General features: G+C 35.2%; 1 non-coding gene and 1 pseudogene across 1 annotated transcript; both read right to left on the bottom strand.

The window, feature by feature from the left end:
* Positions 1-56,141: 56,141 nt before the first annotated feature.
* On the bottom strand, positions 56,142-57,087 carry LOC143686752 (ubiquitin-conjugating enzyme E2 Q2 pseudogene; annotated as a pseudogene).
* Positions 57,088-71,545: 14,458 nt separating this feature from the next.
* Positions 71,546-71,652, bottom strand: LOC143689201 (U6 spliceosomal RNA). The gene has a single exon (XR_013178662.1). It is a non-coding gene; the product is annotated as a U6 spliceosomal RNA (small nuclear RNA).
* Positions 71,653-72,089: the final 437 nt, after the last annotated feature.

Raw genomic sequence — 72,089 nt, 5'->3', positions numbered from 1 at the left:
CATAAGATAGTACACACAAATAAAGAGATGAATGCTACTAACTGGAACATTAATTATATGCCCTAACATTTTCTGCTTTTGTCTAATACAATTTGCATGGTAGCACTATTTGTCAAGTGCATCATGAAGACAAATCCAAAAAGACATTAAGAGTAACTCATCTTTCACTTGGAAAGCCATTTTTATTATTTAAGCATATTTCGTCTGGGTTAACAAATGCTACTTATTCGAGGATATTTTAGTGATCCCAGTAATCTGAGGAGTGTTCACAGCATATATGGAAATCTGACTATGATTAAAGGCTGGTATCATCAAATCAATAAGAGCTTAAGGAAATAGCTTAGCCCTGGTGTGAGATTAAATAAATGATAGTGACATTCATTTTAGATGTAAAATTATAAAGGACGCTTCAGTGATAACAATTTCACCGTTGACAACCTCATTTTCAGGCAAAGCAGTTAAATGATTAAAATAATGTAAAAAAATGAGCTATTTTTACCTTTAATTTTTTTTCATGGATAAAAAGAGGCACTTTAACTTGTTTTTCCCTATTTCTCATACTTTTAGTTTTTCCTTGCCTTACCTTTAAATAGTAATGGAAGCTGTGGTCTTTCCTGCTAAGTTCCTGAATTCACCAATATATTAAGAATTCAATGCACCTGTTTTTCTGGCTGGTTATATAAAATATATATGTTAAGGAAGATGTAGTAATTCCTTTGTCATTGAAGTTTTGGCTGGTTGTTTGGTGTTGAGTTGTACTTGAAGGTCTTTTGTGCATCTATGAAATTATTTTTTTCCTATGATTTATTAGTATTGATAAATATATTCATGTATTTCTGAGTACTGATAAACCATTTGTTCCTGGAACAAACTCTTTTGGATTTAATAGGTGCACGCATAAATGTCAATCTTCCATTTATCTTCAATAAAACTGCTAATTAAACAGTTCACACCTATCAATTTCTTTTAACAAAACCTCACAGGATGGAATTTATCAAGTGTCTGTAAGTCAGGATGAAAATTATAAGGGAACACATAGTGTTTGCATCTCAAATTTGAGGAGAGGGTGGGATGAAAATATGTAGCTTGAAGAGGGTGAGACCTAACTGCAAATAACGGATTCCTAATGGTATTATCCAGTCAAAGAAGAGATAAATATGACTTCAGAAGTCAAGGTTGAAAAGAGAAGGAAGATGAGAGTACCCCTCTTTTCAAACTGGGAAAATTATTGGTTTCTATTTAGCCATATTCACCCACTTTCTTATTACACAATCCTAAACTGAGCAGCCACCTTGAGTCTTCCTTGTCTTACAAGGCACTCTGCCTACACCCCGGCATATGTCTCTACCTCATCCTTCATGACTTCTGCCAGTCATATTCTCCTCTACAGACACAGTCAAATTAACTCACTGTCCATGGAAGCCATTCTTGGTCTTGCTTCTGGGCCTTTGCAAGTGCTTTTCCCATGGTTGCAGAAATGTAGTTCCCAGCATCAGATGGCTGACACCTCCTTCACTCTCAGGTCTCACTTCAGTATTCCATTCCTCAGGAAATCTCCCCATCCCAGGACGAGATGGATACCATGCCTCTCGATCTGCCCCATCAGGGTAGATGCCACTGTTTGCATTTGCTTCTTTAATGATGTGATTCCTCCATTAAACTGGCTCACTGTTAGGGTAAAGCACATACACAAAAATATATGTGTTGGGTGGGCCACAGTGGCTCAGCAGGCAAGAATGCTTGCCTGTCATGCCAGAGAACCCAGGTTCGATTCCCAGTGCCTGCCCATGTAAAAAAAATATATATGTGTTAATTAAAATATGAAGAGAAAAAATATATATATATACTTCTTCCTGAGAGTATTGTTAAATGTTCAAAATCCATGTGGAAAATTGTTGCTCCAACATTCTAAATTGTCATTCGTATTGTATTAATGTTATACTGCAACTTCAGTGTCAACATTACCCAGTGAGTTGATGCTCTAGCATGGGATCAATAACTCAGTTTGTCTACGTACTAATTTCAAAAACATGGTAACAGTAACACACCTTATATTGAAAAGTTAGAGTTCTATAAAAAAATTTAATACTTTCACTTCAAAATACTATACTAAGTGCTACATTCAATGAGACCTGTTGCAGAGAGAATTTCTTTTATGCAAAAAATTCAGAATCTTCATCTTCTCATCTTAATACTCAGCCTATCTACCATAGGAGACAGGCTGACGATTTCTCATTATGAGTAAATTCCAAACAAGCACTAGAACTAAAGCTCTAGATATGATCTGCAAGTCATAAGTATATGATAAAATTCAGTAGGATTCATAAGAAAGGAGCCACAGAACTCATGAGACTCAAGAAGAGGACATGGACCAAAGGTAGTTAAAGGTGAGAACGAGGGACACGACCCTCAAATAAATGGTCACCAATAGTAAGCACTTGCCCAGCTTATCGCAACAGCTGGGAGAGGGTCAGTGAAGCAGTGAGAAAGCTGAAAAAGATGGCAAGGAGCAAAGCTAATTGGTGGAAGAATGACTGAGCTTTCTCCTTTATTGGTAGATTGCTTATTGCAGGATGCCAAGGTACCCTGTGGAAGCCCAAATCATGGAATTAATTTCCCATTACTTGAGAAGGATGAAGTGCTAACAGTGTTTTATAATTTGAATTTTCCACATCCAAGCGTAGTTCCAGAGGGTACTTTAAAACATTTTTTTAAACTTGTTAATTGTATGATTAACATATATACAAAGAAAAGAAAGAAGATAGCAATAATTTTCAACCATGTCTTCACCCTTAAACCCACATTACCCAGGACAGCTTTACTCATATTAGTTTTAAATAATATTTTTATATGTTTTAATTTGAAGAATAAAAGAACACAAGTAAATAAAAGAGTTCTGCATTCAAGTATATTTCTAGTCCAATCTTCTAGATAGATAAACACATCAAAAGACAAATGCAAGTCAGGTCCTATAGCTAGATTGTGATCAAGTTGATACTAACCAGACCAGAAATCTCTAACTTTGAGCTATTTCATAATGTAATTTATGTATATTTTATAACCAAATTATTCAAAACTATGGAAGACTTCCTGTTTCAACTACACCAAGTAAAGATCTTACAAGTTGTCACTCCCATCACTCCCATTACTTCTGTCCCACAAAAAGCAAGGCAGACAGAAAATCAACATATTTGGACTCATCGAAGAATTGAATACAGGAAAACTGCCACCCAGAATCTGAAGAGAAAGGTGCATCCAGAGTCATGGCTGAACTATGCTTATGGGAACAGAAGCTACTGGGACCACAAATTCATAGGAACATTTCCATGGAACTACTTGGAAGCTGAGGGGAAGCAACATATGATGAGAAACTCCAGGGGAACTCAAATTTCAAGGAACCCATTCTTTCTTAGCTTTATTTCTGAGAATCCTATCAGGTTCTCACTGTCAGGAGCAAGTATTATTTCTCCTGGCTCTGGCGGAGGGAAGGAAAGAAAAATCATTGTGAAAATATTCAGGAGACTACTCCACAACAAATGTCTATCCTGAAGGGAAAAACTGCCACAGGTCAGTTCTGAAACTTTATCCCCTATGGGGAAGGAAAGTCCTGCATAGTTCAGCCTTCTCCAGCCTCCCTCTAGTGCCTAAGGCACATAATAGTCAACAGGGGTCAGTGCATTAAGGAAATCCAATTGGAGATGTTGCAGTCAGGGAAGGGAGTAAGAGTAAGAGGGGTGACAGAAGCTATACCATTGGGAAATCCCTAGTGAAAATCTAAGTCCTGAGACAGCCCAAATAAAAGACTTAAATTCAATCTGAAATTGCCAGAACTCTTCCCTTCTGCAAATCATGCATATCTTCACAACAATAGAGCTCTAGTAAAAAAACAATTGAAGAGCTTCAAGACACAGATTCATTCTGAAGAGGAGAATTTAGGGAAGGACAAAGCTACAAAGGGTGATAGAAATAAGGACATTAGAGGAATTTGAAGACTCTGGTACCTATACCTACAACAAACATTAAGCCCAGTCCAACTCCTAGACAGATTAACATAAACACATGGTATACATGTTAAATATAAAGTAAATATCCATTACTGGACATTGATTAAACAAATGAATAAGAAAAGACAGGTATCCCATGCAGAAAAAATCTAAATAATTTATGTAGGTTTTCTCCTCTTAAGGAGTTAGGACACAGCTCAGCATTCCTAAATGTGTACTATGCATACTGTCTTTCCTCCAATGAATAAAGTGTGAAGATTTGGGAAAAGAGAATAGCTGCACACTAGAGAACCGCAACTTCAGCCAGGCGATCAAGGTCAACATCAATAGTGATAAACCATGTTGATAGGATATATCCTTGACATGATGTAATGAAATTGACACTTCACTTCTGTGGTCTTTCTTCTCAAAACCCATAAACCCAGTCTAAATCTGAGATAAACATCAAAGAAATCCCGTTTGTGGTCATTCTACAAAATACCTGACCATTCCTCCTCATATGGAAATAATGAAAAATAATACGAATCTGAGAAACTGTCACAACCAAGAATAGCCTAAAGAGACATGGTGACAAAATGTAAAGTGAACTGCCTGGTGCTATTTAAGGGAAAATTTTGAAACTATATAGATTTCTGTAGAAGCTTTTTTTCATAAGAGTATAAGATGCAAATTATTTCTGCTCTTAGGTATCATAATTGTTACCTATAACAGTTATTTATAACATAATAATTAACCATATATAATATGTATCATTCAGTGTTCTCTAGAAAAACAGAACCAACAGGAGATGTTTGTAAATATAAAATTTTGTAAAAGTGTCTCATGCAACTGTGGGGATGCTTGAGTCCAAATTCCACAGTACAGGCCACTAGATGGCAACTGCATTGAAGGTCATCAGTGAACCCTTCAGGAACGGCATAATGGTTGAAGAAGAAATGAAAGTTCTCTCTTCTCCCTCAAAAGTCTTCAAAGGACTGGGTTCTCTCATTGCGGAAGACACACCCTTAGTTTATAATAGATGTAGTCAGCTATGGATGCAATCAACTGACCGGTCATTTAATATTAACCAGCCACGAAATGTCCTTGCAATAACATTGGACAATTGGGCACCATCATCTGGCCAGGTTGACACATGAAACTAAACATCACATATACTTATTGTTATTTTATGTACTGGTAATTTCACATTTAATAATTATTTAACTGTTATTTACTTCAGTAGAATTTTCTTCGAAAAGGAAATATTATGTTTTCTAGAGCCAACTTTACAAAATGGATCAGGAAAAAAGCAAAATCATATTTACGATCAAAGACCATTATATAGAAACTTAATTTTGACTTTAATACATATATATTTTAATATAGCTGAAGAAACATAAAAATTAAGGAAATATATTGTGATTATTATGCATTTCTTTTAATTATTGGAAGATAAGTTTTAAAACTACAGTGGAAAAACAAAAAGGGCAAAGAATGACGAGCAATTTAATTTTCTTAGCTATTTCTTCTATTCGGGATCTTAGTGAGAGAGCATTAAATTAGACATATTCTTACTTTAGAAATTTCATTATCTACCTAAGCCTAGGGTATTTAAAGAAAGTTACAAGCAAGGGACACTACTAAAATCCTGATAACTACTGACATTCCTGGATGACAAAAGATTGAGATGCAATCACTTTCAGTACATAAATATCAGCTTTTCTACTCAATATTTTTATTATATATACTATTTTGCAATGATTTTAGATTTATGGAATATGAAATTGTAGAAAACAAAAGGAAAAAAAGACATTAATTTGTAAAAACATTATTGACGCCAAAATATTTTGCTTACCTTACATACTCAAAATAATGTTATTTTAAATTATGTGCTTGCTAGAGAGGATGAATTTATAGTTAATACAGTTTCAAACATTTAATTAAAATGAGTTAATAAGGCATGATACTTGAAGATCTTTTGGGGACACTTAGAATCAGATACACTATCAAGAATTTAAATTAAGTCTACAATTGAGCTGCTTTTGCAAAACAGATTTTACTAACACTCCTATATGCCACATTACCACACTAGAATTTATGCTCTTAATTTTTTATGAACACTTTTTTCACTGTTACCAGAAAATAAAAACAAAAGTAGTAGTTATTGTTTCAGGAAATACAATTATTTTCTTGTTTCAAATTTTGATTAAAGTGCAATTAGATACCATAGAAAGAAATATTAGCATGCAAGTAGGAGAAGCTATATCTGAACATAAGAATATGTTTTTATGGTGCAGGAAAGTGATATTATGAATTTATTTATAGAATCAGGTATATAGGGGTAGGTATCAATGATTACCTTGTATGATAAGTGCTAAGGTGAAATGTCCTGTGAGTACAAGAATGAGACAAGAAAAGTCAGTAAAATTTCAGGTAAAATTATAAAAAGTTTATTGGGTCATGCGTAAAGATGGATCATTCAAAGTAGGGAAGATAGAATGAGTAAGACAGGTATAGACCTTGGAAGCTATCTTCTCCTTCTTCATCAGTAATAGAAGGGACTTTCAGGACTGCTTGCAGGATAATGTGACCATTTGTACTATTAAAGAGACATGCTGCCTGCCATTTGGGCCACCAACCTCCTAGTCTTCAGGCATAACTGCTGTAGTTCATTACAGTCATGATAATCATGGTCTGCTGTCCTCTGGACAATCCATTCACAGTAGCCACAGTGGGTCAGGAAAAAAGATGCAATGATACCTGGAGTGTACATGCATGGATGGTGAAAACTGGACGGAGAAAACCATAAGGTTCATTCATCATTATCATCCTCCTTTCTGTGATCTCATTATCACACAAGTAGGCAATTTTTCTTCTCACCAATATAGCCATGTTTCAACTTCTGAAATCTGCACCTGGAAGCTCTCACTAAATTTGGGGGCCGTTAGTGGAGGCCTTCTCAGCTTAGAATGTGAATTTAGAATTTTTAGCGATGTTGGAAAGGTTTACATGTTAGTGAGCTGCACCTACCACTAGGTCTATAGTTACAACCACACAAAAGGATATACCCGGAAGGGAGATCATGGGAAAAAGGGATTCTATTCTTGCTGTTCTTGTTTGTTCATTTGCTGTTTGTTTGCTTGTTTGTTTTTGAGCTTCCCTTGTACTAGAATTGTGCATCGATGAGCAAGGAAGTATAAATATATAGGACTTGCTCTCAGGATGGAGAATGCGAGAGTAATTTAGGTTGATTAATAGGGAACAGTCAGAAGGAGCAATCTATATATAAGGTAATCAGAAGAAAGCAAGAATGGCAATTCAATGAAGTAATGATTCCACAGAAAATGCTTTACTTTCTGCTGGCCAATCACAGAGCCACTATGTTTCCAAGACATGGGTAATCTTAGACACAGATGCCAAAGAACAACTCAAATACGTAAGAACTTGAATTTTAAAATTAAAGGCAACCATAATTTATCACAAATGTTTGCCCTTAGAGGAAAGGCTTAAGTTAAACAGCAGCATTTAGAGACCTCGGGAGATAGACAAGTCATTCTCTCCTCTTGCTGATCTCCAAAGGAGAAGCAGAGGGTCTGTGCCGAAGCCCAGGGACATGCAGACAGACTGCAAGGCAAGAGCCGGTATGACACAGGGCAGGGGCTAAAGCTGTTCCAGGACAGACCCTGACTGAAACTATCAAAGGGGACAGCAGGGAACCTATGATTGCTTGTCTAATTTAGGGTATAAGTGTATTGTCAAGCTCGTAAACTGAAATATTCTTCAAGGCATAACACAGATAGAAATGAAAACTCTTACTTTACTTCAGGTGGGACTGGCAGAACCCATGAAAAGTACACCGATATAGATAAAGATTCTTAAGAGGAGCATATAATGTTAAAGACTTATAGGGCAGTCAGCCTCAGAAATGAGAAAGAAGCTGCAGAAAATGTCTTTAGGGTTCCAGATTTCCATGAATGAACTTATGAATGCTGCCTTTTCTGTCTTTAGTAATCAGGATTTGATGACAGAGGTGGAGAAGGCAAAGAGAGATTGGTATAAGGCAAATTTCACAGCTTTAGCTGTAAGTAGTAAGCAGGCATCTCAAGGTCACCCTGGGCAGAAGGCACTCAGAACCTGCACCATTATTGTGAGTCAGAACACGGGAAACGAGAGTGTCTCCAAGGTCAAAGAGAGCCCCATGACAGGGCCCTGTTCAAGATGTGGGAAGGCTGGACACTGGGACTATGAGTGCATTGAGCCCTCAAGGGAGAGTGAGGCCATCCTGATAGCCTAGTGGCCACCCTGATTGTTACTAAAAGGGTGGGGACTGATGGCTCCCTGGACTTCACTGTAAAAACATTGATCTTGAAGAGTTTTAGGTTACCCTTGACATGGCAGATAAGACTATTGCTGTTCTAATTGATATGGGAGCCAAACATTCAGTCTTAACCACTCATTCTAACCCTCTTTCTCTAGAATCTAGGCTATATTCTCAGAGCCCCTAAGACCAAGAAACAAACAAGGGATGGCAGGATATTGCAGAATCTGGATACCTTGATTTGGAGGAATTGCCCTCCCCCCACATGAAGCCATCAGGGGGCCAGAGAGTGCTTCCTTGGAAAGGGAGGCTGAACGAGCTACTGCCTTCACTGTCCTCAAGGGCACTCTTACAAGCCTGCCTACCCTGAGCCTGCCAACTTAGAGAAACCCTTTTACCCATATGTAACTGAAAATAGAGGAGTTACATTAGGAGTTTTAGTACAAAAGCTTGGAAACATTTCCTGATCTGTGGCATACGCTTCAAAGCCATTAGATGCCACTTCCCAGGGATGGCTACTGTTCTAGTTTGTAAGCTGCCAGAATATGATATACCAGAGAGAGAACAGCTTTTTAAAAAGGAAATTTATTAAGTTTCAAGTTTACAGTTCAAAGACCATGAAAATGTCCATATTAAAGCAAGATTATAAATACGTCCAATCTAAGGCATCCAGAGAAACATACCTTGGTTCAAGAAGGCCACGGGTTTGTCTTTAGCTGGAAAGGTACATGGTGAGATCTGCTAGCTTTCTCTTCAATGGTTTCCCCAGGCTTTGTCCATTCTCTTGGCTCTGTAGGTTCTGGTGGCTCTCATCGTTGTGAAACTTTTTCCAAAATGGTTTCCTCTCAAAGATTTCCAGTAAGCAACCCCAGCCTGAGTGAATGGGGCCAGATCTCTATGGAAACAGTAAAAATGATACCACCCAGCAGTATTGAATGAGGATTAAAGGATATGGCTTTTCTGGGGTACAAAAGAGATTTAAACCAATACAGCCACTCTGCCTCAGAGCAGTAGGGGCCACTGCCTTATCTATAGAACAAGCCACCAACCTGACATAGGGACAAACTCTAACTGTGTGTATCCCCTACCAAGTCAGAGACATTTTGGGCACAACAGGACTTCACTGGCTTTCAAACAGTAAGCTCGTGAAATAAGAGGCCTGGCTCTTAGACATGCCAGAGTTTCAAATCCAAGTCTGTACCACCCTAAACCTGTCTACCATGGTTCCTGTAAGTCCAGATCAGGGAAGTGCACCCCTGGAGCACTCATACACAGAGACACTAGCTCAGAATTATTCTAGAAGGCCATACCTACAAGGCCAGCCCCTGGGTAATCCAGAGTTAGAATAGTTTACAGATGGAAGCAGTTTTGTTAAAGAAGGAATTAGAAAGGCAGGATATGCTTTTGTATCCCTGCAGGAATTATAGAAGCAAAGCCTCTACCCAGTGTGAACTTGGCCCAAAAAGCCAAATTCATAGACCTCACTAGGGGTTTAACAGTAGATGAAGACATTTACTCTCCATTCCAACTCTAAGCATGCCTTTCTTGTGTTGAATGCTCATTCAGCTATCTGGAGGGAAAGAGAGCTGCTTATTAATGATAAATCCCCTGCCAAGTGCTGGCAGGGAATTCTCAACCTGCTGGAAGCTGTATTGTTCCCCCAGGAAATTGCAGTAATTCACTTCCAGGGGTGCCAAAAGTCCAGCTCTCTGGTGGCCAAAAGAAATTACACAGCAGACAGAGCTTCTGAGGCAGCTGCCCAGGACCTAATCTGCATGTTAGTATTAGTCCCTGACCTCTCTCTTCCGCCTACTACTTTCATTTACATCCAAGAGGAAGAAAAAACTAGTAAGAGAATCAGAATATGTGTGCAGGGTAGGTGGATGATTTACAAAAGAAAGGAAAATGTTCCTGCTTAGTGACGTCCAGTGGAAAGTTCTCCAAGGCTTCTACCTAGCTACCCATCTAGGCAGCGATGTTCTCACCACCTTAGCACAAGGGATTCTTGAAGGGACAAATTTGGCCATAACCATTAAGAAAATCACTCAAAGTTTTACCTTGTGTGTGATTAATAACACTAATGCTAGAAACATTTTTTGGCCTCCAATCTTAACACCCCCAGTTCAGTGGCAAGGACTATACCCAGGAGAAGACTGGTAGGTCAACTTCACCCATATGCCACCCTGCCAAGGATTCAAATACTTACTAAACTTTGTAGATACCATTGCAGAATGGATTTTAGCCTTTCCTACTCGAACAGAAATAGCTAACACAGTCTATAAGCTGCTCCCTAAAGAGATTATCCCTAGATTTGTGTTGCCTGTGTCCATCCAAAGTGAGAATGGGTTGACCTTCATTAGCCACATAACTCAAAGGGTAGCAAAAGCTCTTGGCATAAAATATCACCTCCATTGTGCCTGGAGACCACAATCCTCTGAGAAGGTAGAAAAGCCAATCAACTGTTAAAACAAACATTAGCATAGTCATGTCACGAGGCTCATATGCCATGAGTACCAAATATCCCCTTGGCACTCCTTAGGATGCATTTAGACCAAATGACCTCCCTTAGTTGAGCTCCTTTGAGAAATGATGTATGGGAGATTGTTTTTAACCCAGAATTAAGTGTTGGATCCAGAAACCCATAGTCTAACCTAATCATTCACTTCCATAGAAATCACACAAAAACTTATACAGGACCTAGGGGCCCAATGTTTTCCTATCCCAGGGCCAGATTTACCCTCTCCTAAGGTACAACCTGGAGACTCTGTCTTAATCAAGACCTGGCAGGAAAGCAGTTCAAGCTCCCAACTAATGCCTAAATGGAAAGGACCTTACTCAATAATTCTTGTCACTCCAACAGCAATCAAGGTCAGTGGAATCTCCTGCTGTGTTCATGTGTCCAGGGTCAAGCTCCCCTGACAGGATCCCATGGACCCTCCTAGCCAGGGGGAATCCTACAGCTGCCAGCCACTGGCAGGATTAAAACTCCTGTTTAGAAAACAAAGCTAAGTATGCATTTTACAGTTATTTTAATGGTTACTAAATCATGTCAAGTGAACACAGACTAGTTTGAGCCATAAGCCCCCCTCTCCCTGGGGTAGCAAGACAAGCAGCAAAACTCACAAAGACAATCACTGGATATGTATAAATCAAGGAATCAACATCCCAGCATACTCTATTTCAATCCCCAAATTGGCAACTCTGTCTATTAACAAGGCTCCACACAGTGACCTTTTTCTGAAGCTGAATGACCAACCCTTACTCTTCGTCACAATATCAAGCAACTTAGCTCCCAGTGGCATCAAGCAACCTCCTTACTGCACCATCCAGGAGCCCCTATACTGGAATGTGACTGAGCTCTCTGGGAAATATATCTGTCCCATCTGTGTCTTATCTAATCATTCTTCTTCCTATGCACAATTGGGATCTCTAGATACAAAAGCATGCAACCTCAACTTTTGGGTCTCTCCTGGAAAAGCAAAAATCCTAGACCTGAAGATAGTATGTTAAAAGTAAAGTAGGGCTTGCCTAGTTTGTAAAGTATTTTTCTTTAAAAAAAGTGCACATGCACAAAGAAAAGAACACAACTCATAAATAAACAACTTGACGAATTTTCACAAGGTAAACACAGCAGTGAATATAGCACTCACAATTTGAAACAGAACATGATGACCTGAGCTCTCCTTATGCCTCACTATCAAAATTCTTGGAATATAGTGTCATGCTCAAACCATTTTCAAAAATTGTTAGAGCAGTTTACACTCCCACCATCAATGAAGGAGAGTTCCATTTACTCCACATCCTCTCCAATACTTGGTCTTCTCTATTTCCCTAATCTAGTTGTTGTGCAGTGCTAGCTACTATAGGTTTAACTTACATTTCTTTGATGACTAAGAAAGTTTAGTACATTTCATACCTTTATTTGAATTTCCTCTTTTCTATGTGTCTGATAACATCTTTTCCCCATTTTTGAATTGGATTGTTTGTCTTTGGCTGAATGATTCTTTTAGTTGTTTTAAGGAACATCTAAATATTTTGATTAATTCATAATCAATTAGAGGTCACTTATCATTGACCATCTATACTCAGAATTTAAAAATTGCGTAGTCCTGATTTTAACAAAATTTATTGTGCAGTATGCAGTTCTCAATTATTTCCAGGGGTTAAAGAAATGACTCTTATCTAGGAATGGTTGACTCTGTTATTGATATGAATTTTACCTAAAAGATTTCATGAATGAAATATCATTAGCGTATAAAAACTAAATTTATCCTTATAATATGGATTTCTATGTCTAGTGAAAATATAATTCAAAACAAAGGTAAATTAAATACTGTCAGATATACGTGAGTTGAAATTATTCATTACCACAGGCTTGTACCACAAGAGAAGTGAAAGGAAGTCCTTCAAGGGGAAAGAAAACGAAAACAAATGGGGATCTGGGATCCACATAAGGGATGATGAGCAGTAGAAATGCTAACTGTGTGAGGAAATATAAAATACATTTTTTGTGTCTGTCATTTAAAAAACTCTTTAAAAGAAAGATGACTATTAAAATCTAGATTAATAGCAATATATTTGGGGTCTTATATATCTGAAGACAAAAGTAACACAAAGCTGTGGAAGAGAAAAGTGAGACTATAGTGCTACAAGTTTCTTCTATTATATTTGAAGTATGATAAAACCATTAAGGACAGGTTGCAGTGGCTCAGCAGGCAAAGGTCTCGCTGCCATGCCTGAGACCCAGGTTCAATTCCCGGTGCCTGCCCGTGCCAAATAATAATAATAATAATAATAATAATAATAATAAAGCAATTAAAAGCTGGATCATGATCAATATTTATTCTATCAACCCTAAAGCAATTTCTAAAAAGAAAAAAGTCAAAAAGCCGTATAATAAGCTATAATGTGATAAAATCATACTAAATAATTAATGACTCAAAAAGAAAACAGAAAAAGATGAAAACAGAAAAAAAAAACAGCCAAAAAATAGATGAAAATTATATCAACCACTGTACACTTTGGAAAATTATCCTAGTGAGTTAATAATAGTCCTTCTAAAAAGTCTTTATTATGGAGTTTATCAAACAATTTTGAGAATTTGTGAGTTAAATAAGCCAGTCTCATGATTTTCTATACTTTCTTTAATGCTTAAAGCTTTTAATATGCGACTTTCCATAATTGAACATTCAGTGGGATGTTATTTTGAAGGCTTACCAAAACATACTTGACCATAGAACTTCTCCCTCATATCTGGCCCCACCTTTTATTCTCTCATATTATCTTCTAGTATATTTGAGTAATATTAGTTTCCCCTGGAGCATGGTTGAAGAAACACTGAGCTAGATTATTTGTTAATCAAAATAGTCTTACCATACCACGTTTCAGTAACTCTTAAAAATGTATTAAACATATAAATGCAGTTTATACTCCATAGATATTCTGAGTGTTTATAATATGCTGAGAAAAGCATAAAATTTATTTTTAAAATTAATGAATGGCCTTATTACCATTTTTAAATATTTATTGAGAAAAGCATTTCATAAATATTCAGCTACTCGATTTTCTACATATGTTGTCTTTTTATATAAACAAATTGTAATAAGTAGCACCTGAACTAGTCATTAAAAGTCAAAAGGAAGAATAATAAAAGAGAAAAATTATTTTCATTACACTTGTAAATTAAACAGCATGCCCACTCATATGATTTTTCTATCATGTTTTTTCATATGAATGGTCCACTAGGCAAAGTTTTGAAAAAATTGACTTAAAATTTAAATGAGTATTTTATACAATTTTGGTTTTTTTTTTAAGTCCACCATTATAAAGATTTAATTCTGTTTAATAATCTGTAAATTTAAGGGAATCCTAATAAAAATACCCATAGGATTTTCCCAATTTTATTGAGATACATTCATACGCAATGCAAGCCATCCAACATGTACAATCACTGGTTCACAGCATCATCATATAACTGTGCACACATCCCCATGAACAATTTTAGAACATTTTCATTACTCCAGAACAGAAATAGGAATGTAAAATAAAATCTAGATATTCCCATATCCCTTTTGGCCCCCTATTGTTGACCCATAGTATTGGCGTAGTAAATTTGTTACTGTTAAAATAATACTGTCAACTATAGTCCATAGTTTGCAATGACTATGTTTTTTCATATATCCCTCAATTGTTTTTTACCCATATGTAGTAGTTCATGCAAGAAATTATTTTTATGCATGACTTTAAACACATTCAATCAGATTTACCTACAACATGTCACTATTACTTATCCCAATAGCAAACTACCATAACCTCTATCCATTCCCAAGCATTTAAGATCAATCTCTTTAACAATTCTACACATATTAGAATGACTTCACTTTCTCTAGCTTCTGTCTAGCTCTTAAAATGTAGAATATAGCATACCTTGAGATAGGCAAATTTTAGTTTTTAATGCTGAAGTATATTCTATGCCATCTTCTGCCTGCCCCCCTCATATAAAAGATAAAACAACTCAGAAATAAGAAATTTGTCTAATATCACCCAGATTGTATGTGTTGGAATCTAGTTAAAAACCCCAGGTCTTATACCAGAGACTGCAAACACTATGTTCTTCATTTTTTTCTCAAAGCTAAGAGGCATACAGCCACATCTTCAGCAGGTATGAGGTGGGACCTAGGATCGGGCATTTCTATTGAGTTACCTGATGATATCCTTTTTTGTGTGTGTCCCAGGGACTGGAATTTGAATAGCTGAGTATCTGATTTAAATGAATCACTGTAGTATCTGATTTAAATGACTCACTGTAGTTCTTAAATTAATGCAAAAGAATGGGACAAAAATTATATTGATTATAATATGATTAAAATAAAAAAACATTTGATACTTTTGCTCTGGGCAGTTGCCCATATTCTCCTGGGACACAATTTCAGTGTAGTTTTGTTTTTCATTTGCTCTTATCTTTCATGATCCTTTTAAAATTTCAATCCGTAGCAGTTTGGGTATATGATTAGGGTAATGCATAGCCATACCTGGTAGCAAATTTCCAAATTTCACCCAGAAAAATATTCCTATTTCACTTTTTCAGGTTCTGATGGCTTCCAAAAATCATTTTTCATCAACCTGTCACTGAGAAACCAACTACATAGTGGCTATATCCAAGCGTTTACTTAACCCCTTATTTTCCTCTCTTGTGTGCAGATATTCTGGTATGTTTCCATTCCAAACCCCAGAGTAGTATTAGGTCTAATGGAATGGCCTGACCATACTGTAAACCCAAATCTGGGAACAAGCAGATACACTTGTTTATCAGAGTGGAAGCCTGCAAAGGGTTGTTTGACAAGTGCTTTTTGCTGAGTGGCAGGGCCTCTTCTCACTGCAGTCTATAAATATCCTGGATAGCACAGGCATTCCTTCTGTGGAGCTGCCATCCATCAAACCTGACCCAACAGCTGGCCTCTCCCCAGGGGACTGGTCATTGTGAAGTCTCTTCCCCTGCTCTTTTGCACCCTTCATGTTGTGTAAGTAAATCAGTTATTTCCTGAAAGTTCATTGGGCCTGAGCCTGTATTTTCAAGACACACTATGTAGCAGCTCATTCCACACCTGTCACAGTTATTCATCCATGGATGTGCTTTCAGCTCACCCAGAAAAGGCAAAACTGAGAGTACAAAATGAAATTTTGATCTGGGGTCATTAAGTACTGAAGAAATAATCCTGGAGGTGTTTATAGTCATTATTTTCTTCCTTACCACCCATGCATGGAGCAGGAGAAAATGAGGTGGAAAAGAAAGGAAATTGAAAAGCTGAAGCAAGAGTTTAGGTGAGGGAAGAGAGATTAAGAGAATTAATTGATATCCTTCAAGTCTCTGGTGTCCCTGAAGAGGCCATGCTCCAGATTTCCTGTTACAAGAGCCAATGAGTTTCTTCTTTTTTGCTTAAGAATTATTTGGTGTTCTATTCTTTCAACTTAAAGCATTCTGAAGTTATATTTATGTCTGAATCTCAGCTTTACCTTGAAAAAGTTGCTGCATTACCAATAATAATACTTTTAAGATTGTTTTGAGGATTAAAGGCACAAAATGAGTGCCCAATAGATGTTACATGTAGTTACAAAACGATATTCAATTTGAATAAAAAATGGAAGCTTTGCCATGTGGGGGACACGGGTTCGATTCCCAATCCATGAACTTCCCAAAGACAAAACAAACAAGCAACACAAACAAAAAATAAACAAGGAAAATTTCAACAAATGGTGAAATAATGGGCTACTCACATGGAAAAATAATGAAATCTGACCCCACTATGCAGCATACAAAAAAAAAAGTGAAAGCCTGTTCACTATTATAATTGCTGGAAAAATATGTGAGAGAAAAAAAGATGGAAAAAATTTTTATACCCCTTTTTGCCTTGCTCTACTTTTTTTTTTTCAAAGGCACCCATCACCTGCTATTATATTAGCAATTTATTAATTTATTACTTTTCACTTCATTTTCTCTCTCTCCTTTAGAATGAAAACTTCTACAAGGGCAGGGGGAACTCTTTGTTTTATTTATCAATGCCTCTCAAGCACTTAGAATAAAGTTTGGCAGGTAACAAATGCTCAATAAATGTTCATTTAATAAATTAACAAAATTTAAAAATTTTGCTCTGCTGTTAGGAGAATACAAAAAACTTCAAAGGTTTTCACTTGGTTCCAGTGGGAAAAATAGAACAATCTTCCACTTGGAATTTGTTCTCCCAGTCCAAACTTCACATGAGTTTACAACCTCGATTCAGACTGTCTGGTATTGAGAATCTCAGGAGAATTTATTTTAAAGTAGACCCTGGCCTGTACAGCCCCTTGATACCAGGCAGAAATAAATGTTAATATTCTCCCAACCAACAGTCTGTCAGTCTGGGACTTCAAGTTTCCAAAAAATATGAGCGCATAGTAAACAAAACAAAATAAATAAAATAACATACTATACCATGAACGTCAGGAAAAACAATAGATATCAGAAGAATTGCTGCAAAGATTTGAGTAATGGGGATTTCAGAGTTGGAAATATATTTACAAATACAAAGAGAGAAAAATAAAGATACCTAGCAAAATCCCCAAATAAGGGCTAGAAACAAATAATAAATATTACTAAGTATCATGTATGCAAGGATTAAATATCTTGTTAAAAATTATAGATTGTCCTAAATTGCAAGCTCTTCAAATTCCTGTTTTGCAGATTGCTCTTCTTCAATCTTTCCAGATTTTTTGCCAACTGTGTTCCACACTCTTTTGCCAGAACCATTCAAGCCCAGAGGGCAAATTTTTAATGAAGTAGACTTTACTGGTTCTTTCCTGAGTCACATGATTCTCAGGGTGCGCCAAACCTTCCTTTAACCACAGGAAGAAGTGGTATAGCTTTTTCACATATCGAACTACTTTCTGTGCTTCCTGGTTGTAGGACAAAGTTTTCTTTGATGACCACTGGACAAAAGTACTTCTCATTTCCCAAATGCTTCTTCTTTTCTTTAATTTTCTCTTCATTATTTTCTTCCTCCTTTCTTCTTCTACAACCTCATCAACTTTTGTTTCAGCCTGATAGTATTCTGTTTCTTCATTGAAATCTTCTATACTTAAATCCCATCTAGAATATTACAGTTTTCTTTTTTTTCATAGGTTCAACTATTTTTTGAAGCAGTTGCTTTGGAATTCTGTCAGCCATCTCCAAGTTTAAAGTTTGAGCAAAAAGTCGAGTCACCAATTGCTAATTCCACCTGTTCCCAGGTGAAGGTGAAAAATTGAATCTTATCTTTAAATAGCTCCATTTCAGGATCATCAGGGTAAGTATCTTTGAGACTCAGTAAGTATATCTGTTTTAGGTAATTCTTCAAGTCCTGGGTCATCGTCTGATCACTTGTGAAGTTTTGTTTCACATGTAGTATCCTCAGTAGACTCAGCCGACTCGGAATCTGTTTAACGGACTTCAGATACTTGAAATTCTTTAGGTAACAGGGAGCCCCTGGCTTCCTGGGGTTTCTCAGGTAGCTTGGACCCTTCAGAACCCCAGACTCCTCAACTTCAGGCTCCTCTAAGCTCTGCAGGTTCAGTCTCTTCAGTTTTTGTTTTTCCATCCATAGTTTCCAACATCCTTAAATTTTCTTCTTTTATTCTCAATGCATCTTTTGTGGCTTTTCTTGCTGTTTCTTTCAGTGTTCTTTTTTTATTTTGTAGTTTTTCTAATAATTATTCAAAACTTTTAAAGTCAACTTCAGGTTTATTATTTAAACATACCCTAATAAATAAGCATTATCCATTGTCTTCATTATAGGATCAACAGATTCCCTTCTCAATTAAGAATACCTATAGTTCTTTTGCAATACGGCAGTTGTCCAAAGTCCACCCACCATCTTTTGGAGCACCAAACACCCACTCTCATTTTCTTTGAAGAGTTCCTCTAAAACGTAAGCATGCTTTTCATATGGTTGTTCAAAACTCATGTCCTTTTTTATTTTTACAGTTTCTTCAATCATGGAAACAATCTCAGGATGATCTGGCTGTTACCTTTATCTCCAAATAGAGTTCTACTAAGATATTTAAGTAGCATTCAGAGGTACAATATATAGAAGAAGAAGAAACAATCAAACTAATCTCACAGGAAACAAGCCTTTGCTTCCAGAAATTCTTGAAGTAACTCTTTATGGACGGTGGTTTAAGGAACTGATATATTCCACACATTTCATACTAGATTGTTTCCTTCGGTATACTGAGGAACCCACTTAGGGTAGAGCTTAAATGTTGCCCAGAAGGTGTTATTTTAATACAAATTAAAGGCCAAGATATTTCTGATAGCCTCTTTCCTTTCCAAATTGGAAAGTGGAAAACAAAACAAAAGAATACATTAGAAAGGGAAATAACTCATCAGACAATAAAAATAGAGGTATAAATCCAGTAAAAAGTATATAGATAGTCAAATTAGCTTTTGAAAAATATGGCACAGGACAGTTAAAAAGCAGAAGGTCACGGAAGGGTTAAAAATTAAAAAAAAAAACAAAAACAGAGTATGATAAACCAGGCATATAGTGACTAAACGAGGTTGTGTAGCTACATGAACATCAAGACAAATAAATTTGAAAATAAAAATAAAGTTATCAATAATAAAGGTGGCCACGGCATAATGACTAAAGAATCAATTCATCAGAAAGAATGACACTTTGCAACTTGTGCCTAACTAATAACCTAACGTTAAAATATGTAATGTGATCATTAACAGACTTATGTGGATTATATTGACAAATCACAACTATAGAGAGAGAGATTTCAGCTTATTTTCTCAATTATTGCTATATCATGAACCCCTCAAATGAGAAAAATTTTAGGACTTGCAATGGTCAATTTTACCAAACATTTAAAGAATGATTTACTCCAATATTTATCAAAGCTTTAAAAATATTGAAGAAAGAACATTTTCTAACTCATTCTTTGAAGTCAATATTATTGTAATACAAAGACCAGCTAAAAAGAGCATAAGAAAAGATTATTGCAGACCATTATCCCTTACACATATAGATGAAAAAGGCTCAATACAATTCTGGCAGACTGAAGTCAACGCTATATTAAAAGCATTATTCAACATGACCAACTAAGATATATATCATAAATGCAAACATGGTTCAATATAAGAAAACCAATCAATGTAATACACCAAATTTAAAAGATAAAGGAAAAACACCAATATGATCATCTAGTTGATGCTAAAAACATCTTTGACAAAATACAATTTCCTTTCGTGATACAACCACTTAGTAAACGAGGAATAGAAGGGGAATTCCTCAACATGATGGAAGCCATTCATGAACAGCCCACAACTCACATCATACTCAATGGTGAAAAATCAAGTTTTTCCTCTAAGATCAAGAACAAGAAAAGGGTGCCTAATATCACCACTGCTATTCAACATTGTTGTGGACATTCTAGCCAGAGTGATAGAATATGAAAAGGAATTAAAAGGCATAAATACTAGGATTAAGAAATAAATTATCCCCTATTTGCATATGATATGACCTTAAATACAGAAAATCTCAAAAATAACCCACAAGAATGCTAATAATACTAATAAGTTCAAAAAATTAAAAGATACAAGGTTAACATGCAAAAGTCAGTTGTTTATGAATACTAGGATTATGGAAACAGAGACGGAAATTTAAAAGAAACACCATGTATAATTGCAAATAGAAGAATAAAATAATTAAGAATAAATTCAATCAAGGAGGAGAAAGATATGTACAAGGAAATCTATGAAACTTTGCTGTGCTAAATTAAAGAAGACTTAAATGAATGGAAGGACACCCTATGATCATGATTTGGAAAAGTTAACATTGTTAAGAAGTTAATATTATCCAAAGCAAACTTCAGATTTAATACTGACACTAATAAGGTTCCAACAGTCTTTTTTTGCAGAAATGGAAAAGCCAATTCTCAAATTCATATGGAATTGCAATTGGCCCCCAATGACAAAAACAATTCTTAAAAAGAAATCTAAAGTTGGAGAATTCAAAATTTCCTTTGTCAAAACTTATCACAAAAGTTATCACAGGGTGGTAGTTGCATAAGGATAGACCAACGGAACAGAATTGGAGTCCATAAATAAAAAAACATGCAGCTGTGGGAAACAGATTTTTGAAAAGGGTTCCAAGTCCAATCAATGGTTGTGCTGGTTTGAAAGGATGTATGGATGCTAGAAAAGCCATATTTTAATCAAACTCCCATTTTGTAAAGGCAGAATAATCCCTATTCAATACTGTGTGTTTGAAACTGTAATCAGATCATCTCCATGGAGATGTGATTTAGTCAAGAGTGGTTGTTAAGCTGGATTAGGTGATGACATGTCTCCACCCATTTGGGTGGGTCTTGATAAGTTTCTGGAGTCCTATAAAAGAGGAAACATTTTGGAGAATGAAAGAGATTCAGAGAGAGAACAGAGAAGAATGACATAGCTATGAGAAGCAGAGAGCCCACAAGCCAGAGACCTTTGGAAATTAAGAAGGAAAATGCCTCCCAGGGAGCATCATGAAACAGAAAGCCAGGAGAAGAAGTGAGCAGATGATGCCATTCTTACCATGTGCCCTTCCAGATGAGAAAGGAACCCTGACTGTGTTCACCACGTGCCTTTGCAGATGAGAGAGGAACCTTGACTGTGTTCGCCATGTGCCCTTTCACTTGAGAAAGAAACCTTGAACTTCATCGACCTTCTTGAACCAAGGTATCTTTCCCTGGATGCCTTTGATTGGACATTTCTATAGACTTTTTTTAATTGGGACATTTTCTTGACCTTAGAACTGTAAACGAGCAACTTATTAAATTCCTCTTTTTAAAAGCCATTCCGTTTCTGGTATATTGCATTCTGGCAACTAGCAAACAAGAACAATGGTTAAACATTGAATGGTTAAATGTTCCAATCACTTTTGTGTATCAAGTTGTCTTCATCATTTGTCTGCTTACAAGGAGTATCAAGTAAATTATGGCACATAGATGTAATGAAGGATGAGAAAATACACTTATATGCCATTTTAGCAAAATGGACAACTGGAAATCCACATGGAAGAGAATGAATTGAATCCCTACCTCCCTCCATACACCAAAATTAATTTGAAATGGAACAACTAAAACATAAAATCTATATTGTAAAATTCTTAGTTGAAAATATAAGCAGAATATTTAGGACCTGTCTTATGTAATGAAATCTTGACACATAACACCGAAACATGAGTAACAAAATGAAAATATATAGACTGGACTTCTTCAGAATTGAAATATTTTTTGCAACATAGGGTATTATAAAGAAGTGAGGGCGGGCCGCGGTGGCTCAGCGGGCAAAGTGCTTGCCTGCCATGCCGGAGGACCTCGGTTCGATTCCCGGCCCCAGCCCATGTAAAAAACAAATAAACAAACAAAATACAATAAAACAAGAAAATGTTTAAAGATGTTTCCCTTTCTTCCTCCCTTCCTTCCTTCCATCCTTCCTTCCTTCTCTCTGTCTTTCCTTCCCTTCCCCCCCCACAAAAAAAAAAAAAAAAAAAAAGAAGTGAAAAAACAATTTATGGAATGGGAGCAAATGTTTGGGAATCATAGATATTATACACACACAAATACATACATATATATATGTTCTATATCCTACAACTCAACAACAAAAAGACAAGCATGATAGTTAATAAATGGACAAAGGATTGAATACACAGTTTTTCAAAGAAGATATACAAACCATAGCATGTGAACAGATGCTTATTATCATCAATAACCACTAGAGAAATGCAAATTAAGCCACAATATGCATTGAGACACCATTTTATACCCATTAGCATGAGTATTACAAAAAAATAACAAGTGTTGGGAAGTATACGGAAAAATTTGAACCCTTGTGCTTTTTGCTTTGGAAACGTGAAATGGTGCAGCTACTGTGGAAAGCAATCTGATGGTGCCACGAGAATTTAAACATAGAATCAATGTATGATCCAACAGGTCCACCCCTAGGTATGTACCCAAAAGAATGAGAAGAAGGGACTCAAACAAATATTTTCATATGAAATATGAAGATTATAAGATGAAATGTATTTCTGAGATCAAAGAGGAAATATCATGTTCTTATGAATTAATTTGTTTAATTGGAAGGACTCCATATTGCAGTAGTTTGTAACAAGATTATGGGCCAGTCCATTTTGCTTAAATGACATATAATTGTATTTTCTCATCCTTCATTATGTCTATGTGCTATAATTTACTTGATGCTCTTTGTAAGCAGAAAAATGATGAAGACAGGGTGATGCACAAAGGTGATTGGAAGGAAATAAATAATGTAGCTAAAAACATCATTGATACTCCATTCCAAATGATGCATGTTAATAGAAACATGAAAGACATGAAGTGATATAGCAAGGAAATGCTCATCTTGTCCTCAAGTAAATTGTGACTGAGCAGCTAAGTGTTGCACTAGCAGTAAGGTGGGGAGATGAAAATGGAAATAAAAAGTCTAGAAATCTTGAGAGATCGAATTTTGATTGTGAACCCTGCTACTCCATAACAGGGAATAAAAATTCTCTCTGGAATGCTTTGAATTTAAGCCTTCAGGATATCCATAAACGAAGATTGAGCAAATCAAATATACAATCAAACATAAAGCACAAAGCTGAGGCTTGGAACTATGTACCTAAGAAAAACATGTTCTTAATCTTAACTCATTCTGGTGGGAGTGAACCCATTTTAGACCAGAACTGTTGGTGAGGTTACTTCAGTTAAAGTCTGGCCTAACTGAATCAAAATTAATTCCATTATTGGAGTCCTTTATATGCAGAAAGAAATTCAGACACTTAGAGGCAAATGCATGTGGGGAAGCCAGAAATCAGCAGAACCCATGAGATGCTGCTACGAGCATCACCATGTGACAAAAGAAACTAGCGGGAAGGGATTCCAGCAGCCAGTCCCAGAGCACCACAGTCTTCTGGAAGAAATCATCACATTAAAGATTCCTTGATTTTGGACATTTTCTTAGTCTCAGAAACCATGAGCCAATCAGTTCCCATTGTTTAAGCAAACACATTACATAGTATTGATTTTAGCAGCCAGGAAAACGAAGTACAAGGAAATAAGCTTTTGTGGGTGAGAGATAAGAGAAAAAATACAGTAACACCTCAAGAACTTTAGATCCCCAAGTACTTTAGACATTACATTTATTAGCTAAAATAAAAAAAATACTTATAAAATAAATTATGGTATAACAAAATTGTAAAAATCACCAACCAATAGATGGCTATCAATATTCCCAGGAAGAGTTGAAAAGATCCCTCTCTCTCTGTCTCTTTCTATATATATACAGGGAAAGAAATATATATCTATATGTAGATATAGATATGTGTGTATATATGCACCTTACCCTATTATTCTAATCACCAAATGTAGCCTATTCTTCATTCTGAATTGTTAGCTTACACATCCGACTATTTTTCTCCATTGTACTGATATACCTTCTGTTAAATAGTTTTCATCTCTCACTTGGACATATGCAATATCTTCTTAACTGCCCTTCATATATCAATTTTCACCCACCCAACACTATAGCCAGAGGGAATTTTTTTAAAATGCATACCTAATTTTGTCAAACATGTTGCTACATCACTATAATTCAGGCACTGCTCTTAGGATAAAATCCACAGAATGTTGTTGCTGCTACTGTTTGTTTCACCTATCATCAAGCTCACAAGGATTTTACATTTTCTGTCCCTTCTGAGGTCTTACGCAAACGCTATTATCTTTTACTAAATTATCTTTTCCAACCTCTTCCTACAGGTAACACTACCCTAACATCCTATGTGCGCCTATCACAATTTCTTCAGAAATTCTGTATGTCCCTCCATGAGATTTCCCCTCATGATATGAAGTAATAGCACTTTGTATTCCTACTTGATGACTACTTTTAAGTGTGTAACTGAATATTTTCTGAGTTACTCTTTTATTAATGCCTTTTTCTTCCACTAAACTTAGGTCCTCAAAAGGAAAAGAAACAAAGCAGCTTTGGCTAGGTATGCACACCTAACATATTTCTTGGCATATTGAAGGTAATAAAAATACATTTACCATGGAAAAAGATAGCATAATTAGCATTTATGTGCTAAAAGTATAATTGTCCTAAGAAAATATGACAATAGTTACTGTCATATGAATATTAGTTTTTTTAAAACGAAAGAGGATAAGTGTGGCATTGCTTGCACATAAAAATAAACAAAGTGGAACAGAGTGATTAGATTCCACATTCATTATTTTTTACTATATATAGAAGAAGAAACACCACTTTTCATTGAAATGATTATTTAATAAATTAATGCTCAACTAACTGATTAGCATTTTGGAAATGACTACATTTAATTCTCATATGTATAGTTATAAGAGGAAAAAAGGAATAATCATTGTTTTCAAAAATATTTCAATTTTTAAAAAAATATCTTAAGGAAATTATCTCTAATTTCCCATAAGATGACCTTGGCTTTGCCCATCTGTCCATCCACAGCTGTCACACAGCTCCTGTCATATGTTAAATCTGTACTGCATCTATTTTCTGTTCACCGTAAGTTACATCTTGCCCTTGTTACCGACTGCATGGGTACTTTTAGCTGCCTGAAATATCATTGCTCTGTTTTCACCTCCACCTTGTCTCTCCCCCTAACCTAACACCTACTACTTCTTCAACACTTGCAACTTATTATTTTCTCTACTTCAGAGGTTCCACCTAACCCTACACACAGAAAACATCAGGTGGCAGGATATTTTTATCCATGTCACCATAATTTTCCCAGAGCTTATCACAGAGCTTGGCACACAGTAAAAACCAAGTTGTGTAACTAAGGACTCAAGACTCTAAAGACAATCCCTTCATTTTTTTCTAATTGCAAGGTATCACACTAACCCCTATAAACCAACAAGATCTCATGCCTTATTCAAGATTCCATGTAATTATGGTGCTCAAGTAAACTGACTGTATAAGTTAAATTAGATAATATGCTATTCAAAATATAAATTTTGCACCAAATAAACTATTCCCCCTTTGGTTTCACACAGAAGTTGAAGTTTGAAAACTTGGGTCATATTATCCTTTACCCAGTATTCTAGTTTACCTTTGTCCTATCCAGATCAGGTTCATTCATATCTCTAGTCAAAGTCTGATCACTTTTTCAGCTTTCTTAACAGTTGCTGAATGGGGTAATACTGGCTTTCATAGTTTCAGTGCTCTAACTCTGAGTCCCGGGTGTCACATGAATACCCAAAATTTCAATAAAGGACTACGTCATATTACAAATAGTTCAGTATCTCAGAATACAGAAATAACTATTACAACTCCTAAATATATGTGATTGTTGTACAATCTTACAATCGAGGAACTTTTACAATAAGTCCCAACCTAGGAACTCATGCTCTCAACTTCAATTCTCTGAGTTTGTATATTATAGTTAGTGCATATGAGTGAGGCATGGTAATATTTGTCATTTTGTTTCTGACATTGCCACCATAAATACCAGTGGGATAATGTCCATTCATATCCTCCCTTTAATATCCCCAAGTATATACCTAGCAATGGAGTTGCAAGTTCATATGAAAAACCGACTCCCAGCCTCCTGTGGAACTCCCACACTGCCTACCAGAGGACCCACACCTCTCAGCTTCCCCACCAACAGTAAATAGGTATATATTTTTATCCACATTTTCTATAGCACTTGTTTCTCTCTGTTCATTTTTAAACAGTTTTATTCATATATCATGCAACCCAACCTAAGTAAATAACCATGGTTTCGCCACCATAATCTATACGAAGACACACTTTCTGCTGCAAAAGTATCCATACCCCTCCCCCATATCCCCTCTTTGTTGACATTTGGTTCGGTATAATGCCTCTGTTACATTTACTGCAAGCATATTACAATGCTACTGTTTACTATAGACCGCTGACATTGATTGTATTTTTTCCCTCTAAACCATCCATTTTCAACACCTTGTACTGTTGACATTCATTTGTTCTCACTTATGCTAAAACATTTTTATATTTGTACATTTAATCATCATCCTTGACCACTCTACATTTTGTGAAGTTCTACAGTCAAGTCTTTATCTTCTATCTTTCCTTCTGGTGTCATACCTGTTCCTAACGTTCCTCTTTCAACCATACTCATACTCATCTTTATTTGTGTACTTACAGTATTGTGCTGCCATGAGAAAGTATGGTGTTATCCATTTCTGGATCGCTACAAGCAATCCTATTCTGTACTCCTTTAACATCAAATGCCCGATCTCTACCCTCCTTCTGTCTCCTGATACTCTGTGTTCTCAACTGTAACTCTCAAAGTTCATTCATTAATGTTAGTTCATATTAATGAGGACATACAGTATCTCCTTCCTTTTACTTCTGGCTAATTTCACTCAGTCTAATGTCCTTAAGGTTCATCCATATTGTTACATGCTTCATGACTTTATTCTGTCTTACATCTCTGTAATATTCCATTGTATGTATTCCATTGCATGTATGATATACATAACTTGTTTAGCTACTCATCCAAATGATAGCCTTTGGGCTGTTTCCATTTCTTGGTAATCATAAGTAATGCTACAGTAAACATGGGTGTACAAATGTCTGTTTGTGTCTTTGCCTACAGTTCCTCTGAATATATACCTAGCAATGGGATTGCTGGATCATATGACAATTCTAAACTCAGCTTCTTAAGGAACCACCAAACTGCCTTCCAGAGCAGTTCCACAATTTTACATTCCCACCAACAATTGGTAAGCGTGCCTCTTTCTTTCTCCCTGTCCTCTCTAGCACTTTTCATTTTCTTTTTTTTTTTAAATAATGAATATTCTCATGGGTGTGAGGTGATATCTCATGTGGTTTTGATTTGCAATTCCCTAATATCTGGTGAAGCTGTGCATCTTTTCATGTCCATTTCAGCCATTTGTATTTTCTCTTCTGAAAAGTGTCTTTTTATGCCTTTTGAACATTTTTTAAAAATTGGGTTGTTTTTGTTGTTGTTGTTTAGTTGTAGAATTGCTTTAGGTATTCTGGATATTAAACCCTTATCTGATATGTGGTTTTCAAATATTGTCTTCCATTCTGTAGGCTACCTTTTTGCTTTCTTGAAATAGTTTTTTGATGCACAAAAGTATTTAATTTTGAGGTGCTGCCATTTATCTATTTATTTTTCAATGCTCAGGCTTTGAATTTAAGGTCTAGGAAACCACACCTCCTATCACAAGATTTGTAATATATTTCTCTACATTTTCTTCTAAAAGTTTTATGGTCTTAACTCTAATGTTTAGGTGTTTGATCGATTTTGGGTTGATTTTTGCATAGAGTTTGAGAGATGGATCCTGTTTTATCCTTTTGCATATGTTCTCCAAACACCATTTATTGTAGAAACTGCTCCATCCCAGGTGGCTTGGCTTGACTGCTGTGTCAAAGATCAATTGCCCCATAGACGAAAGAGTCTAATTCTGAACATTCAATTCAATTCTATTGGTCAGTGTATCTATCTTTATGCCAGTACCATGCTGTTTCAACCACTGTAGCTGTGTAATGCTTCAAAGTTGGGTAGTGTGAGAGCTCTCATTTCATTCATCCTCTTTCTCAAGATATTTTTAGCTATTCAGGGCACTGTGCCCTTCCAAATAAATTGAGCTATTGGTTTTATTATTTCTGTAAAGTAAGGTGTTGGGATTTTAATTGGTATTGCATTGAATCTATAAATCAATATAGGTAGAATTGACTATTTAGTCTTCTAATACAAGAATATGGGATGTTTTTCCATTTATTTAGGTCTTCCATGATTTCCTTCAGCAATTTTTTGTAGTTTTCTCTGTATAGGTCTTTTGTAGCCTTAGTTAAATTTATTCCAAAATATTTTATTCTTTGGGTTGCAATAGTAAATGGAATTTTTACTTGATTTCTTGATTTCCTCCTCAGATTGCTCATTAGTAGTGTACAGAAACACTATTGATTTTTGGGTGTTGATCTTGTATTCTGCCACTTTGCTGTACTCATTTATTAGTTCTGATAGCTTTGCTGTAGACTTTTTCAAATTTTCAACCTATAATATCATGTCATCTACAAAAAGTGAGAGTTTTACTTCTTCCTTTCCAATCTGATTATCTTTTATTTCTGTTTTTGTTTTTATTGTTGTTTGTTTGTTTTGTTTTTTCTAATTCCTCTGGCTATAATTTCCAGCACAATGTTGAATAACAGTGGTGACAGTGGGCATCCTTGCCTTACAGGGAAATTTTTCAGTCTTTCTACATTGAGATGACATTAGCTGTGGGCTTTTCATAGATTCCTTTTATCATGTTGAGGAAGTTCCTTTCAATTCTTATCCTTTGAAGTGGTTTCATCAAGAAAGAATGATGAATTTTGTCAAATGCCTTTTCTGCATCAATCAAAATGATTAAGTGGTTTTCCACTTTGACTTATTGATATGATGCATTACATTGATTTTATTGTGTTGAACCAGCCTTGCATAGCTGGGATCAATTCCATTTGCTCATGGTGTAAAATTCTTTTAACGTGCTGCTGGAATTGATTTTCAGGTATTTTGTTGAAGATTTTTGCATCTATATTAGTTAAAGAGATTGATCTATAATTTTCTTTTCCTATAGTATATTTGTCTGATTTGGTATTAGATGATGTTGGCTTCATCAAATAAATTAGGTAGATTTACCTCATCTTCAGTGTTTTTGAAGAGATTGAGCAGGATTGGCACTAATTCCTTCTTGAATGCTCGATAGACTTCACAAGTGAAGCCATCTGGTCCTGGTCTTTTCTTTTTGGTGCAGCTTCTTGATGACTGTCTCAATATCTTTACTATGATTAGTTTGTTTATATAGTCTATTTCTTCTCTATCCAGTGTGGGTTGTTTCTGCTTTTCTAGGAAGCTGTCTTGTTTATTAGGATATTGTTGGTCATAATATCCTCACATTAACTCCTTTATTTCTTCAGGGTCAGTGGTTATGCCCCGTTTCCATTCCTGATTTTATTTGCATCCCCTCTCATTTTCTTTTTTTGTCTGCCTAGTTAAGGGTCCATCAATTTTATTGATTTTCTCAAAGAACCAACTTCTGGCTTTGTTGATTTTCTCTATTTTTTTTTATATTCTTAATCTCATTTATTTCTACTCTAATCTTCGTTATTTCTTTCCTTCTGTTTGCATTGGACTCAGTTTGCTATTCTTTCCTTAGTTCTTCTAGGTGAACCACTAATTCCTCAATTCTTGCTCTATCTTCTTTTTTCAATAAAGGCATTTAAGGTAATACATTTTCCTCTCAGCACAGCCTTTGCTGCATTCCATATTTTCATTTTCATTCCCCTCAAGATTTTTACTTATTTCTCCTATAATTTCTTCCTGGTTATTTATACTTATTTCTCTTATAATTTCTTCCTGGTTATTTAAGAGTGTGCTGTTTAGCCTCCACATATTTGTGAATTTTTTGGCCCTCTGCCTGTGTTGACTTCCAACTCCATTCCATTATGGTTCAATAAAGTGTTTTGTATAATTTTAATATTTTAAAATTTGTTCAGTCTTGCCTTGTGAACCAGCATGTGGTCTATCTTTGAGAATGTTCTATGAGTGCTGGAAGAAAATGTGTATCCTGCTCTTGTTGGGTACAATGTCCTACAAATGTCTGTTAAGTCTAGCTCATTTATTGAATTATTGAAAAGCTCTATTTCCTTATTGATCCTCTGTCTAGATGTTCTTTCCATTGATGTGGCTGGAGAATTGAGCATAATATTTATGATCATTATGTCTTCTTGTTGAATTGGTCCTTTTATAATATACAATGTTCATCTTAGTCTCTTAATTGTTTTACATTTGAAGTCTAATTTGTTAGTTATTAGTATAGCTACACCTGCTATTTTATGATTATTGTTTGTGTGAAATATCTTTTTTCAACCTTTTTCACTTTCAACCTATTTTTGTCCTTGGGTTTAAAGAGAGTCTCTTGCAGACAGCATAGAGATGGATCCTGCTTTTTAATACATTCAGTCAGTCTACATCGTTTGATTGGGTATTTTAATCCATTAACATTTAATGTTATTACTGTAAAGCAGTACTTTCTTCTACCATTTTGTCTTTTGAATTTTATATGTCATTATTAATTTCTTTTTCTTTTTACCTTTACTGATAGCTTTCATTTTTACACTCTTCTCCAGACCTTTCTCTCCTGTCTTTTTATATCTGCCTGTAGTACTCTCTTTAGTATTTCTTGCAGAGCTCGCCACTTTGTCACAACTTTTCTCCTGTCCGGTTTGTCTCAAATTATTTTAATATCCCTGTCAATTTTGAAGGAAAATTTTGCTGGGAATGGAATTCTTGGTTGATAGTTTTTGTCTTCCAGAGCCTTAAATACATCATACCAGAGCTTCTCTCCTAATAGTTTCTGCTGAGAAATCCACATACAGTCTTATCAAGCTTCCTTGTATGTGATGGGTTGCTTTTCTTTTGCTGCTTTCAAAATTTTCTCCTTGTCTTTGACATTTGAAAATCTGACTAACAAACGTTTTAGAGTAGATCTATTTGCATGTTTTCTGTTAGGGTATGCTACACTTCTTGGTTCTTTAAGTTTATGTCTTATGTAAGAGATGGGAAATTTTCAGTGATTATTTCCTCCATTAGTCTTTTCTTCCTTTTCCCTTCTTTTCTCCTTCTGGGACACCCATAACATGTACATTCTTGTGATTCATGTTGTCATTCAATTACTTGAGACCCTGCTCAAATTTTTCCATTCTTTTCCCTATATTTTCCTTTGTGCATTAATTTCAGATATCCAGTCCTCTAGTTCACTATTCCTTTCTTATTCCCCTTCAAATCTAATATTGAAGGTCTCCATTGTTTTTTCCATGTCTTTTATTGTGCTTTTCATTCCCATAAATTCTGTGATTTGCTTTTTCAAACTTTCATGCTCTTCTTTATGTTCACTTAATGTCTTCTTTACATCTTCCCACAACTCACTGATTTGGTCTTTGATGAAATTTTGTATGTCTCTTTGAATTATTTTGAATTAGTTGTTTAATCTCCTGTATCTCATATGAAATATTGGTTTGTTCCTTAGACTGGACCATATCTTTGATTTTCCTACTATGACATTCTTTGCTGATTTCTAGGCTTTTTATTTTCTTTATTAGTTTATTTTGGGGTTGTTTTCTCTCTTTCACCTAGGATTTTCATGTCAGTTGGCTTTGTTCTCTATCTGTATTTTTGGATTTCTGTTCAACTTATTCTAGATCTCTCACATGGGTCCTGTTGAACTGATCTGAATTTTTCAGTTCTAGTTTTTCTATTTCCTGCACTGCCAATATAAACCCTTTTTTGTGATGAGTTTCTCCTCAGATATTATAGACTCCAGTCATTTCAGACAGGCCCATGTCTCAGGAAGAGAGAGTCACCAGTATCAAATTTCATTGAGGGTGAGACCCAGCAGGTTGTCAGACATTCCTATAAACCTCTAATCACTTTGCTTTCCCTATTTTGCCCAGCATATGGTGTTTGTCAGCTCATAAATTCCCACCAGCATAAAGTCATGTGATAACTTTAGTTTCAGCAGTGTCTCCTTGCCGGAGTGTGGTTGAGACCCAGGCTGAAGTGGTAGTAGGTGGACATTGAATGCTTCTGTTTTACAGCCCTTGGGCTTGAATTCTCTAAAGGAGATGCTCCACTTGCGCTGGGCCCTCCCCCTTTTCTTGAGGGCAGATACACCCTTTAGGGACTTGCCCTTTTCACCCATTTACTTTGTCTCTCAGACATGCCTAAATTCCACCTTTGTTTGAGGCAGTACTGGAGGTTGAGAGTGCTTGCAGTTTTATGAACTATTAAGGAGTTAAAAGGGAAAAGAAAAGAAAGCCTTTTCCAAGCAGAAGTCCCCCACTTCTCAGGTTTACAAGTCAATGGCTGGAGTTGATACATGAATCTATGTGTCCCCAGGGCCTATGTGCCCCTTTTCCAGGGGTCCAGCTCTTTTCTAGTATTTTATGCTATCCCACTAAAAAAGCCCCTGTTTTTTTTTTTTTTTTTTCTGTCATCCCTGTCCCCTCTCTGCCAGGGTGAAAACTCTTGGTTCCTTTAGTGTTTACTCCAGGTTTGTCTCATCTTAGGGCCTGTCAGTAGTCATAATTTGTTAATTAATTCCACAATTGAAGTTGGTTGAGCTAACATCTTTGATACTAATAAAATCTGTTTCCTTTCCCCTTGGGGAACCAGCCTGAGCTCATGGTAGAAGGGCACTAGACTCCACGGCTTGGGATATTTACAATTCTGGGTAGGATCTTAGCCTTTCCATCCATTTCAGAGTGGTATATGATGTGTGTCTGGTCACTGATGTCTCACCAGTAGTTGTTTCATACAGTTCCTGGCTATTTACTAGTTGTTCTGGAGGATGAACTAAATTCCACACCTCACAAAACCACCATTTTGTGCTGCCCTCCCACCCTGCATCTGATCTTAAAATTTATTACAAAGCTACAGTAATCAAAACAGCATAGCACAGGCACAAGGACAGACCAATGGAATCTAAATGAGGGATCAGAAATCAACTCTCATATTTATGGCTAACTAATTTTTGATAAGGTGGCAAAGACCTACTCAATTGGGAAATAGTAGTCTCTTCAATAAATGGGACCAGACAAACTGGATGTCCATTTGCAAACAAAAGAAGGAAGACTCACTCTTTATATAAAAATCAACTGAAAATGGATCAAAGACCCAAACACATGAGCCCGAATTATCAAACTCCTAAAAGAAAATGTAGAGAAGCATTTTCAACACTTGTGTTAGGTAATGGTTTCTGAGACTTTATTTCCAAAGCACAAGCAAGAAAAGAAAAATAGATAAGCAGCACCTCATCAACATCAAAAATAGATAATTCTTCAAAGAACGTATATATAAATGACTTCTAGAAAACACCTCAAGGATCCAATATGCAAACACTCCAACTACTAAACCTATTACTTCCAATTACACACTCAAGGACAGTGGATCCATCATAAGCTTTTCTTTAGCCATTACTTAATTTATTGTCTGAATTCTTTACACCTCCCACTCTGGCCTGGGGTTATTAAGATGCTTTGGGTCTTTGAAGGTACCATTAGTGTCAACTGGATACCCTGTAGTTAATAAACTCCAAAGGTGTGGTTATTCCCCTTAACCCAATATACCTTAAAGAACCACCATAGGGCCCTTTGGGGGAAAGATTGGAGGACTCATCATGCTAAATACATTTTCTTTGGGTTGGGAAGTCCTTTCTCTTAGGCGTCTAGCCATCCCTGGGACATGAGCATTAAATAGTGACTTTCCCTTGGGGCAAAAACCCTTAGCCTCTTCCACAAATTGTTTCTGTTTGTTTGGCAATGGATATTATGGGATACCTATGTGGTCTGCCTGGTTTAGCCTTATGGTTACCTAAAGTTAAGCCCTCTGAATGGTCTTTAGGATAATTGCAACCTCCTGGTTTCTGGTGGCCAGCAGCTGCCCACCAGCCTCTTTTCCTGTAGGACCTTTCATCCATTTGGATATGTATGATCACAGGTCTGTGCTTGCCTCTCCCACCATCATCCTGGCCTAAGAAGGAGAGGCCAGCAGGCTTTTCCTCCAGGACATTGCTGATACCTTCAGTGAACTGCATGCCTTCCCTGAAGCATAATCATCTGATGGGGCTTCTGTCCTCCCAGTATAGCTACATCCCCAAACTTCTCTCAAGTCTCTTTATTCTTTCCTATTCTGTCTCCCAGGGTAACACAACATTCCCCTGTGCTGAGTGCTGGCCACTCCCTCATCATGTTTCCAAGATCCTCTCCAGCAGTTTGTCCATCTTCTGGATCCTAGATGTTTAATTTTCACAACCCAACATGGTTCTGTAAGTCAATGGATTGCTGCTTATTCAGTCTTACATTCCAGGCTGCTTGGCCAAGCCCACTGAAGGTCCAATTCTAAGAGTTGTCCCTTGGCATTGCCACTAAGTGCTCCTTCCACATCAAGTCCCATACATCCCAAAAATGTTATGACAGGTTTATTCTTAGTGGACAGCTCTGCCAATTGTCTTGGATACCAGATTTAAGGAAGTGCCAAGAAAACTCAGTAGTCAAGGTGAATACCACTTGAATACAAAATTTTTTAAATGAAAGTTTATGCAAAAAAGAATGTGTTGAAGAGAATATCAGACATTTGAATAGAGGAAAAAAAGGATAACTATCACCTAGTCCAAAACCACCACTATCATCATTTCTTTCATAGATTGTTGCAATGTTCTGTTAATGGGTCTCACTGTCTGACTTAGGTTGCCACAAGTGCTGTAACAAAGTACTATAAGTTAGACTCAAATAGCTAATTTGTCGCATGGTTCTGGAAGATAGAAGCCCAAATCAATGTGTTGCCAGGGCCAAACTTCGTCTTAAAAGAGAGAATTCATTCTGTTCCTCTCCCCTGGATTCTGGTGGGTTCTCAGCAATCCGTGGAGTTCCTTGGTTTGTGGTAGAACTTAATCTCTGCTCTGACATGGGGCTATCTCTCTGTCTGTGTCCAAATTTTCCTTTGCTTAAAAAGACTAGAGTCATTTTGGATTAGGGCCCATTCTAATACAGTTTGATCTCATCTTAACCAGTAAAATGTTCAAGATCCTATTTACAGGTAAGTTCAGGGTATAGGACGTGAATGTGAATTTTCAGGGGACCCAATTTAACCCATTACATTGACTCTCTCCTCTCTGTATTTATTATACAGAGTACTGTTGCATGCAGGTTGAATAGGAGCTCCCTTAACCTAAACTGTCTGTTTTTGGTCCTGGGCACTGCCACCATGTGGTCTCTCCTCCAAATCAGTGCACCTAGTACAGGTATTAAGATGTTGTTAATAACTAAATTTAGCATCTCCCAATTTTTCTTTTAGGTCTCAATGTTATTTTCTCTATAATATATAATATCAAGTTTTTCTGTTTGGGTTTTGAACCAATGCAACCAATACTGTTTTCCTCACAACACGGTATCATAATTTATCACTGTTTCAGCTTAAATCCCAGTAAGGGAATTTCATGTCAGACAGAAGAATTTGTTTCGAGCAAAATTGTTCAAACATTTATGTGGTTTACATAAGAACTTCCATCACTGGGAGTTATGTGGATTTTAAAGACAAATAAATTTAGTATGAATAACTATCGTTATGATAAACTTTTATTTTATTTTTATAGTACTCCAAATGAGCACTTTACATTTATGATTTTTCTTCTACATGGAATTTAATTTTCAATATACATTTCTTTTAATAAAGCATATTTTGCAATAAATATATTTATTCAAAATAAATGTGAGACTAGTAAAAAGCTTGATGAAATAATCATAAGCATCCATGAGAAGGAAAACAAATACAGTTCTTAAGAGGGCCTTGAAATGCTAACTCTCTGCTTAAACTTCTCTTAGACCTTTTGTAATGGTTCATAAAATGTTTTGTTTACAGTTTCCTCATGGGTTTTGTATGTGTAAGTAATTTAATTGAGATCTATGGAGATGCTATACTGTTTGCAAGATGCAGTTAATGAGCTGAGAAAAACACATAGAAGTATGATAAGGCTGAATATGTAATATCAGTTATTTATATTTGGCTCCATGGTAGCATGACTCACTCCTATTGCTACATCACAGAAAACTCTGTTTTTCTTTTTAATTCCTTACTATTAATGGGCAGCATAGGAGATAAGTATAATTTAATTTTCAGTCCACAAACTATCTTATAGCTATATTTAAATCTCACATTCAAATGAAATTATTTTATGAATAGTAAAGGAAATTGGAAAGTCCCAAATCTATATTCTGATATTTACAACTATTTAACTTCAAATTTAAGAATTTTTGTTCAATTGGATTTAAATTATACTTAAATAAACTTTTTTCATTTAATTTTTATTTAGTCTTAACTTAGTTATGATAATACAAGTTATAATAATCCTTCTAACTAAAGGCAATATCTTGGTTTTTCTTTTTTTCAATTTGCTGTTTTAAATAGGACCTGGATAAAATATTACCTTAACCTGATATTAAAGAATCCCAGTTCTCAGTTCCATATTCATTAATCTTATTACCAATGAATATGAGAAAACCATGGCTAATTCATTCAATAGAGACGACTATACAATAGGAATCATTGATGGTGTCACATTAATAATGAATTGATGAATAATGAATGAACTCCTATTGAGCCCTTGATGGGCCTTTAAAAACTTTTGTAAAAATGTTTCCCATCTTTCCTTTAATCAAATGACACTATAGGTATTATAATTCACAGTTGAATGTTGGAGTAAACTTAAGGTTAAATATTTGAAATGACAAGCCTATGATTTGCATCTTAATCTTGTCATTGGCCTTGGTTTTAGTTTTATTTCAATTGTTCAGATCTCATTGATAAACAATGATATCCTGAGTTAATAAGAGTTTAACAATAACCTGCAACAAAAAACATTTGACATTTTAGTGTGATGCTTTTTTCAAAGGCAATAAGGCAGTTGCTACTGGGTTTGCATGGTGAGATTTGCATCCATTACTTTGTAATTCTGAATATTTTATCCAGGCCCTATTTAAAACAGCAAATTGAAAAAAAGAAAAACCAAGATATTGCCTTTAGTTAGAAGGATTATTATAACTTGTATTATCATAACTAAGTTAAGACTAATAAAAATTAAATGAAAAAAGTTTATTTAAGTATAATTTAAATCCAATTGAACAAAAATTCTTAAATTTGAAGTTAAATAGTTGTAAATATCAGAATATAGATTTGGGACTTTCCAATTTCCTTTACTATTCATAAAATAATTTCATTTGAATGTGAGATTTAAATATAGCTATAAGATAGTTTGTGGACTGAAAATTAAATTATACTTATCTCCTATGCTGCCCATTAATAGTAAGGAATTACACATATACATTCTACCAAAGTATACTCTCTCAGTCTCAAGTTAAGAAAAATCTCAGGCAATTCAATGTTTTCAATTTTTTCTAAAAATTGTCTACCCTGGCTACCCGAGGGTTTTGACCATGCTTCTGTTGTAGATACATTATAGCGAGTAAAAGTTCTTTTCAGACAAGAGGGAAAATGGTCCCTTTGAGTTTTCACATTATAAAAGATTTCCAGAACTAAATGGCACTATTATGGCCCCTAGATATAGGAGTTTTTCTTTCAAGTTGGCACTTTTAGTAAAAGAAAATATAAATCAACACAATCCCAGGAAACATTTTCTTTGCTCTTCAGGAGCAGATTTTGAGGTCTTACTCAAAACCTACACTCAAGTTTTAAAATTGAAACAAACAGACATATTTAAGATTCAGTAAAATTATGCCCTCTTGCATGTCTCATATTACCTTGCCAGTCATCATGTTGACTTTATTTTATTTTCTAGAATTGAGATTGAATTGATTCTAGAGACCGAAGACTACAGTTATCTTTCCTTCACCTTCCAGGACAATGAGTGTTTGAATGAATGGATATGTTTATTTAGTGTAATAAGGAACTGATCATCAGAATCAAGGGTTTTCTAATCAGCTGCTCCCCCAACCTATCCAAAGGCAACAGAGACTATGGTGAGGTGCTATGGAAGGCATAGTAGCTTTTCACACAGCATCTTGTGCCCAAATAGAGAACAGATCCAGCTCTGGGCTGACCAACTGATGGACTTGGGAGACCACTTTGTCCCTGTACTTCTTACCTGCGAATTGAGGACAATGCTGATTGACCCAGCTTTACAAAGGTGCTTTGATTTCAATGAAATATTTTACTTATCTCGACTTTGTTGTCTTCTTTTAAAATATTTCCAGATGCTAATGGCGTCATGTGTGTGAAAATTAAAAAAAAAAAAGAGCAAATGCATTATATGTCTTGTCTTGTTTACCTGGGCTGCTATGATCAACACCACTCGATGGGGGTGCTTAAATAAGAATTCTTTGGAGGCTGTCAGCAAGGCCCAGAATCAGAAGAGTTCTGGTGGTGGCAGTCGATTATCACGTGGTGCATTCCTTCTCTCCTCCCTGACTTCTTCTGATACCTGCTTCTTCTGAATGCCTGAGTCCAAGATTCCTCTGCCTTATAAGGACTCCAGTCAGACAGATTCAGGCCCTCCCTGATTCATTGTGCCTACTTCTTAATTAATCATCACATTTCCAAAGGTCCATTTTATAAATGGTTTATACATTTGTGTGGATAGGAATTTACACATGTTTTTTGTGGGGTACAGCAATCAATCCCCAACACACCTAATGAAAATTAATGGGTTGATTTTATCATTAAGTTTCTGTGATGGTATTTCATTAATGAAATCAAAATTTTACAATTTCATTGAGGAACTGAGCACGTTTTTATATAGGCAAGGCAAAGCCAAGTTGGAAATCCTTTGTATCTATAAGTGAGAAGAGAGCCCAATGAAAATGTAACTAGATTGCAAAAAATAATTAGATAAGAGGAAATTGCACTAGATCCTTCTTAGCACTTCTGGCAGGGTTGGTGGAGGGTTGTATAACCTTTAAAAGAGGTGATGGGTAATTATCCCAGGAAGAAATCTTTATTATGCTATCTTAGAAGAATCCTTAGGATGGTATGCAAAGGGGGTAAGGTAAGGATCAAAGCACTTGCTTTGATTAATCACAATAACTTTCTTTTTCTTCACTTGTTTTCTTGCTAGAACTCATGCCTCCATGCATAATTTTTATATTTGCCTTGCTTTCTAGCCAGATTACAGGTTATTCTGCTAAATGTGCATATCCTATTAAAAGTTCTGTTCACATTTTAATTATTGTGACGCAAACTGAATTCAGAAAAGTATTCTGTCTACCCACTATTTGCTCTGTAAATAGCAAATTTGCATAACCATACAAGGTATTTCTTTTTTAATTGGCCTCCTGTTCTCATTCCCTGGGCTGTCAAAACAAATATCATGAAACAGGTGAGCTATAAACAAAGGGAATTTATTTACTCATGTTTTGAGTCTGGAAAGACCAAATTAAGTCATCCTCAAGGAATGTTTTCTCTGCAAAGACTGCAGAATTCTGGCAGGGGCTGTTGGTGGGATCCTTGGTCCTTAATCACATGGTAAGACACATGCCAGTGTCTCCATTCAGTTCCAGGTTCAGTTGAATATCGGCTTCTGGCAACTCCCTGTGCATTTTTTTCTCTCTCTGTCTGAATTTTATTCTGTTTATAAGTATAATGATTAAACCCCATTTAACATCTAAACTGAGCTAACCTTATTAAAATGTCTTACTTACAATGGGTCATACCCACAAGAATGTACTAACTTAAGAAGTTAATATTTTTCTGGGGTACATACAGCCTCAAATTACCTGCCAAGGGAGTCTCTTTATTTTAATTGTTCAGAATAACCTAGTAGTTAAAACACTTACTGTGGAAAGTTTTCTCTACCACTTACTAGTATTGCCACCCGAGACAAGATATTTCTTATCTGCAAAAGTAGAGTAAAAATAATCAATAAACTATTAGGTAATTAGGAGGATGCCATGAGTTTTTATTTGTAAAGTGCTTAGAACTGTCTCTGATGAAGGGTTAAGTGACATATAAGATCATATTAAAGAAAATAAATAAACAACCAGACTGAATATAAGGTCATTTAGAGTGGTATTTAGAAGCTCAGGCTTTGGATTTGAGTAGATTTCTATGTTACACTCCTGAATATACTAGCCACATGAGTTTAGGTTAATCTTTCAGGTATCTGTGGCTATGAACTACCCATCTAAAAAAAGTGGCTTAAAACAATAGCTTTTTATTTTTCTTATAATTTTGTAGATCAGGTTTTGGACAGGTGAAATTAGGGCTCTTCCTCTATTCTGAGACATTGGATATGGTCGTCACATGCCTGCTTTTAGCTGGTGATTGGGGTTGCAGTGGCTTCCAAAGTCCAAAATTGTGCCACTCGCATGCCAACTGCTTCAGTATCTTTCTGCGTGTCCTGCAATCTCTCTCTTCCTCTCCCTCTCTCCCCACTCACTTTTTTATTCTCTCTTTCTTCTTCTCCTTCTCTTCCCCTCCTCTCACCCCCACCCCCTGTGATTTCTAAGCATTCTCTAGACTGAACTTATGTAGAATATGTTGGTTGGCTTCTTCAGAAAATACCAAACTACAAGGTGATAACTTCCTTAAGGCCTAATACTAAAGCTGGCATAGCTGCTAAACTTGGCCTGGGTATGATGAAAGGAAAGATGAAAATCAGAGTGGAAACATGGAATTTATTTAAAATATGTATTTATAATACTCAATTTCCTAAGATGACACTCTCCTACACACATATTCAGACTGATAGCAAACAGGTGCTTAGAATCCAGACAAAACAAACAAAGGCCTGGAAACATCTCTAAAAGTGATCAATTAAATAATCTGGCTAAAACTGTAACAGCTCACAAGGAAATTAGCATATACGGAAAACTGTGGCATTTTGAGTAACTCCCATGAAGCAGCAGTCTTCACCCATTTACTTAAGGTAATGCTTGGTCTTTGACAAGCTCTACCGACATCTGTAAAGTAAACGCTTCTAGTATGTTATCTGCAATGTGAAGGAATAACCAAGTTTCACCAGATTTGAAAAAATGTGTTAGCCTGAGAGCTCAAGATAAGAAAGGAGACTAAGATAAGAATTCAAAATTTTTGGAGAACAGAAGAGGACAATAAATTTTTGGTGTCCTCCAAAATATTTAACACTATATAGTATAAAGTAACAAATGTTTGAAAAAGGAATAATCATAAATTATGAAGAAAGTCAAAGGAACAGTTAGAATATAAACCTGATATTTTCTAAAATGGACAACAGAAACAAAGGGGGGTTTAAATACATTAGATATTAATAAAATGATAAAATATAGACCAAGGATAATAATTTGTGATAAACAAGCTTTCCAGAAATAGAATGCAGCAAAAAGAGAGGTTTTCTAAAGCATCCTGATGGGAATTGACATCCCATATATTCGGTGGTGGTCAGCTGTTTCAAGCAGCATAAATTGGGAGTTGTGGAGGGACAGTCACCCCAAAGGAAAAGGAGGAGAAAATTAGAAATAGGGAATACATGCTTAGCAATTCACTACAGATGGTAGCATCAACAAATGAACTATATCATATACTCCAAATATGTGACATTAAAGATTCTAACTGAATTTGTAGATAATATTTGTTTATCTGAAAGTAGTGAAATTTCCACATTATAGATAATAATATTGCAGCTCATCAAAGCTGGACTACTTTATTGACTGTCTAAGGAATAGGCAGAATAACTGAGTGTGTTGGAAGAATAGATTCTAATTCTGAGTCACCAACTGGATGCTGACTCTGTGTCATTTGAATCAGATTACGTAACCACACTTAGCCTACTTTTTAAAATGTTTTTAATTTAGTAATTGCCTAAGATGGTGTTAGTTTGCAAGCTGTCAGAATATGATATACCAGAACTGGAACGGATCTTAAAAAGGGTTATTTAATAAGTTACAAGTTTACAGTTCTGGGGAAGTAAAAGTGTCCAAAGTAAGGCATCAATAAGAGGTTACCTTCACCCAAGAAAGGCCAATGGGTCAGAAACACCTCTGTCAGCTGGGTAGTCATGTGGTTGGCATCTGCTGGTCCCTTGCTCCTGGGCTACATTGCTTTCAGCCTCTGTTCTTGTGGGGGTTCCTCACTTTACTTCTCCAGGGCTGGCTTTCATGTCTTGGCTTCCCTTGGCTCTCTCCATGTTCTGACTTGCTTAACATCTCATGGTAATGTCTGCTGGGCTCCAAGCATCTCCAAACATCCATTCTCTATTCTCCATGTGTTGGCATCTATGTCAGCTCTGCTGTGAAGTTTCTGTTGGCTCTGAGGCTTCTGTCATTTATGGCTCTTTCCAAAATGTTTCCTCTTTTAAAAAATTCCAGGAAACTAATCAAGAACCCCTGTGTGATGGATGGAGTCACATATCCATTTAATCAAAAGTTAACACCCACAATTGGGCATGTCACATCTCCATAGAGATGATCTAATCAAAAGATTCCAACCTATATTATTGAATCAGGATTTTAAAAAATTGGCTGTATCCACATGATGGAATCAGGGTTAAAACATGTTTTTTCTGGGGTACATAATACATTCAAACTGGTACAGGCAGTATGTTCATATAAAATATATCCATTTAACATGTGCAATTTTTAGTATATTCATACATATCAGCAACTATCACCACAATCAATTTTAAAACATTTTCATCATCTTGAAAAGAAATCCTTGCCCATTAACTATCCTCCCAACCCCACTCTAGCTTTACGAAACCACAATTCTCCTTTCTGTGACTGTAGGTTTTCCTGTTCCAAACATTGTGTGTGACTGGAATAATATAATAAGTAGTCATTTGTGTCTAGCTACCTTCATTTAGCATATTTCCAATTTTCATCCATGCTGTAGCCTGTAACACTGCTTCAATGATTTGTATGGTTAAATAATATTCCATGGTATGGATATTACACATTTTGTTTATCCACTCGCCAGTTGATGGATATTTTTGTTGTTTCCACCTTTTTGGCTATTATTAATAATGATGCTTAAACATTCATTATAGGTTTTTGTGTGGGCATATTTTCACTTCTCAGAATACTTAGAAAAGAAACTGGTTGGGGAGTTGGTAGTTATGTGCAATTATTTGAGGAGCAACCAGACTCTTAGATGGACTCAACCATTTTGCACACCCAAGAGTAGTGTTTGGGATTCTGATTTCTCCACATGGACCTCAACATTTACTGCGAGACTTTTTAGTCTAGTGTGAAGTGGTAACTCATTGTGATTTTGATGTGCATTTCCCTGCTTACTAATGACATCAAACATCTTTTCATTTGCTTATGAACCATTTTTATATCTTCCTTGGAGAAATGTTTATTAATTTTCTTCGCCTGTTTTTAACTGGGTTATAGTCTTTTTTTATTCTTGAGTTGTAAAAATTCTTTGTATATTCAGGAAACATGTACCTTATCAGATATGTGATTTGTAAACATTTTATCCCGTTCTCTGGGTTGTTTTCCACCAAGCTGATGATGTCTTTGAAACACAAAAGACTTGATGATGTCCATTAAATTTTTTTTTCATTGGTTTGCTTCTGGTGTTGTATCCCTGCATTCTGTGCCACATCCAAAGCCGTAGAGATTTACTGCTAGGTTTCCTTGAAAATTTCATGGTTTCATCTCTTATGTTTAGGTCTTTGAGCCATTTCAAGTTAGTTTAGTATTTTGTATATGGCATGAGGTAAGTGTCCAACTTCACTCTTTGGCATGTTGTTGCAGTATGATTTGTTGATGACTATACTTTTACTATTGGATGGTCTTGGCACCTATGAAGAAAACCATTTTACCATAAATGTGTGACTTTACTCTGGACTCCCAATCATAGTCCCATTCATGTATATGTCTATCCTTGAGCAGAAACCACACTGCATTGATGACCATTGCCTTGCGGTAAGTTTTGAAATCAGGAAATGTGAATTTCTGCCTTGTTCTCCTTTTTCAAGATTACGTTGACGATTTTGGATCCCTTGCATTTCTATATGAAAGAAGAAGAGATGATATTAATTGTTTAAATATTTGGCAAAATTCAGTGGAGAAACCATTTGACGCTAGAAATTTCTTTGTGGGTAACTTTTTTTTTTTATTGCTACTTCTATCTCTTCATTCTTTAAGGTTGATTTAGATGATTTATTTCTTCCTGAGTCACTTTCAAGAGTTTCTTTACTTTATAAATTACTCCATTTCACTTGCATTAAACAATTTAAAATAAAAATTTTCATAGTATTTGTTATAAATCTTTTTTCTGTGTAGTTGATAATTACTCCCCTCTTTCATTTCCAAATCTAGTAATTCGTGTCTTCTTCCTTTATTGTAGTCACTCTGCTTAAAGGTTTACCCATTTTGTTCATCTTTTCAAAGAACCAGATTTTGTTTCATTGTATTTTTGTGTTTTTTTTTTTTTTTTTTGTCATGGGCAGGCACTGGGAATTGAACCCATGTCTTTGGCATTGATTTTTTTTTCTATTCCCTACTATTTTAATTTGCTAATGCTTCCAGAATGCAATATATTAGTGACGAATTGACTTTTATAAAGGGGGTTAAGTTACAAGTTTACAGCTCTAAGGCCATAAAGCAAAATACCTTGACTCAAGAAAGGTCAATGGCAATTAGAACATGTCTTTCAGCTGGAAAGATAAGTGGCTGACATCTGTATCCTCTCCCAGCTTCTTGTTTCAAATGACTCTCTCAGCCCCTGTAGATCCTTCTGACTTCTGGCTTGCTTAGAATCTCATGAAAACAAACATGGTAGCATCAGTTGGGCTCTGCATCTCCAAACGGCTGTGTTTAGGCATCTGCTTCTCTGTTGGCACTCCAAGCATCTCCAAATGTCTGCATCTGTGTCACTTCTCATCTCTGTTTAGCTCCTGCTGGTTCTGTCAACCCTGGTGTCTCCTGGGGCTTCTGCATTTCCAAATGTCTGTGTCTCTGTCAGCTCTGACACAACTCAAAAATCTTTCCTCTTTTAAAAGACTCAAGTAAACTAATCAAGACCCACCTTGAATGAACAGAGTCACATCTTCATCTAACCAAAAGGCCACATCCACAATTGGGTGTGTCACATCTCCATGGAAGTAATTTAATAAAAATGTCACAACCCACAATTGAGTGGTTCAATCTCCATGGAAACAATCTAATCAAAGGTTTCCACCCTAAACAATAGGTCAGCCCTCACAAGATTGGATTAGGGAAAGAACATGGCTTTTCTGGGGTACATAACAGTTTCAAATTAGCACATCTACTTCATTAACATTATGCTAATCTTTGTTATTTCCTCCCCTCTGCTTGCTGCAGGATCAAGTTTCTAGTCTCTTAAGGTGGAAGTTTATGTTAATGGCTGTAATATTTCTTCTCCCTTCTTCTAGGTATTCACAACTATAAATTTTCCTTTAAGCACTGCCTTCACTACAACTTTTAGTATGTTGTGTCATTTTCATTGGAATTAATTCTCATTTCATTTTCATCTTAGAAATATTCTTTCATTTCTTTTTTTGACCCATTGTTTATTTAGGAATGTGGTGTTTATTTTCTGTATATTTGTAAGCTTCCCTAATTTTTCACATAAAAATTCTAATTTCAATCAATTATCATAAGAGATTACACTTTGTCTGTTGTCTATTCTTTTCATATATTCACATTTTATTATCTAGCATATGATATATCCTGAGAATAATTCATCCACACTAGAGAGTAATTTATATTGTTTTGTTGGGTGGAATGTTGCATAGATGTCTCTTAGGCCTAGCTGGCTTACAGTGGTTTTCAAGTCTTTTATTACCTTATTGATTTTCTCTCCAGTTGTGCTATGAATTACTGAAATTGCACTATTGAGTTCTCTATTCTTGTTATATTGTCTCTTTTTCCCTTTGTTTTTGTCCGTTTTTCTTCATGTATTTTGATGCTGTGTTATTAGGCACACAAATGCATATAATAGTTCTATCAGACCTTTTGTCGTTATAAAATGTCTTTCTAATCTCTAGTAACATTTTTAAACCATTTTTATATATCAGTGTAACCCCTCTTGCTTTCTCATGGTTGCTATTTACATGGTATATATTTTCCTTTTTTTTACTTTCAATATATTTGTGTCTTTGAATCTAAAATGTGTCTCCTACAGACAGCATATTTTTGCATCATTTTTGTTTGTTTTAAATCCAGCCTGATAATCTCTGGCTTATAATTGCATTACTAAATGTATTCACATTTAAAGTTGTTATTGATATGTTGAATTTGTTTTCCATTTATTTGTTTTTGTTTTCTATGTAACTAATGTCATTTTTGTTCCATATTCCTTCTTTATTGATTCCTTTTGCATTGAATGAGTATTTTTGCATGTAACATAATCGATTTTAATGATTTTTCACTGTATTTTGAATTATAGTTCATGAGTTTTATTATATGTTGAAATGAAGTTTTCATTATGAGTAATTTCTTAGGGATTGATCTGTAGTTTATCATATACATCTTAATTTATCCTAATCAGCTGCTGATATGTATTAGTCTAAGTCCACTGATATAAAGACGTGCCACTCCCACGTATCTGTTTTTCCTTTGTCCCCCTTCATTAGTACTAGTGTTATACATATTACATCTATGAACATTATAAAACAATACATTGTTCTAATTATTACTTACCATCTGTAGTTGTTTCTATAACTCAAATAGTTTTGCTCCCACCCACATCCTATGTTTGCTGTTATTGGCAAAACTAAACACATACATATTACATTTTCTACATGTTATAGTCCCAACAATGTGCCATATGCATATTATATACATGTTGAATATATATTTTACCATCTGGGGTAACTTGCTTTCAATCTGAAAAACTCCTTTTATTATTTCTTGTAATGTGAGTCTTCCAGTAAAAAATTCTCTTGGTGTTCCTTTATCTGGAAAAAGTCTTTATTTTACTTTCATTTTTTATTAATTTTATTGAGTTGTATTCATAAAACATTTAATCCATCCAAAATGTGCAATCAACAGCTTTTAGTATAATCACAGAGTTGTGCTCACAATCAATTTTAGAACAATTTAATTAATCCAATATAGAAAAGCAGCATACTCTTTAGTAGTGTACTCTTAATCTCTCTAAACGTCCCCAGATTTATATAACCACTAATCTCTATAAGTGTACTTATGTTTATACTTTATATAAATAGAGTCATACAATATGTAGTAACTTTGTGTCTGATTTCTCTCACTTAGCATAATTCTTTTTAAAATTATGATTACATTTTCATAATTAGAGGAGTGGTAGTTTGGCAGAAATGTCAAATAAAAAATATACCCCCATTTTTGACACTTTCCATTAGTGTGGTACTTTTATAACAATTGATAAAATAATATTAAAGTATTACTATTAATATAGTCCATAGTTTACATTAGGTGTCTTTTTCCCATATGCCGCATAATTAACACCTTGTAATAGTGATGTAAATTTGTTATAATTCATGAAAGAACATTCTTATATTTATACAGTTAACCCCAATTATCATCCACAACAGAGTTCACTGTGCTATACAGTCTCATGCAGTTCCTTCTTACTTTGTTGCAGGTAATAAACAAAACCCCAAACTTTCCTTTTCAACCATACTCACCAACATAATTCAGTGCTGCTAACTATAGACACAAAAACTGTTATTATCACCACTATCCATTTCCAAACATTTACACTTTTGCCCAAATTAAGCATCAGTTCCCCATTCTCAACTTTCATTTTGTCCCCTGCTAGCCTATATTATAGATTCTAACTCTACAAATTTGCTTATTATGATTAGTTCATATGAGAAATACCATACAGTATTTGTCTTTTTATGTCTGGCTTATTCTGTCCACATAACATCCTCAAGGTTCATCCATGTTCTCACATGCATCAGGTCTTCCTGCCTACAGCTGAATAATATTCCATCATATTTATATACCACATTTTGTTTATCCATTTGTCAGTTGACAGACACTTAGGTTTCCTCCATCTTTTGCCAATTGTGCATAATGCTGCTAACAACATCAGTGTTAAAATGTCACTTTGAGTTCCTGCTTTCATTTGTTCTGTGTTTATACCCGATAGGGGATGAAGAAGTCATGCCACAATTCTATATTTGGCTTCCTGAGGAATCTGTCAAACTTACTTCCAAAGTGAATGTACAACCATTTTACACTCCTACCAACAACAAATAAGTGTTACAAATTTCTCCACATCATTTCCAACACTTGATGTTTTCTATCTTTTAAATAGTGGCTATTCTAATAGGTGTGAAATGATTTCTCATTGTGTTTTTGATTTAGATTTCCTTAAGAGCTAATAAAGATGAGCATCTTTTCATGTGTTTTTTAGCCATTTGTATTTCCTCTTTGGAAAAATATCTTTTCAGATATTTTGGACATGTTTTAAAAATTGGGCACTTTGTTTTCATTGTTTAGTTGTAGAATTTATTTATATATTAGAAATATATAATATGTATTTTATACATATTAGTTGTAGAATTTCTTTGTACATTCTGTATATTAAACTTTTATCAAATATGGGGTTTCCAAATATTTTCTCCCATTGACTAGGCTACTTTTTATATTGTTGACAAAGTTCTTTGATACACAAAGGTTTTAGTTTTGAGAAGACCCATTATCTATTTCTTCTTCCATTGCTTGTGATTTGGATCTAAAGTGGAAGAAAGCATGCATGCCACATAATCTTGATAGTGCTTCCCTACATGTTCTTCTAGGAGTTTTATGGTCTTAGTTCTTATAAATAGGACCGTTCTGATTTGGAGGCATTTTATTTCTTTTTATTGCTAACTACTATGACAATGTTGAATAACATTAATGACAGTGGGCGTCCTTGTTTTATTCCAGATCTTGGAAGGAAAGTTTTCAGTTTTTCACTGTAGAGTAAGATGTTAACTATGGGTTTTTCCATATATGCTTTTTTATTATATTGAGGAAGTTTCTTTCTATAAGTATCTTTTGGAGTGTTTTTATCAAGAAAGATGGTAGAATTTGTTAATACCTTTTCTGCATCAATCTATGTGATCAAGGGGTTTTCCCCCTTTGATTTGTTAAGGTGGTGCATTACATTAATTGATTTTCTTGCACTGAACCACACTTGCATACCTGGGATAAAACCCAGTTGACCTTGGTGTGTACAATACTTTTAATATGCTGTTGGATTAGAATTTCAGATATTTTGTGGAGGATTTTTGCATCTATATTCATAAGAGAAATTGATCTTTAGTTTTCTTTTCTTGAAGTATCTTTAACTGGATTTGATGTTAAGATGATGCTGGCTTAATAGAATGAGTTAGGCAGTGTTCCCTCCTCTTCAATTGTTTGGAAGGATTTTACATAATTCTTCTTGGAATGATTGCTAAAATTTTCCTGTGAAGCACTGGTCATCGGCTTTTATTTTGGAGGAGATTTGTGTTGACTGGTTTGATCTTTTTACATGTAATTGGTCTATTGATGTCTTCTATTTTGTCTAGACTGAGTGTAGGTTGTTCATGTGTTTCTAGGTTTGTCCATTTCATCTAATTTATTAACATGCAATTGCTTATGATACACTTTTATGATCCTTTTTTATTTCTGTGGGGTCAGTAGTAAATCCCCCCTCCCTCATTTCTGATTTCATTTATTTCCATCTTCTTCTTTTTCTTTCTTAGTCTAAGGGTATGTCAATTTTATTAACCCTCTCAAAGAACCAACTTTTGGCTTTGTTAATTCTATTGTTTTTTTTTTCCCTTAATCTTTTATTTCTGTTATAATCTTTGTTTTTTCTTTCCTTCTGTTTGTTTTGGAATTAGTTGGATGTTGCTTTTCTAGTTCTTCCTGGTGTGCAGTTAGGTCTTTGATTTTAGCTCTTTCTTTCTCTCTCTTTCTTTCTTTCTTTCTTTCTTTCTTTCTTTCTTTCTTTCTTTCTCTCTCTCTCTCTCTCTCTCTCTCTCTCTCTCTCTCTCTCTCTCTCTCTCTCTCTCTCTCTCTCTCTCTCTCTCTCTCTCTCTCTCTCTCTCTCTCTCTCTCTCTCCCTCCCTCCCTCCCTCCCTCCCTCCCTCCCTCCCTCCCTCCCTCCCTCCCTCCCTCCCTCCCTCCCTCCCCTCCCTCCCTCCCTCCCTCCCTCCCTTCCTTCCTTCCTTCTTTTTTAATGTAGGCATTTAGGGCCATAAATTTTGCTCTTGGCACTACCTACACTGCATCTCATAATTTTGATATGTTGCATCCCCATTTTCATTTCTCTAGAGATATTTACTGATTTCTCTTGCAATTTCTTCTTTCACCCATGGATTGTTTAAAAACTGTTGTTTAACCTTCAAATATTTGGAATTCCTCAGTTCTCTGCCTGTTACTGATTTCCAGTTTCAATCCATTATGGTCAGAGAAAATATTCTATATAATTTCAAACTTTTAAAATTTATTGAGAATTTTTTTGAGACTCTAATGTGGTCTATCCTGGAGAATGATCAATGAACACTTCAGAAGAATGTATCTCCTACTGTTTTGGGTGCAACGAATTTTGTCTGTTACATGTAGTTTATTTAACATATTAGTCAAGTTCTCCATTTCCTTATTTATCCTCTGTCTGGATGATCTACCTAACGATGACAGTGGTGTATTGAAGTCTCTGACTATTATTATAGTGACATCTATTTCTCCCTACAATTTTCCAGAGTTGCTTCATGTATTTTAAGTCACCCTTTTTAGATGGAATAGATATTTATGATTGTCATTCCTTCCTGGAGATTTTCTACATTTATTAACAGTTAGTGTTCTTCTTTATCTCTTGTAACAGTTTTGCATTTAAAGTCTATTTTGTTAGCTATTAATATCGCTACCCCAGCTCTTTTCTGGTTACTCTTTGTGTGAAATATCTTTGTGCAACCTTTTATTTTTTCTTAATTGTGTCCTTGGTTCTAAGTTACATCTCTTGTAGAGACCATGTGGATGGGTGATTCTATTTTATCCATTCTGGCAATCTGTGTCTTTTGATTTGGGTATTTAATCCCTTAACATACAACATTGTTATGATAAAGGCTGTAATTACATTAACCATTTTATTCTATCATATCTTAATTTTATATATATCTTAATTTTGTCTCTCTTTGTACCTTTTTAGCAACCCTACTGATAATCTTTCAGTTATAAACTCTCCCCCAAGCTCTCTCTCTCTTATTCTTCCCTCCCAGCCTACAGAACTCCCTTCAGCATTTCTTGTAAGGCAGATATCTTATTGACAGACTCCCTCAGTTTCTGTTCATCTTTGGATATTTTAAACTCTCCCTCATTTTGGAAGGGTAATTTTGCACTATAAAGAATTCTAGGCCTACTGTTTTCTTCTTTCTGTACCTTAAATGTATCATACAACTGCCTTCTCATCTCCATGGTTTTTAATGAGGAATTAGCACTTAATCTTGTTGCAGTTTCCCTGTAAGTGATGAATCACTTTTCTAATCCTGCATTCAGATTTCTCTCTCTATCTTTGGCATTTGACATTCTGATTAGTATATGTTTTGAAGTAGGTATATTAGGACTTATTCTGTTTAGTGTATATTTCCCTTCTTGGACATGTATACTAATATTTTTCATAATGGTTGGCAGATTTTAGGTTATTATTTCCACGAATATGTTTTTCTGATCTTTTCCCCTTCTGTTCTCCTTCTGGGACACCTATGACACATATGACTTAATGACATCATTCAATTCCTGGAGACCCTGTTCATTTTTTTTTTTCTATTCTTTCATCTCTCTTTTCTTCTGTCTGTGAGTTGTCAATTGTCCTATCTTCTGATTCACAGATTCTTCTGCCTATTCAAATCTTGTGATATATGCATTTACAGCATTTTTAAAGCTTTTCTATTTATCTTTAACTCATACAAAGTCTGTTATGTTTCTTTTCATATTTTCAAGTTCTTCTTTATACTCACCAAGTTTCTTCTTAATACTCACCAAGTTTCTTCTTAATATCCTTTACCATTTATCACCTTTACCTTTATCTCCTTGAATTGATGTAGGATATTTGTTTGAACTTCTATGATTAGTTGTTCAAAATTTTTCACCTTTTATGAAGTTTTAATTTGTTTCTTCGACTATTACTATGGCTAGTAATAATTTGCTGGTTTCTAAGAATCTAATACTCTTGGTTAATTTTTAAGATTTCACTATTTATAAAGATTGCACTCTTTCCTCTGTTCCTTCTCTGGGAATCTTGATCTGTTTTTGTTTTGCCTCTATAGTTTGTTTGTTTCTTTCCTTCTCCTTTCATTGTCTCTAGCTGCCTTGTCTGGTGTGCAAAATTTTTGAGATGGGTCACCACTGAAAGAATTTTCCTAAGTCAGTATTTACCAGCCAGAATAGGTACCATAATGGGAAAATGAACATTCTCAAAGAGCCCTGTTCAGGAGAGGTTCAGGAAGGGCTTCAAAAAGTCTTTTTGTTGACTTTCTGAAGCTCTGCTTTCCTGGCCTGCTGTGCAGTTGGCAACTTTCATCAAACTATTTCCACAGCCCTAAGGAGGTCCTGAACCTTTGAACTTCCACCACCTTTGTCCCTGTTTACAGGGTTAAAACTATGGCTGGGTAGATCCTGTCTAGGGCAGGCTAAAACGTAGAACCAGCAATCACGATTGGCTGATCAAAAGTGCGATCATTACACAGGCATTCCCCCAGCGGTAGTTAGGTTCAGGTGTCAGCTTGACCAGGTGATGATGCCCCTTTGTTCTGTTTCTGTTGCCTTAAATCATCAGTTTGTGAAATGCATGTATGGTTGGTTACATTTGTAGTTGGCTAAGGGGGCATTATTCCACAATGAATAAGGTTTAATTTAATTAGCTGGAGGCTTAAAAGAGAGGTCAGAAGAGAGCTCAGCAGCTCAGCATACCTCATCGCAGCACTCACAGCTCAGCCCAGATATTTGGAGGTGCGGAAAGAGATCACCTTGCAGAAAGCCAGAAGCCAGGAGAGAAGGCCAACAGAGGTTTCATGTACCTTCCCATGTAACAGAGAACTTCAGATGCAAGTTAGCTGCCTTCCCTCTGAAGAACTATACATTTTTAACTAAATAAATCTCTTCATTAAAAGCCAATCCATCTCTGGTGTATTGCATTGTGGCAGCTTTGACAGACTAAACCAGCACTCCACCTTGTTCTTGAGGAAGAGGGCTCTCACATCCCTCTCTGTCCTCTACAGCCAGCCAGAAACCAGATACCAAGATAATCTGCCTCAAGAGTGTGGATAGGCACTAGAAACCACTGCAGAGTAAGTACACACAGTTCTTTACCACAATATTTCAGCCTCTTTCTTGCTCTCTTCCCTGGATACTGTACAGTGCTCCTCAGGCCTCCAAATCCCAGAACAGTTATTTTGGAAAGTTTCCGCCTGTCCCCTAGCTGTTTTTGGAGAAGAATTGGGTACTGCAGCTCTCTATTTACCATTGTCCCTGAAAGTTCCATTATCTTCAGTTTTGAAGTATAGTTTTGCTAGATACTGTATTCTTGGTTGATAGCTTTTTTTTTTTTCACTTTGAACACTGAATATGTTAGCCCACTGCATTCTGGACTTTATTGCTTCTGGTGAAAAGTCATCTGTTGATCTAATTGGAATTTTCTTATAAGTAACAAATCATTTTTCTATGACATATCTATTTGTGGATCTCTTTCAGTTTATTCTGTTTGGAGCTTGTTGATATCCCTGGTGTTTAAGCTATGTGGTGTTCAGTAAATTTGATTATTTCTTAGCCATTTTGGTTTAATATTTTTTTCTACTCCTTGTTCTCTCTCCTCTCTTTCTGGTAATCCCATTCATATTTAATGCTGACTCCCATATCTCTGATGTTCTCTTTAGTTTTCTTCATTCTTTTATCTCTCTATTCTTTGGTTTGCATACTTTATATCCATCTATAATCAAGTTTTCTTTTTCTTCCTCCTGTCAGTTTCAATATATGATTGAGCCTGTGCTGGTGTGAAAAGATTATGTACCCTGGAAAAACCATTGTTTAATCCTGATCCATCTTGCAGAGGCAGCCATTTCTTTTACTCCCTGCCCAGCACTGTAGGTTGGAAGCTTTTTTAGATTATCTCCACAGCAATGTGACATACCCAATTGTGGGTATTAACCTGTGGTTAGAGGGAGATGTGACTCCACCTATTCCAGGTGGGTCTTGATTAGTTTGCTGGAATCCTTTAAAAGAGAAAACATTTTGGAGAGAGCCACAAGAACTACAGAGCCCATGCAGATGGAGACCTTTGGAGATAAAGAAGGAAAATGCCCCCAGGGGAGTTTTATGTAATAAAAAGCCTGGAGAGCAGACTTCACCTTGTTTACCATGTGCTTTTCCAGTTGAGAGAGAAACCCTGAACTTCATCGGCCTTTATTAAGTGAAGAGAACCTCTTGTTGGTGCCTTAATTTGGACATTTTTTTTACAATTGCTTTAATTGGGACATTTTCACAGACTTAGAATTGTAAACCGACAACTTAATAAAACTCCACTTTTGAAAGTCACCCCATTTCTGTTATATTGTTTTCCAGCAGTTAGCAAACTAGGACAGAGCCTTTCTATTGAAATTTTTTAATGCTCCTTATTCTTAAATTTGATGCAAGCTTGCAAAATTTACTTTAAATTGCAAAATAAATCTGCAATGAAAAGTAAAATTTTAAAAAAAGCAAAGCATACCAAATGTGCAGCTGTCAATATGCTAATCATCAGGATATTAAAGAATTCAATAATGTATTCAATTAAAGCCTTTGTTATGACTATGGTAACAACTTCTATGAGTCTCCAAGTTAGATACACTTTTTACCTTCCAGCTGCTTTTGCTCAAGGAGTCTTTGTGTCAATCACTTTATAAGTTGAATAGTGTACAAATGATTTCAACATCCTGGTAATAAAAAAGAAATGTAAAATGACAGTATTTTAAATAACTTTAAACACTGTACTGCAGCTCTTCTTCTTAAAGAATATTGAACCAAGAAGCAGCAGATTCAGCCCAACAAGAGTCTCATGCTCCCAGAAACTACTACTTAGAAGCCTTAGGTGGCATAGCCTTGCTTTGCTTTACCTCAAAAGTGCAATACAAACAATTTGAGAGTATATTGTAAGGAAACAGTTCACATAGCAAGAAAAAAGTTTAATTTAATAAGTAGGTTTCCCATCATTATCTTGACAATATCGTAAAAATGGTATTAGATTTCGTCCTGAAAAAGCTGCTGTGATTTAGAAGACATCAAATTTTCCAAACCAATATTAAACAGTGATTAAAACTTTTACTGATTCTAAATGAAACAATATATTACAAGTCCTCAGAATCCATTGGCTTAATATAGGAAAGCTACCCAAAATGGGTCACAACTTTACTTACTTGATACAGACTTGATGTTCACTTTTCAAGATGAAGAGATTTTAAAAGGCCCCACTGTTTAGCCCAAGATGCCTAAGATGAGCAAAATGAAATGGTTGTAACTTATACTGGATGCCAGTTGACTGATTACCACTAAAATATCTATTAACTAACATCTTAGGCAGCTGCTGCCATAGGAGCATTCAAAGCCTGTGTCTGCATGTTGGAAATATTTTCTTTAAAGCAACATCAATCCAAATATGTGACAGGCAACATATTTAATCACCTTCACTTGGAGCAGTATACCACTCATTTTTTTCTCATGTCTGTACAGTAGACTTATAGAATCTTGCTGGATTATACTGATATTTTTCTATTAATTTTTATCTGGATCAAACTGCATACTGGCTCTATTTTTACTAAGGGATGTTTATTTGCATGATGAGCAATTCTGTTGAGTAGGCAGAGCTTCAGTCCTATTGTGTGAGAAGTTCCAAACATAATGTTCCTCCACCCGAAAATACCCTCCTAAGAGAACAGGTGATACTACTCAAACAAATGGAAGGGCAAATGCAAATTTATCCTTAAAGGAGAAGTTAAGCAAAATAAACTCTATACCTCATTTTTCTTTTAAGATCTAACAATCCCTATGAAGAGAACTACCGGGAACAACCTTCGGCAGTTTAGTGTTTCAGTCATATTAACTGCCATCTTGATTTCCACTGAATTCATCCCTGCTTTATAACTCTGTGATTTCTACTATGTCCCTGAGCTCATTCATAAATCTATCTGAATCTTGCGCTCACCCAAACACTTCACTGTTTAGATAGTCTTGCTTGTGAGTCTATTTTTCTCTAAAATTGCCAAATTTTCTGTCTCAATTTCTTCATCCTCTATCTATTTTTCCTTATTGGGCTTTCCTTCCTTTATCTCCTCATGATTCAATTCTTCTATTTCTTCAGCATCTCTTCCACGTCCCTTTCTGCAGAAGCCACTTCCGCTGTCCCATTCTCACCCATGGGTGCTGGTTGACCTAGCATCTGAGCATCCTGAGGTATAGAAAGGTTATATAATTTGCAGAGTTCACATAACAACTGCTTCAATTGCTGACAGAGCAACATTTTTTCAGTATCTTCTAGACATTCCTGCTCTGATGTCAGATTTGAGTCATTGGAACCCACAAACCACATTGGTGAAGAAATTAGAGAAGATTCTGTGATGTTGCAGTACAGAGTTAACATTGTTGATACCAGGACAGGCTGTCTTGCTGGTTCAGCTTCCAGTGATGATGTGAATTTGCTTGTGGTCTTTTTCAAAGGTGGATGCCAGGAACTTCACTTTGGCCTTGAGCTCAGACATGGACATTTTCCCTTCATCTCCAGGAGAAGGGGTAGGAATGGGATCTGGAGCTAGAGACACCATGTATTATGGATACCACGTGGTATTATGGATACCACGACCCACATTGGATCAGGTCTGGAAATGATAGGGTTGGGGTGGTGGGGATGGATAGGGTGCCCTCTACTGAATTTTTAATTTTAGTTATTGTACTTTTCTACTTCATAATTTCCATTTGTTATTTTATCATAATTTTTATGCCTGTATTGATATTCTACATTTTATACAGCGTTGTCATCATGCCTTTCTTTACTACTTTATTCATGGCTTCCTTTAGTTCTGTGAACAAGTCTAAAATGGCTACTTTGTCTTTTTCTGATAAATCTACCTTGTTAGTCTCTCAAGAGAGTTTCTGTTGTCTCTTATTTTTTCCAGTGTTTAGCTTATACTCTACTATTTTTTGACATGCCTTATAATTTTAAATTTTGGAAAAACTGGACATTTCAGAAAATATATTTTAGAACTCTGGTACTGCCTCCCTCAATGGCTTGTTATTATCATTGCTTGTTTATTTGTTTAGTTACAGACTGGGTTATTTCAGTGAAATTTAACACACAAGCACACATAGGCTTCGGTTTCTGATGTTCCTCAGGGAAGCTGTTTTGGGTATGCCCACAGTCACCTTGAGAAAACACTGGCTTTGATAGAACTCTCTTTCTCTGACCACATCCAGATGTCGAAATTTATTGACCAGCTGATTATTCCATGGATTTAAAATGCCCTAGGGCATAAATTGCTCTATTATCAAGTTCTAACCTCTTAGAAAGAATCTTTTCTTACATCGGTGTTTCCTTTTTTGTTCTGACCCCAGAAGGGTTCTTCCCAGATGTCTTATTTCTAGTTTTCTCTTACAAACCTACTGGCTTACAGTTTAGCCAACTGCCTTTCACCGTAACCTCCACTATTCTTGGAGGGCCTTTAGACATTAGGAGCTATCTGTTTATTGCCTGGTTCCCCTCCAAGGTAAAATCTCTTACCCAATGCCTTGTTCCAGAGCTCTGAGTAGAGAAAAGACAAAACTTTTCATTGAGAGACATCCCCAGAATAGGAACTCAGTGTTTGGTGGAGTTGGGGTGGCATACTGAGGCACTCTCCCGTTTCCTCTTGGGGTATGAGACTGCCTCCTCATGAGCTGGGTTAAAAGTGATCAAGACTCATATTTGCATTGTGTCACCCTCGAGGCAGAGGCTCCATTTCCTAACCAGGGAACTGCATGAAAGATGGGAAGCCTCACCTCTCAACCAACTGATAGTCTCAGCAGCAGGTAGTTGGAAGCAGGATAAGGAATGCAAATATTTGGCTCTTCTTGGAAAGAAAACCCTCTTTGATTCTGGGGGAAGGATGCCTGTGCTATTGGCTGCAGCAGTGAGTGGAGTTCCCCACCTCACTGAGCTGGGAGGGTGATGGGAAGGAGCAGCCTTGGCTTAAATACTACAGATACTTACCATACTTACCTTTCTTAACAAATTTTCATAAATATTTTGGAATAGATGTTTCTTCCTTTGCTGTTAGACAATTTTCAGAGCTTTAGATGGTTGTTTTATACAATTTTCACCAGTTTCACTGGGGAATGGGTCTGCAGAACTCCTCATGCTAGAACTCAATCCAGCACTGAATTTTACGGTTGGTAATTACTCTGCTCTCCTGTAGTGAGTAAAACAATATTAGTAAGTAAAATCCTGTGACTAAAAAAGCTTTTGAGGGAAATAACCCTTCCAATTTAGATCAAACTTTGGGAACACACATTTTTACTCTTCATAAATACTTATATTCATATACCTAAAAGACTGTTTCATTCAAATACACACAGAGGCACACAAATGCAGACACACAAAGGTGTATGCATATGTTTTTTAGTTCCATTTATAAATAAATTAATAGTGATGCAAAAAATTGTTTGGAAATGAGTCATAAAATTTGTTTGGAAAAGTCTACAGACCATTAAAGTTATATAAATTCTACTGCTTCTTAAATATCTTATATTTAAACATTTTTTAGCTTCTCAAGGTAGGTTTAATGATTTTAATTAGTTTACAATTGTTGTTACAACACTTACTATGTTGTACTATAAAAGTAAGATTAGGTTAATCATTATTTTAAAGGATGTTTTTTGCATGTGTAATTATGTGAAGTCAAATCTTATCCTAATAAGTATCTCTTATGTGAAAGTTGTGACAATTTGGGAAATAATCTCCACAAATTTTTTAGCATTCTTAAAATAAGCCTCCGTAGATCAAGTACATCATTAGTGTAATAGAACTAAAAAGATAGTTACTCTGCTACTTCACTGTCCACTAGATGTTACCAAATACATATCATGCCCTGCAATTTTCCATTTAAAAGTGCTTCCTCAGAACAACTTCTGAATGGTTGAGATATTTTACTTTGCATTATCTCCATATGTTGTTCATGTGTATCTATAACTCTGATTTCATCAAATTCCAAAAGGAATACAGAAGAAAAAGTTCTTGAAAATATTTTGTCTTTATCAAGTTGAAGTTATTCATACTGGACTGAGTTTATTATTTGTGAAGATAAACATGTTACAGTTTCATATTAAAATTTAATTTTCTCCATAACAGACATTATCATATCTAGCCAATACAATCAGGCTCAAATATTCAAATGTATTTAAATTATTTTATCTGTAAATGTATCATAAAACCCACTATTAACACAAATTCAGCTAAATGTTTCTATGACTGAGTAATTTACTTTTTGAATTTTGCATAGATTTAATATTTACCATGGGAATCAATATTAGAATACTTATTTAAAAGTTTAACTTATATAAATATAAATACACAGATGTAACATTTAATGATACTAAAGAAGCTGCATGATGTTGAATGATTTAATAATGTATTGATGATACAAACCTGTTATAAATGTTAAGATCATTAAATACCAAGAGGTTTTATAAATTTAAAAATCTAAGCCCGTTTGCTCAGCAAGTAGCTCTTGAGATGCCACAATAACAAAATAACTTGTTATTTTTATTTCATGTATAACAACAGTCTATACACAGAGTTAATATTCTTTAATATACACACGAAGGAATAATATGTGTTAACAAAAGCATATTTCTGTTTAGAAATATCAAATTACAGATTCTAATAAAGATTAGCACATAAATCGTATAGCATTTCCTATGCCCTAGATTCTGAAATTGAGTTCTTGTTTTTCTTCTTTTACTTATTAAACTCCTGTTCTCGACTCTTTAACTTCAGGAAATAAAGAATTCTGTCATAAATTAAATATTTTTCATTATAATGTCACAAAGAAAATGTACTGTTAACTGAACTCTTATTTAAAGAAGCAACGAAAAACCATTTATCGACAAAGAAAATAAACCCATATACCTAAAATTATTTGACTATTAACCCATGACCTATTTGCAACAAATTAAAGTACAAAAAATGCACATGACCACAGTATGCTTTTTAGTTCCAGCTGACTTACATCCCACTTGGAAAGTTTTTAAATCAAGTTCATTATAGGTAGAGATTAAAAGTCAAAGCACAAGGTAGGCAATGGTGGCTCAGTGGCAGAGTTCTCGCCTGCTGTGCTGGAGACCCAGGTTCGATTCCCAGTTCCTGCCCATGTAAAAAATAAATAAATAAAAGTCACAGCACAGTCAGCTAGATGGTGCCTCATCCAAGCTCTGCAATATTAGCACTGAATTACTACTCCACTGAAAACACCAAACTCCCAGAAGAAGTGACAGTCAAAGCAGAGCAGGACAAACTACAGAGAAACAGGAGGGCTTTCAGAAATTTTGTCATGACTGTGAAGATTGCATAGCAAATTCAAACGGTTCAGTTAATTTTTCTTTTGAATTATAGATATTTTCTCCTTACATTCAGTATCATATAAAAAACAAAGTGTATTAAAACTACTATCACCACTGCCACCAATAATAAAAAGAAACTTGACAGTACTTTAGATGGTACCTGAAAGGTATATATAATGTATTTATTTCAAAGCATGGTTTTCCAGGAAGAGTATTCACAAAGTATCTAAAGTTTCATAGATCATACTTGAATACTTATATGCTGTGCTTCTAAAATGTGTGAGATAACATGTTAAGGATTTGGAATCATTTGATGTAGCAAGTAGTTCTTTAATAGGACCAATAGTAGAGTGGTATAAAAAATAGAACACAAAATATCTCTTTACATATGCCAACTCTGTAAAAGCATAAGATAAGTATGTTGGTTATGTCATGATTGGAATATTTATCATGTTTATAGAAAATTACCTTATCAGTTAGATTTTATTTTGGGGATCAAGATTCCTGCTGCTCCATTTAGCTTTTTTTAAAGCATTCTTGGAAGGGAATTATTAAAAATAATTTAAAATAGCAAACTGTAAATGCAGCTATTTATTTCAGAGACCATAATGATTTCTTAATAGATAACTCCGTTAAATACTGCATGGTCATATATCATTTTGTGTTTCAGAATCTTAATTCCTTACAGAGTGATAAGCATCAGAGTACTACATTCTAAATCATACTGAAATAATACAACTCAATAACATAAAGGGAAAACTATGATTTAGTTAAATGTCATAGAATCTTTTACAGATATCACTTTTTATGTTAAATGAGGTTCAGACTTCAACTTCAGTTTGCTGAAGTTGCAGAACTGCAACACACCAGAAATAGACCGGCTTTTGCAATGGGGATTAAGTAGCTTACAAGTTTACAGTTCTGAGGCCATGAGAATGTACAAATCAGTGCATCAACAGGACAGTATCTTCTCCCAAAAATCCAGCTATGGGGTGATCCTCAGCATCTTTGTCACCTGGAAAGGCACATGGTGAAGTCTGCTGGTCTCTCCCTTCTCTCCCAGGTTTTGTTGCTTTGAGCTCCTGGCTTCAGTGGCTTCCTCGCTGTTTCTGTGGTTTCTCTCTGTTTCCTTTGTATCCTCTCTCAGCTTCTCTGGCTTTTCTTTCTCAATTTCTCTGTGGCCTTCCTCTGTTTTCTGCTTTCCTTAGGTTCTGCATCTTTCTCTCTATTTCATGTTCTTTTAAAGGGTTCCAAGAAGAGCAGTAAGATCCACCTGGGGCAAATCTCAGCTGAAATAACCTAGTAGAAATGTCCACCTAAAATAGGTCTACACTCACAGATATAGATTAACTTTAAGAACATGTACTTCAGGGGGCCATTCAACTCCACACCATCACTACTGGAGAGCTTATCCTTTTTTTCACAAGGTCAGCATTAAATAAATAAATAAATAGATAGATCAATTTATTTGAAGATTAGACAAAGTTGTTCTGTGCGTGACAAATAAAACAAATTAGCAATGGCTTAAATACAGTTGAAATTTATTTTTCTCTTATGTAAGTAGATTCTAGGGGTTACAGTTCAACACTGGTTTGGGTGACTCACAGAGTCCTGGGCTCTTTTATTCTCTTACTTCTTCATTCTCAATAGCTGGCTTCCACTTCATAGTCAAAGGTGGTTGCTTAACTCTGACCCTCAAGCCTAAATTCTAGCCAGAGAAGAAAGAATAGAAATAATTGATATTCCTAATTTCACTTTCCAGAATTTTACAAGACATATCCCATTGACCAAAAATGTGATCAAATGAGAGGATATTTTTTATCCTCTCCTTTGTTTTTTTCATGTAGAATTGTTTCAAACTTAGCAGTTGTATTACTAGAAATTCAGGAAAAAGGATATTGGGGAAAATAGCAGTCATTTCCATGACACCTTATAGTCATGATGCTTCTTATTCCATAAATAAATGTGCAGGCATATATGCATATTTGTATACTTCTGATTAGGATCTGTTTGCATGCATGAGGGACCACCCAAAACACATTTAGAGTTCATCTTAAAAAAAAAAAAGAAGAGGTTAAGGGTGCATGGGTAGTTCAGTGGTTAGAATGCCTACCTTCCATGTGGGATACCTGGTTCAATACCTGGACCATGCACCCAAAAAATTTCTAAAAAAGAAGAGGTTAAAAAATAAAATTAACAATAAAAAAATAAATAAAAATAAAAAAAGAAGAGATACTGACTCTTGAAGTGTGACAAAAATTAAATATAATAAAATTAACGTACTCAGCAATACAAAGGAAAATCAACCAGATTAATCCTATTATGTACAAGTTTTCAACTAGAAACTGCTAATCTTAATCCTTCCATAACTCACACTTCTTTTATCCACTCTACATAAGTGGACCATCAAAAAAATTGTAAGTTTTTTAGTTGACCTTAAATAATTTTACTTATGTTTTCTTTGAATCCCAAATTAATATAATCTTATCTATTGAACTGAGTTATATTTGGCATTGCTTAGTTTTGATGAAAGAAGGTAGACATCTAGTCATTCTTTCAACCTTTTTTAAGGACTCAGGAATGAACTATTAAAAAATAATGTTATCATAACTACATAAAAAGTTTAGGCTCTGTAGCTTAATGAAATACAAATATTTTAAGTTATTAAATATTTTACATTATTTTAAGTTTTTAAAGATACACTTGATCTTAGCAAAAAGGCAGAGAAGTGATAAGTATTTAAATATAAATGTATAAAATGCACTTTTTTCAATTTTCTCGGGGACAAATATTTTTAATTTAAGCTATGTTAAGCCTAGAATTTATACATAATTTATATTCATAAAATCTTAGTGTATAAATAAATTTATTTTTATTAAATATTCCTAAATTACCTAAAGTCCAAAGAGTCATTTTAAAAATACATATATTTTGTGCCAATTTGAATCTATTATGTACCCCAGAAAAGCCATGTTTTAATCCTGACCCAATCTTGTGGGGCAGCCACTTCTTTTATTACTTATTCGGTACTGTTGATTAACTTCTGATTAGATTAGATGATCTCCTTAGAGATGTGGCTTCTGGCTGTTTCCTTAGCTTTTCCTTCTGCTGCATCCAATTCCTTTTGCTTGTAATGACATTAGCCCTATTGGCTAAGGTTCACCTTCATTCAATTTGGGAATATCTCAACTAAACAATATCTTTGATAGCCTTATTTAGAAATAAGTTCACAGTCACGGGACCAAGGGTTGGGACCTGAATGAATCTTTTGTGAATGAAATGATTCAATCCCTAAAGTCCACCCTCTGGACCCCAATAAAACACAGTTCTTCCCACAGGAAAAATACATTTATTTCACCACAGCATTCAAACTCCACATCTCAGTAACAATGTTAAGTACAAAGCCTCATCAAAATCATTTATGTCATAGTCTCTTATAGGGCGAGATTTCTCTGTTTATATGGCTATAGAGGCAAGTCTCCTCTGTGGACTTGTGAAGCCTAGAAAATAAGTTTTCTACTGACAAAATACAATGGTGGGACAGACATAGGATAAATATTTCATTCCAGAAGGGAGAAACTAGAAGGAAAACAGAGGTCACGGGTCTCAAACATTTCAGAAGCCAGCAAGGGCAAATTCTATTAAATGTCAAGGTCTGAGAGTTGTATATGGATCAATGTCTCATCTTCAAGCCTACTGGAGCAGCAGCCCCACCCTTTCCAACTTGAGGAGTGCTAGGACACAGGTGCAACTATTGCTATGCATTGGGGTGGGGGCACTCACCCTGAATAATGGGTCCCTTTGACTTGACTTCCATGATCCTGTCTTGAAGTTATCCTTCCTTCAATTTTCTGTCCCTTTCAGCCATTGCTTCTGTTCATACAAATTTTGTAAAAATTTTTATTAGCCTTTGTGCAAGTCTAGGGGGTCCAAATCATCAGAAAATAAAATTTTATTGAGGAAACTTCCTGAATAATTGCAATTCCAATCCTGATTTCTACTGAAATGGCTGACTGGAACCATAGTCTATCGCATGATTCAATTATATATATATGTATGATATATCCATAAATAAATAATGTATGGTACCACTTTTGAATTTTTAAATTTTATTAAATGGAGCATACCTTTGTTTTTTCACTCAATACTGTATTTATCAGATGTATGTCTCTTGACCAATGCACATCTGTTTATGCATTAAAACTGTTGTATAGTGTGCATTATAAGACATAATTTAATCTATTTATGAATTTTCCTATTGAAGGACACATGTTGTTTTCTTCATTTGATTTTGCTATTGTTGTTTAGAAAGGTTCCATGAACCTACCTTTTTCTTTTAGTTAATGTATTTCTTGAGTTGGCTGTCCTTCTGTCTCAGTTTGGCTCTCCATGGTGAGAGTAAAGACAGACTTACCCTTTCTGGTGGATACTAGGCTGGTGGGTTTCACAGCTGTGGTTGAGAAGCTGCCAGGTTTCAAAACTATCACAGACTGTGTGATGAGATCTGTACAAGGCAAGATAAAATTCCACAAAACGTACTGTTCTTACTAAGATTCAATGTTTTTCTTGAATAAACACTTTTTAACTTGTTATAAGCCTCTGTTTAAATTCCAAAGATCTGAAAATGCTAATTTTGGCAACTTTTGATGGTTTCTGTTTCCTTTTATGGAGGAGCAGATTTTTTTTGATGATCCAACATTCCAGAAGTTCCTTCTGTCAAAGTAGTTTTTAAACATGATTTCCTTTCTAAGTTTATTTACCACCTAGTAAAATGAAAAGTAGCATATGCATATATAATCCTTCATATAATTTTGTCATAATATAGAATATAATTTTAAGTATCTTTATCAATTATTTAACATTATTGAGATACAATTCATATGCCATAAAATTTACCAATTTGATTAGCAGAATTCAGTGATTTTAATATATGAACACAGTTACAAAACCATCGCCAGGAACAATTTTAGGCAACTTTGTCTCTCCAGAAAGAACCTTTATAATTATTAGTCATTCCCATTTATTCCCTACTATAAACTATCAAAAGCCACTAATCTACACTCTATTTTTACTGATTTTCTTATTTTGCACATTTCATGTATAAATGGAATTATATGATATGAGGTCTTTTTTCAGTGAGCATAATGCTGTCAAGATTTATTCATGTTGTAGCATACATCAATATTTCATTATTTTTTATGGCTGAATAAATTTTTGTTATATAAATAAACCACATTTTATTTATCTGTTCATCAGTCATGGGTGCTGGCTTGCTTTTTACTTTTTGGCTATTATGAATAAGGTGCTGTAAACATGCGGGTATGAATTTCATGGTGGAAATTCAAATTCTCTTCAGTATATAATTAGAAAGAGAATTGCTGGGCCAGATAGTATTCCTTTATTTAATATTTTGAGGAATTATGAGACTGTTTTCCAAAATAACTAGACCATTATACATTCAAACCAGCAATCAATGAGGGTTCCAGTTTCTCCATGTCCTCACCAACACTTGTTAGTGTCTGTCCTTTGAATATATCCATCAAATGATGGTGTGAATTTTGCTTATATGAGAATGCTTTTATTACATGCTCATTTTATAAAATGGTAGCATTGCTCTATATAATATTCTTGGTGGATATTCCTTCCCTCTTCTCCACCTCATTGAATAATGGCCTCCATTGTTTCTTCTGAGAAATCAGTTGTTAATCTTATTAGGATTCCCTTGTATATAAAGATGTATTCAAAATTTTTCTTTGCTTTATAACATTTTAACTGCAATGTGTGTTAGATTGAATTTCTTTGCATTTATACCACTTCTTCAGTGATTATATGTAGACTGAAGTTTTCCTTTAAATTTGAAACATTCTGAGACATTTTTTCTTTGAGTAAATGTTCTGCTTCTTTCTCTCCTCTCCTGCTAGGATCCCGATATGTATTTTTGGCAAAATAAACATTGTCAATATTCTTTTGAGTTTTTTTTTTTTTTTTTTTGGTTCTGTGTTTATCAACTTCAATAAGCTCTACCTTAAAGCTCTATCTTAAACTTCACCAATTATTTTTTTCTGTTAGCTCAACTCCATTGCTGAGTCCTATTTTGAATTTTTCATTGGGTTATTGTACATTTTAAATTTAAGATTTCCATTTGCTGCCAGTTTTATAATTTCTATCTCATTACTGATATTCTCTTTCTGCTGAAACATTATCATCGTTTATCCTGTAATAATTATGATGACTTTAGGGATTTGAAAATATTTTTAATGCCTTCTTTGAATTCTTTGTTAGGTCAAATATTTGGGTCCTCTGACAAGGACTCTCTATGGCCTGCATTTTTCTAGATTATGGGCTACACTTTCTTCTTTGCTTGTCTCTGATCTTACTGTCTCCCCCTTCTGCTTAGTAAAAATACTGTGCCACTGCTTCAGACCTAAGAGTGAGGATAATGGCTGGATTTTCTCCCAGTGATACATTTGCTTTGAGTGTATCACTGGGTAGGTGTGGTAGCCTCTTGAGTGGTGCCACCTTTCCATAAGTGGACTGGGTCATAGGCAACAAGGCTACAATACCCTCTGCCTACAATGACGTGTGTAGGAATTCTGTTAGAGTTGCTGAGTTAAGCCAGGGACTAGAACTCTCAGTCACTCTTGTCTGGAATAGAGCTTCTGAATTATGAAGATGGAAATGCTGGCTACCAGCCTTTCACAGTGAGAAAGCTTAGCTCAAGACTAGGATCTGAGTGGGGAAGGTGCCCTGTAGTTTTAGCTGTATCTTCCATGGGTAGAAATTCCATCACACTGAACTGGGGGTGCAGATTGTGGCTCAAGTGCCACAGACTTTCACTGATTTGAGAATGATTTTAAGTTTTAAATTTGAGTTTGAATAATGTTTCTCCATTTCTGAATTTCCCTAGGACAATTTTGAGAAATTTTAAATGGTTCTTTTTGGTGGAGTGTTACCTGAAATATCAGTGAAGACAATCTGATTGAGAGCACTGCTGACATTGTCTATATATTAGAGATTTTCCTGTATACTAGTGTAAGTTAATGAGGAAGGAGGGTTAAAGTCTCCAACTATGTTGAATTTCTTCCTTCAGATATGTTTTTGCTTCAGGTGTTTTGGACCAAACATATTTAGAGCTTTATAACTTCCTGATTATAGCCTTTTGTAATGTTTTCAAACCTTCTCTGGCTACTTTTGAGATTTTTCTATTTATACTTGTATTGTATGTTTATTTAGCAATTTGGCATATGGTGCCTTTTGTTGGTTTTATTTATCACTATACAAGCTTGTTGAAGTTCATAGCTTGTAAGTTTATGATTTTCAGATTTGAAATATTTTCAGGCATTCACTTTCAATCATTTGTTCTGAATAAACCCAACTCTAATTCTGTATCCCTTCTTGAAAATCCAATTACGTAGTTTAGAACTCACTATGCTTTTCCATAGTTTACTGGGGAACTTGTTCTTTTTTTCCAGTTTGTTTCTTCTATGTTTTATTTTAGATCAATTCCATTGCTGTCTCTATTAACCAGATTTCTTTTGCTGTGTCTATTATCTTGTTAAGGCCTGCGAGTGATTTTCAACATAAATTCTGTGTTTATTCTCCAATACTGACATTTGCTTATTTTTTACGTCGTCTATTTGTCTCTGTGGTATGTTCATGTTTTTCTCTGAATCTTTAAGCATTAAGCTTACTCACAGTAGACATTTTTAGTTTTTTTAATTGTGAAAAATTGCGTATAAAATAACAATAAATTTTAATGCACACGGCAACAAAAGTTGTAGAACAGATTTCAGAATTTGGTATGAGTTACAATTCCACAATTTAAGGTTTTTATTTCTAGCTACTCTAAGACACTGGGGACTAAAAGAAATGTCAATATAATGATTCAACATTCATACTCATTTGTTAAACCTTATCTTCTCTATTATGACTCCTCCTCCTTGGATCCTTCTTCCAATCTTTAGGGTTAATTTGGCTATGACCATTTTAAATTTTTTCTACTTGGAAAGGACTATTGATAATATGGAATGGGGGATGAAACTAGTCGATATTCTGGAGAATCTGGACCCTCTGAGTTTAGGACTAATCTGACCTAGGAATTCAACTGGAGTTTGTAAGTTTCTGGAAGGTAATCATAGTGCAGGGAGCCTTTGGAAAATCTCAGATAAAGCCATTGTTTTTAAGATTGGCTGGAATGGTTTTGGTTTGGCAAATCATGATAAATAGCAATATCTAGCTAAAACTTGCATAAGAGTAGCCTCCTGAATAGCCTTTTGACTCTATTTGAACTCTTTCAACAAACTGATACCTTATCTGTAACAATTCTTTTCCCCCTTTTTGTCAGAAAAGTATGCAATAGATTTTTTGTAATGATTTTTACTTTATTAGAGCAGTTGTGGTTTTACAGAACAATCATATAAAATTATAAAAATGTGCTATCATCCATTGTAACAAATGTTCCAAATCAATGCAAAGTGTTAATAATAAGGTGAAATATTACAATGGGTGTTTTAATGTCCTTCTTTGATGACACATCCTCTTTGTAATTTCTCATTGTTTCTATTTTTTATTTAATTTTTTGAAATTTTAATCGATATATATTGTATAGTCACATACCATGTAATCATCCAATATGTACAATCAATGGTTTGTAATATCATGATATAGCTGTGTATTTTTAAATCACAATCAACTTTTTATTCATTTTTGTGAAAAATAACATATTTACAAAAAAGCAATAAATTTCAAAGCATATCACAACAATTAGTTGTGGAAGAGATTTCAGAATTTGGTATGGATTACTATCCCATAATTTTAGGATCTCACTTCTAGCTGCTCTAAGATACCAGAGACGAAAAAAATATCTATATAATGATTCAGCAATCACACTTGTTTGCTAAACCCTACCTTCCCTGTATAACTCCACCATCACCTTTGAGCTTTCTCCCACTCTTCAGGAGTATTTGGGCTATATCCATTCTACATTTTTCATGTTGGAAGAGGCTGTCAATAATATGGGATGGGGGGATGGAACTATTTGATGTTCTGGAGAGACTGGCCCCTATAGGTTTCAGGACTTATCTGGTCTAGGGATCCATGTGGAGGTTGTAGTTTTCTGGAAAGCTACCCTAGTGCATGGAAACTTCGTAGAATCTTATATAATGCCATAGGTATTCTTTAAGATTGGCAGGAATGGTTTTGGTCAGGATTTGGCAAGCTATGATAGGTAGCAATGTCTACCTGAAGCTTGCATAAGAGTGACCTCCAGAGTAGACTCACAACTCTGTGTGAACTCTCTCAGCCACTGATACCTTACTTGTTACACTGCTTTGCCCCCTTTTTGGTCAGGATCACATTGTTGATCCCATGGTGTCAGGGCCAGTGTCATCCCTGGGGATCATCTCCCATGCTTCCAAGGAGACTTTCACCCCTGGATATCACGTCCCATGTAGTGGGGAGGGCAACTTTATCATTTGCAGAGTTGGGCTTAGAGAGAGAGAAAGAAAGAGACCATTTCTGAAAACAAAAGAGTTCCTTTGAAGATGACTCTTAGGTACACCTAGAGGCAGGTTGAGTTTTTCTACTACATACATCGTTTGTTTCTATTGACAGTTTTCCTCTGATTGTGAGTCATATTTCCTTCCCTTTGGTGTATAGTAATTTTGACTGGATGATGAAAATCATTGTGACTTTGTATTTTGTGTTCTTCCTTTAGCTTTGAATTTTTAGGACCTGGCAGCTAAGTTATTTCAGTGTTAATCTGATCTTTCCAAGGTTAACTTTTAAGCTTTGTTAGGGTGGATTTGAAGTAGTAGGCATTGTAGGAATAGGTTAGTCCTGCTACCTAAATGTTTCACTCTTGGTGCATCTATTGAATTTTGTGGGTCACCAGTGAGGACTTCCTATTCTGACTTTTCATGATTTGACTATCTTTTTAGTTTGTCAGAGCCCTGGAAATTGTTCAGATTTGATCTTCCTTGCTATTATTCATTAGCCTCAAGGATTTTTTTCTTACATGTGTACAATTTGATATTAATCTCAAGAGGAAATATATATATCATTATCCAAATATATCCTTGCTCTCCAAAATTCTTCCACACAATCTCTAATTATTTCAGCCACCTTCAACTCCAGTCTCTAGGTGTTTGTTAAGAAATATTAAGTCTAAACCTTGTTACTTCATTATGGTTGGAAGCAGAAATTCATTGGGGTATATTCAGCAGGGCTGTGGCATAATCAGGTCACTCTGATTGTAACATGTCAAATCAGGAATATAAATGGAAGAAGAGAAACTAATAAAGAGACTATTGTAAAAGTCCTAACAATAAGTGGTTATTTTGAGCCATAAAAATAAAGGAGCAAAAAAGAGTAGAAAAAATGCAGTAATTTTATGAAATATTTTCAAGGATTGAGAAGATTTTATTTTGATAATCATGCTAAGAGGAAATGAAAAATTGAATACTAGTGAACGCATTAAGAAAATGAATGGATTATGATGTTATTCATTGAGAAAAGGAATGGAAGAGATGGATGGGGTTCAGGTAGGACAAGTTGATGAATTCAATTTTGACTTCATTTTTTATGAAGTGTTTGTGTGATATCCACATAGAGCTTTCTAGTCATTGTTTTTCTTTTAATATGGAATGCTTCACAAGTTTGCATGCCATCCTTTCACAAGGGCCATGCTAATTTTCTCTGTATCGTTCCAGTTTTAGTATATGTGCTGCTGAAGTGAGCACTCTTTTACTATTAAACTTACAAATACATAATAAGATACTTGATATTTTGGGCGCTATTCAAAGAATAGGGGATACAAAGATACAGAATCCAAAACCTATGATTTAGAGGGTCTTACATTATTATAGACGGGAACAAGCAATAAAGAACAAGTCATTTTTGTATATCTATGTATCTATCTGTATGTATGTATGTAAATAGACATAGATATATAAATAAAAATCATACAGTGATTATTGCTGTGAATATTTACAATGAAGTGATTAGTTGAGTAATCATGGATAGTACCTCTGAAGAGATAATATTTAAGCAGATGTCATTCTCCATCACTCCTAATGTAGTACAAACTGTTGACATTTATTGCCTGTGTCATCACAAAAACCTCCAGTCTAGCTCTCATGGAATATATTCCATATTTAGCAGCCAGAATGTTCCTTAT

The sequence above is a fragment of the Tamandua tetradactyla genome, chromosome 6 (assembly GCF_023851605.1).
Source record: "Tamandua tetradactyla isolate mTamTet1 chromosome 6, mTamTet1.pri, whole genome shotgun sequence".
Classification (NCBI taxonomy): domain Eukaryota; kingdom Metazoa; phylum Chordata; class Mammalia; order Pilosa; family Myrmecophagidae; genus Tamandua; species Tamandua tetradactyla.
Note: the sequence above shows the minus strand (reverse complement) of the source record. Positions and strands in the feature narration are given on the sequence as shown.